At 37.8% G+C, this 60,948-nt stretch overlaps 1 protein-coding gene across 1 annotated transcript; it reads left to right on the plus strand.

The window, feature by feature from the left end:
- The first annotated feature begins 20,254 nt into the window (after window positions 1-20,254).
- On the plus strand, window positions 20,255-60,613 carry CMC1 (C-X9-C motif containing 1). The gene is made up of 4 exons (XM_075211268.1): window positions 20,255-20,419; window positions 27,966-28,058; window positions 56,936-57,026; window positions 60,395-60,613. The coding sequence occupies exons 1-4, from the start codon at window positions 20,401-20,403 to the stop codon at window positions 60,513-60,515; spliced, it is 324 nt and encodes a 107-aa protein (XP_075067369.1). The 5' UTR covers window positions 20,255-20,400; the 3' UTR covers window positions 60,516-60,613.
- The last annotated feature ends 335 nt before the right edge of the window (window positions 60,614-60,948 follow it).

Consider the following 60,948-nt stretch of genomic DNA (forward strand, 5'->3'; position numbering starts at 1 on the left):
GAATGCGCTGACCAAGGTTGTCAATGATCTGATCACAGCTAAAACTAAAGGTGATTACTTTCTTCTCATTCTCCTGGATCTCTTTGCTGCATTCAACACTGTTGACCACTCTCTCCTCATACATACTCTACAATCCCTAGGTCTTCAAGACACTGTCTTATGCTGGTTCTCATTATACCTATCTAATCGGTCTTTCAGTGTTAATTTCTCTGGAACAACCTCCGCTCCATGTCCATTATCAGTTGGAGTAACACAAGGCTCAGTTCTAGGTCCCCTGATATTCTCTTTCTACACCACTTCTCTAGGAAAACTAATAAGCTGCTTTGGATTTCAGACTCATCTCAATGCAGATGATATTTATCATCATCATCATTTATTTATAAAGCACCAGCAGATTCTGTAGCGCTTTACAATTGGAAATAAACAGTAATAAAACAATACTGGGTAATACATACATACATACGTAGAGTTAAGAAGGCCCTGCTCGCACTCAAATTTATCTATCCTCTCCTGATCTCTCATCATCTCTGTTGTCTCGCGTTACTGACTGTCTTTCTGCCATTTCATCTTGAATGTCCTCTCGCTAACTCAAACTCAATCTTTTAAAATCAGAATTAATAATATTCCCATCCAACAATAGAAGCTTACTGCCTGACATTTTTATTTCTGTTGACAACATGACCATAAATCCCACACCGCAAACTCGCTGCCTAGGTGTAATCCTTGTCTCGCAACTATCCTTTGTTCCCCACATTCACATCATGCTGCATATATCTAAAATTCATTTCCAGAATACGTACATATCTCACACAAGACACTGCAAAAACTTTAATTCATGCACTCATCTCCCGCATCAACTATTGTAATTCCCGCCTTACTGGTCTTCTCAAAATCAGACTCGAGACCCTACGATCTATTTTGCATGCAGTGGCTAGATTGATTTTCCTTGCAAATAATTTTACATCTGCTAAATCACTCTGTCAGTCTCTACATTTGTTGCCTGTTTTTCAACAAATCCAATATAAATTTATATATATATATTTGTTTCTTCCCAATTGTAAAGCGATACGGAATCTGCTGGCGCTATATAAATAAATGATGATGATGATGATATTTATGATAGGTTGACATAACTCCTCCCTGAGAAACTTCTGCTGACACAACATACAAAAACTTTGATATATCAAACCCAATATATTGAACTTCATCAGATTCAAATTCTTCAGTATCAACTCTTATAGGGGATTGGGATCTTTTGGGCCTCAATAGCTGCAGATGCTATTTATTAGCAAAAGTATCAGTCAGCCATATATATATATATATATATATATATATATATATATATGTATATATATATAGGAAAAGAAAACAGGGATACTCTGCACTCTCCAAACACATAATTAATGCTATATCAAGTACTGTTCTATATTAAAAACAGGGAATGTTAGTTCCACATATTGCAATATATGTTTAAGCTGACCAACTCACGCCAAAGTATATATATATATATATATATATATATATATATGGCTGACTGATACTTTTGCTAATAAATGCTCTAAATTAATCAGAATGTTGTTTACAAGTTATTTTATTTGTTAACATAATACATTTTTTTTTAACTGAATGTAAAAAACATTCCTCATTTTATTGTACAGCCTAATCTACTAATTACTAAATATTGAACTTGTGTACTAATTACTATTATTTTAACTTTTAATCTAGCTAAAGGCTTTAAACACAACTTTTTCATAAACGTGAAGTATCTAGATAATTTTTCTCCAGTTTGTGGATTGCTTTCTTCACATCATTTATATTAGCCCTCAATTCTCCTTTGGTCAATCTGTGCCTGATCTTTTAGGTTACAACCCTGCTAGTAGTTGGATGTGTTATGTGCTCTCTAACAGCAGACCACAGACTAATATTCCTTCTACCTTCCCAGTGGTATCAGCCGTGCAGACCATCTCATCATCCACTATACCAGTGGTAACTACCCTGTAGTCCACAGTCTATTACTCCTTCTACCATCACAGTGGTATCAGCCGTGCAGACCGCAGACTATATCACTATCCACCATTCCAGTGATAAGTACCCTGCAGTCAGCAGAACATACTCCTTCCACCATCCCAATGGTATCAGCCTTGCAGATTGCAGTTTATCGCACCATCCACTCTTCTAGTGGTAACTATCCTGCACTCTGCCGACCATTACATCTTCCACCTATTCCGTGATATTAACCTGACAGCCGCAGACTATTGTATCTCTCGCGATCTCCTCCTTCTGCCGCTACCCCTGCAAGTCTTGCCAAGTACTCTCGAAGAGGGCCCCGGCCTGCGTAGTGGAGGCAGCTAAATCCAAACCTTCTTGCAATGGTCCCTGGAGAAGACCATCTACTACGCTAGATTCCGTGCGCGTGGAGGTGGAATTGAAAATTCTAAATCTGTTACTCAATATACCAAAAGCATTTTCAACACCTCGCCTTGCTCTTGAAAATCAATAAGTAAAGATCTATTCAGGTGTGAGACTTTTTGGGGGATAAGATTTTAAGGTTTTAATATATTGTTTTGCAGTGCAAAGGCTTCATCAGCTACAAAAAAAAAATTGTGTCTCGGTGTGTGGTGGCAAATTAAGTCCATTGTTTTTAAGTTTGTCATGGAAGCGAGTCTGATCCAATGCCCCATCATCTGACACTTTTCCATTTTTATCAATGTCCATGAATAGAAATTCATATTTGGCATCGACTATGACCATCATAGACTATAGCCATCAGGATAATGCTGAAGAATCCTTTGTAGTTGTAGTAATAGGATCCACTTTTTGAGGGTGGCATAATTTTTACATGTTTGCCATCTATGGCGCCGCCACAATTTGGGAAATTCCAATTCTTTCACCAACCTTCATATATTGTCCATGCAGAAAATGTACAATAGCCTCATAGGTCTCAGGTATGATCAAACCCAGAGCTTGCGGTGAAATTGCTGTGCTGTATTTGATATCAGCAAGTGTCCTGCCTGTGGCCAAAAATCGTAGGGTAGCAACCAGTTTCTGCTCTGCAGATATGAGTATCCTCCTTCTGGATGAGTGGGGTGACAAGTTGGAGAAGCTCCTGGAATGTGAGCTCAATCATCCGCAGAAAATTCCTGAAGTCATCTGGATTGTTGTCCCATAACTCTTGTAGCAGGGGCATATGTGTAAAAGAGTTTCTCCTCTGGAAAGAGTCCTTGGTCCAACAAGTTCGATTCTTTCTCCTTCTTTCCCTCCAGGACTGCGTTTGCAGTGTTCTTGCAATAACGATAAGCAAAAAACCATGCGCATTCTGTTGATTTCTTGTGCCCATTATAATAAATTGTAGTAATGCAGTTGCGAACAGAGTTGACGAACCTACACTAAACACAAAGCTGTACAACAGAATAAATGGTGATGATGTTTTTTCTTTTGCTGAATCTTTGTGAGTGTTGTGTGCGGTGAGGTTCAGCCTTTTATTTAAATTTATTTAGCATATTGCTGCTGGGAGGCCATATATCTGTTCATTGTGTATGCAGTCATCATCTTTTGAGACGATGGTTATAACAAACAAAAATCACAACTCGGACACTAAACTGTGTAAAATTTGCTTAAAACGTCTATAGTGTGTACACATGAATCGGCATGCTGATCTGGACTTCAGTAGCTGGTAATATCACTATCGAGCCACTAACGATATTGCATCGTATATATCGAGTAAATGTGCTGTGTATACTAATATAGGTTGCAAGTACTAGTGTGTTAATCTATTGTGTATGTGGATCATAAGTTATTAGTATATGTGTTTAAGTACATCCCCAAAAAATATTTTACTAATATATAATTAAAGTGTAAAAAAACACATTCTGAAATGTGTATCTGAGTTTAACCCAAGTACTTAGACATATATACTATTAATAGATTAACACACTGGTACTTGCAACCTATACTAGTATATACTGCACATTTACTCAATTAATATATACTATGGCGCCAGGGATATTGGTGGGATTTATATAGTGATATTTAGCAGTGTGAATAACTGTCTCTCCCAAACATAACTGCCTGCAGGATAAGTCTACCTTTTCCTATTTGGGTGTTGTGTTACGGCTGCCTAGATAACCAACTAGAGGGAAGCGCTTTATCTATTTGTCTATTGTATAGCTACCTTTGTGGTGACGTATGACGTCACCTTTAATGAGGGTTTCAGCTCTAAGGGGTAAGTTTATCAAGCTGCGAGTTCCAACAGGTTTAAAAAGTGGAGAAGTTGCCTATGGCAACCAATAAGATTCTAGATATCATTAGTACATTCTACAAAATGATAGCTAGAATTTGATTGGTTGCTATAGGCAACATCTCCACTTTTCAAACCCACCAGAAACTCACAGCTTGATAAAGTTACCCATAACTGTTGTGTAATTGTAATGTGTTGTAACATAGTAGAAGAACACAGATAAGCTATTATTATTTGGTTAATGCTTTTATTATCTATTGCTCAAGTAAACAGTTTTGCATGTTTAAATGATTTAATTTGCATTATGTTAGAGTTAGGTGTTACACTTTTGAAGACATATCGAGAATACTTTTTGTACAGTCATTACCGAAAGAGGAATGACATTTGTTAGACTCTCTTAATCACATCATACAACACTATTGTCAGTTGCATGCCACATTTCTTTTAGTGAACAATCTGAGATCCTGCAACCTAAAAATAAGAAAAAATAGGGACTCCATTCCTGAATATTCAATAAAATAAAAACTCACTTGAAAGATTTTCACTAATATGTTTTAAATTTTATAGTTGACGATCAAATATTAATGAAAAATATCAAAGGCGCAATGTCAAGTTTACATCTTTAAAAGGCGCCATTTAAATAAAAAATATTTTAATCAAGTGTCACACCTGAAGGCAGCCATAACCTCTCTTTCTTTTTTGATAACCAAAAGGTGTGGGATTTCTGCAACAGATAATTAATCTCTATTGCTATCTATAGTTTCATAGTTAACACTGTCTTAAAAGTGCAAAAACACATTCACACCTCACAAAACAGATGATTAGCTAATCAAATGACAATATGGATGTTTGACTAGAGCTTTGCAATGATTGTTATATAAAGGAGTTTCTGGAGTTTTATTTATATATTGAAAATAAAGTTTAAAATGTAATGTAAAATTCTCTTTCAAAAATGTAAATATAATGCAGAATTATTTGCATTGTGACAATGATATTTTATTTCATGCCAAGGATACAACATTAACATTTTTTATATTTAACTAAATAACTAACTTCCTCAGTTTATGTGAGCAGTTTAATGTATGTATTACCTCCACTGAAGCTATTTTCTGTGCCAGGCAGTATTTAAAGAGACACAAATAGTCTGTGCAAATGGGCATATTTATATCCCAGATGAATGCCTGTTTTTCTGTAGTTGAAAATAGAGGTGCATGTAATCACTGAAAGTGATTCCAATGGGGGTCATCTGTGCTGTTGAATTCTAACACTAGTAGGATTAAATATACTGAATCAAATAAAATTGCTGAAAATGTCATGACCTGCACTCTAGGCTAAATATAATTTGAAACATCCAATACTTCCTGTCTGGGAAAAAGCCAGTGTTGCTTCTCTGCAATTTGGTAGAAGACAGAATTGGAAAGAACTCTGGCATCGTGTACATTTCAGTTAGTATACATATATTACAGTAGAGGACATATATTACATATTAGCTATTTTTTACCCAAAACATTATATTATGCTTACTAGAAAATGTGATCAACTATAGCCTGTAGAATATCTGAACGCCAGCCTTTTCGGTTGTAGTAGTCTGCTGGGTTGTCTCTTGGGGCAATAATTGGGATGTGTGTCCCATCTATGGTTCCAGCACACTGTGGATAATCACATTGTTTAAAACCTTTAATTGTGTCATATAGGCGCTGTCAATATGGCATGCAGGTGAAACGGTGGTACAGGGTTTTCACTAATGCTGCAGTAACTTCGTGCACTGGAGTGCAAACAATGGACATCCCTACTCTGAGCAAACACAAATGTGTGCAGTACTCTCCCTGGGTTGAATACCACCAGAGCACAATGGCTAGTCTCTAATTTGGTTCAATGGGTTGCCGGTAGTTTGTAATTTGTTTTGCTAGAGCTTGAGTGATGAGTTATAGCATATAGTCAAATATTAAATGCGACATGCGAAAGTGTGCCATAATCTACTTATCATTAAAACCTTCCACAGTGCACCAGGAAGCTTGCCCATGACGTCATTCTCTGACCCACATTCTTCTGTTTGTCGCAGTGCTGAATTTTAGTATGGTGCCAATTGTGGACAACATAAAGGTTCTCCTACTGTGTAAGTATTGGCATCGAGTTTTAGCCCTTTCAGCCAAGAATTCCGCCCTTCTTCTCCATCTGGGCCAGATTACTGTCATTTGCATCCAGAAACATAAGGAATATAATAGGAATATAATATATAAACTCAATATTGCCCAGTAGATGCTTATATCTCTTGTCGGCCATAATTAAAGCAATGCAGTCACTGCCCCCTTTTAATTACTGAACTTGATAATGCAGGGCAGACATGGTCCAGTGCGAAAGGATTATTAATGAGCATTGTACAACAGCCAGGTCTTCATCTTATTCTGGTGATATCATTTACTTAAATCATTTAATTATATAAGCTCTGTCTACATAAGCTATAAATAACAATATAAGCTACAATGACTAGTGACAATATAGCTGCTTATAGTTGGTAGTACTTACAACACAGTGAAATGTGATTAGGAAGAAAAGCTACAGGGTTTCTGCAACTCCACAATGCAGTGACACTTAAACGTGTAGGGCCTGATTCATTAAGAAAAGTATAGCAAAAAAAAAGGAGTAACTTTGCACCTCGGCAAAACCATGTTGCATTTTAGGGGGAGGTAAATTTAAAATATGTGAACAGATTTATAGTTGGGGTAGGGCATGTCCTAGATCAACGTTAAATTTCAGTGTAAACATAAAGCTAACAAGTATTTGTATTCTACATGAAAATAACAGCCAGTATTTAACTTCTTTGCAAAATAATAAACTAGTTTGAACCTCTTGCATTGTAATATGGTTTGACAAGTATACAACTTACTCCTTTTTTGCCTTACTTTCCTAAATTAATCAGGTCCATAGAGTTTAATGCGAAATGTGATCTATGGTCACATTCAGTGCTCAACAGCAAGGACAAATAGTGGTCACAGAGATATATGTAAATAATGACAAACACAACCGGGGAAAAGTTAACGATCACCTAAACTTTGAGCTATGGCCAAAAATGTAAATGTATGTTTAGTTGTGTTAATTATATAGTGACATCACAATTGTGTGGACTTTTTGGCCATAATTAATTATTTTATGGAAATATATAATTATATATAAAGACTAAGTGCAAGAGGGGTGCGGCCACATGTTATAAACAAAAATACATTGTTCCTCTGCACTGACCAAAACATTATTATTCCTATTATAGTTACTTCAATCTGTACTGTATATAAAATAAACTTCAGGCTGTACTCTATATTATAGACACTGTTAACTTACAATCTCATCTTTTTCATAAAATTAATAGGATATGTTCCTGCCTCTTTGAGAGTACGATATATGGTGAATCTAAATGCAAGTACACTTAGTGATTGAAGCTTTAAATTAACATTGATAAAGATTATTGATAATTGAAACGTGTCTCCAAGGGGCGGGCACTACAGAGGAACACACACCAAACAAGTCTTACTCTTCGCTCCCAACAGCTGTGAAAGAAACAAGCCGGCTACCCCACCAATCAGGATGGGATAAGTTTCTCTCTATATGCTGACTTCCATCTGTAGTAGGAAAAGTGTGCCAGGGAATTTGCCCAGTAGTTTTGAAAGAGAAAGGCACACCTCCTATGTACAAAGCTGCTTTGAGACTCACTTCTTGTAAGTGTAAACCCGAAAAGGGTGAGGAATTCCAACCACGTGGTGATATTGTCTCATATTTACACACACATTGGATTAAGTGGGATATTTCATGTGGACAGTTATGATTTAGCATACATGTTGCGCTATGATATTTTTTCTGTTTTGATTGCATATTCCCATACCCTGGGAGGAAACTTTCGGAATTCTACATAGGACTTCTGTTGGATCCAAATCATGAACTTTTATTGTATAAACAGACTTTGCTTGTTTATGGACTTTTAGATTTTGGATCACGGGTGGTCCTTTTCCTATCTGGACTTTTTGTTTTGTATATGTTTGTTGGTTTTCTGATACATTTTATATTTAAGGAGCCCCAACTCTAATTCCACATTTTACTATTTACTAGATCAAAACACACATTAGTGGATTGTGTGCAGGATAATAGAGGGCAGCTCTTTTTCCATAAGCGCAGGCATACCAAGCCTTTTCTTTTACTTTAAATTAACATAGTTAATTGTTACTAGTTCATACTTATTTCATCAAAGTGATAACACAATCAGCAAACCTAGAAACAGTAACAGGAATGTGATATTATAATTAACACCTATTATTTAAAGAAAAAGGAGCAGGCATTTGCACAAATTTATGTCTATGTTTTTCATGTTTGCATGACATGCCTAAGAATACACCTCAACATACACTCAGTGGCCACTTTATTAGATACACCTGCTTGTTAATGGGGATAGCAGTGAGTCATGAGGCAGCACTCAATGCATAAAAGCATGCAGACATGGTCAAGAGGTTCAGTTGTTGTTCAGACCAAAGACCAGAGTGGGGGAGAAATGTGATCTAAGTGACTTTGACCTTAAAATGATTATTGGTATCAAACTGCTGATCTCCTGGGATTTTAATGCACAAAAGTCTCTAGAGTTTACAGAGAATGGTATGCAAAACAAAAGAAAATTGTTGAAGTGTCAGTTCTGTGGCAAAACGCCTTATTAATGAGAGGGGGCTTATTTCTTTTTAGTTCCAAAAACATTGCCTAATGTTACCTTGAAGGCCTATATAAGGTCTTGTGGGTGTTGCTTACAAGACAGCCTTTGTTAGATGTAAGCCTCTATACCTGGGAGGTGAGTGCATTTAATTTTCACTGAATTTCAATGGTGTTTGAAGCATATATTATATGTCAGTATAGGATAGGTCCTGCATACAATGAAGTAACTTTGATGCTGGAATGCAGGCTTAAAGGTTTTGATCAAAATATGAACTAATAAATTATGTTTTCATTTTACTAGACACACCAGATTTGCAGTGCTAACTGTTTTTTTATAATCTCTTGTTGCTGTGTTTGTTTATCTCTTCTTCAATAAAAGAGACACTGTAATCATCATTTGATAGGTCAAAATAAACACGGGATCTCTATATAGTGTAATCTGTTGAAGCAGTAATAAACTTCAGACATAATAAGGGGGGAAGGGAGAGGACGGGAAGAGGGGAAGGAGAAGTTAGATCCTCACAGCAAATCAACAGAAATAATGTAGGGGAGAAGTTAATATGTAGTAGCGAGAAAGAAAAACCACTAGGGCTGATTTATATCACAAAGCAGTGATCTAACCTAGAAGTGTCCAGAGACCAGACAAAGTCCCATTTCTATTTTGAACTCACTCCACACACATTGAATGAAACAGCTGGGAGTTCGTGAATTCCAATCAGCTAGCCCAGGTGGAAACATAATCTGTATAACGGTCTGTACTGGATAAGGAGAGATCATCCATTGCCATGTAGGAGTTAATTCTTGCTATCCACTCCTTAAGAGAAAGGGGGACAGTGGACCTCCAGTGAACAGGAATCACAAATTTAGCTGCATTATTAAGATGTCTGAGAAGTGATTTTTTTTTGTATTTGTATATTGGGATACTTGTGACGTTAAGCAACCAGAAACTTGGACCAGATGGAACTGGGCATGCCAGAATTTTTTCTGAAGCCTCTTTAACTTTGAGCCAAACAGGAGAGTGTCTGGGGCAATTCCACCAAATGTGTAAAAACGACCCAAACTTTGACCCACATCTCCAGCACTTACCTGACACCCCAGGATACATATTAGATAACTAGGAAGAACTGTCTTTTAGTTTTGCCTTAATTCTTTATTAATCTTTTAACTCTATGCTGCTTTGCATCTTTACATCATATTATTTTGTTACCACAATAAGAGTTATGTAGATTTTTTTAGGCAGGAGGATTACTTTGCTATACCTTCTGGTGTAGGTCTCTGACAATTTTATATGAATTGGATAACTGATTAAGTATCATAGCTCATAAATATTAGTATGTTCTAAGAGATATGTACAGATGTTCCCTATGTTGCTTCCAGAGAATGATGGGGTTTGTAGTTCAAATAAATGAGCAGACATGTATAATGTGTTACTACTCTAATAAAATATCTATATTGCATAGAACTAATAAGTCTCTGAAATATATATTAATTTAAAAAAAGGAAAAAATGTGTGTGAATATAAATTTGAGGCTGCTACTTTGTAATTTATCTGTTTATTACGTGATTGAAACAATAGTTGTGACACGGCTGTTTAATTAAATATAACAATGTCTGGATGTTACGTCTATGGAGGATAGTTTAAATGCCTGTAGAACCTACAGAATTGATGCCTTTATACTAACTTGGAGAAAAGTAAGAGAGCTGTCCACCACCTGTGTCTACTTTTATGCAGAGCATCTTGGTTAGTTTCTATGGCTAGCGGCTAAGGAGGTGATTAGTTGCTTCTGTATATAGGAGGGTTCCTAATTCAAACTTCATTATACTCTGTTGCTGTCTCCATTCAATAACCAGGACCTGCGTGAGAGAGACAGCTCTATGTCTAAGGTAAGCAGGCCACATGCTTTTTTACAGCAATATAATTAACAACAATCTTGTTTGTCACAGATTCTTAAACCACTGGGTGGAGCGCTTTGCTATTATTATATGTGGGAGACAAAGTCCACTGGGTGAGGCCAAGGGAAGAATAGAGGGAGAGAAGTTTGGCGGCAGCTGTGTCTGTGGGTTAATCTACAGGGATATCCAAATCCCAATTATTATAAATGTCATAGTTTTATGTCTTATAAACTGGTCATTGTCTGCTCTGGGAGGTATTACATTATATATGAAACATATGAAATATATCAAACATATATCATACAGAGAAAAGTGATATTGAGATAAGTTCTCTTTCTAATTGAATTATTAACAAACATCTATTATATTATATATATTATATTAAAAAGTAATATTTACATGAGTAGTGAAAACACATATTAAAACTCACCTGTTTTTACTGCTGGCCAGAAGTGTCCCTATCTGATCTCCCACCCTTTGAGTCAGTGATGATAAACTAAATAAATAAAACTAAAGTGGTTGTAGTAATACATACAGTGTCAGTCAATTAAAAGCATCTACATTACCATAGATACCAGCAATTTGAAAGGGAGCAACAGATATGCAGTGGGAATGCATCCTTCCTATAGAATGAAAAAAGAAAATCCTGAAAAGGAAAATAGATTGGTTACACAAGTAAAATATAGAATTGGGTGAATCAGTGATGGAACTACCACCAGTGTGGACGGTGCAAGGCACCGGGGCCCATGGGTGTAATGGGGCCCGCTGCCGCCACCTTGCCAGCCGCCCACTCATCGGATCACCTGTTAGTTGGTGATCCACTTCTGCTTGTTTTTCTGCTCGAAAGGCAGACGGACCTCTCTGACGCGCAGTGACATGCACGCCACAGTTGTTTAAAGAAACATAAATCGAGCTAAAACTTTCTCTGTTAGATCTCAATGAATGAGATCGATATTTGACCAATAGGAAACATCAAGAGGTGGGATTAAACTCTTACGGATTTCCCATGATTGGCTGCTATTGCTAATGTCACGATGGAGGCGCGACACTCACAGTATTTAAGAAATATTAATTCAGTCTCTTGGCTTGCCACTGACTAAGCAGACCTTAGCGAAACGCGCGTTGGCGTTCTTTCTGTCTGCACCAATATCTCATTTAATAATAGGCAGCTCTTATATTTCGTCTTACAGAAGCTCCAATAAATACACAGTTAGTTTGGAGTCCATGCTAGGTAGAGAGCAAGATACGACCCATATATTTAAAATATGAATGAAGTTTTATAGATGATACCTACGTTGGGAACATGCAGTCTAAGGGTTCAACACCTGAATACAGCTGCTTCTCAAGAAAGGGCAAACTACAAGATATATCCTGAATGAAGCCTGCTATCAGTTTTATGGACAGAAGCAAATAGACTATATATTTTTGTCTAGTTATTTCAGATAGAGATTATGGGGTTTATAGAATCCTGATATAGGTTCAATCCTAATTATTGCTTTCTTGGCATTTACTGAGCATAAGTCCCTCAGAATATATAAGAGATTGAAGTGGTGCAGACAGCCGTTTTAATTCACGTATTTTTGCACTTGCACTGTGTCCTATATTTCGACAATTTTAAAATTGGATTTTAACATATACTCAATAAAGGTTATATTTTAATAAAGATACTCCCCTCAATTAATGTAACTATATTATAGAGTTGATAGTGCACCTTGATCAGCAAACTTATTTTTCCTTTTCTCTATTGTTCCTATAGGATTAAATAAGAAAATCCTGAAAATGAAAATAGATTGCTTACACGAGTAATTGGGTGGCATTGGGTTTATCAGTGATGGCACTACCGCCGCTGCGAATGGTGCAAGGCACCGTGTCCCATGGATGCAATGGGGCCTACTGCCGCCACCTCGCCGGCCGCCTGCTCATCGGATCACCTGTTAGTTGGTAATCCGCTTCTGCTTGTTTTTCTACTCGGAAGGCTGAGGGGCCTCTTTGACGCACAGTGACATGTGCGCCACAGATGTTTAAATAAACATAAATCGAAGCTCCTCCTCTCATCAATGTGGAACGAAAGACTGTATGTGTCAGGTTTCGGGAGCGAGGACTCAATGTAAGGAAACCAATAACCGGTATTAGCACCACTGAACCAGGAGGTGCGGAGTCTAATGTCACCAGGGACCCCCGCAAGGAGGTTTGGGCTTTGCTGCACAGGGTGCGCGGGTCGCGGTCCGCCTGGACAGTTACCAGTGTAGCGATAGAGATTGGTTAGAACGGTCCGGGTCATAAGCCAAACGGAGACAGGCGGTACCAACGGAAGATCCACAGAGAAGTCAGACAGGCCAGGGTCAAACCGGGAGGACAAGAAGCGGAATCCAGAAGAATAGTGAAACTAGCCAGGGTCACAACAAGAACAGAATCACAATCCAGAAGGGAAGTCAGGGAAGCCGGGTCAGAACCAAATACAGGAGCAGGAAAACAAATATCTGGAGAACAGATGCCTGATACTCTGGCACCCTAATGGCGCCAGAGCCAGGTCTAAATAGAGGCTACCACCCTGGAATAGGAGGAGGAGATTAGAGGGGCGGTCAGTGTGGCTGACCGCCGCACAAGGAATGCGCATACACCTGATGGTGGGAGAATGGCTGGGGGCACTGCGTGCCTATTGCCTGGCAACAGTATACCCCCGGCTGAAAGGACCCGACGACCATCGACACTTCACTGGGAGACAATGGGGATGGCGCCTGACAATGTGAAAGCACTGTCTGAACGGTCTGTGTGCTGACTAGAGGTGAGTCAACATGCACATAAAAAACAGAGCTGTGTATGTGTTTAATTATAATTTATCTGTGTATGTCTGTTATATGTGCATATAATGCATATAATGAATAGGGGCACAACTGTGTTACATTATAGGAACTGGAGGCACAACTGTGGGGCAAAATATGAACTTGGGGCACAATATGAAATTGGGCCACCACTGTGGGGCACAATTTGAACTTGGGGCGCTACTGTCTGGCATGATATGATAACTAGATGGTGCTAGAGACGACAATCAAGCAGGGAGCTGTGGCGCAGAGTATCTTTCTTTAGTTTTCCCTGGTTGTACACCCTAATGAAAGGTACTGCACCCATCTATCTGTAAAATAAAATGGGTACATGAAATTTGGAAAACTCCAACCAGCTGTAGCGTTAAATCAGTAGCACCCACATTTAATAATTACGTCTCCCTCCATCCCCAACATTAAATTAGTAGTATCTACATTTGATAAATAGATCTATTTCCCTCCAATCAGCCCTGACATTAAATTAGAAGCAGGCACATTTGAAAAATAGACCCATTTCCCTCCAACTGGCCCTAACATTAAATTAATAATATTTCCATTTAATAAATAAACATATTTCCCTCCCTTCAAACAGCCCCTGCATTTACATTTAATATAACCATTTCCCACAACCATCCCTGGCATGAAATAATTCATATTCACAATTAATAAATAGCCCTCCTCCCCAAACTCAGCCCCACATTAAATTAATAGTCGCAAACCAACCCAGCATTAAATTAAAAGTCCTGTCACCTCACCTTAAATTAACAGGCCCCACTACTGAATTAAATAGCCCCAGCATCACAGCACAAATAAATTAATAGTACCCACCATTAAATAACTAGCTCCGACCAACAGTCTATGAATAAAATAATAGCTTAACTCCCACTCAAATTTCAGTAGAAATCCCCAATCCTGGCAATAAATTAATAGCATTTCAGTTTGATAAACATACCTATTTCCTGCAACCATCACTTCCATTAAATATTTCATATTTACATTTAATATATAGACCTCATTCTCCCAAAATAGCTCCACATTTAATTAATAGCTGCCAAACTACTCCAGTATTAAATTAAAGGTCCCATCACCACACCTTAAATTAAAATGCCCCACTATTAAATTTCCCCACCATCACCCCACAAATAAAATAGCACCCATTAAATAATTAGCCCCCAACTACACTCCTCCATTACTATCTCACACTCACATTATATTAAGACTTCCCTCCCACATTATATTCCCTCCCCTCCCCTCCCAAATTATACTAACATACGCCTGCTCCCTTAACTAAAACATTATTGTAGGATACACCAATCCCTTCCCTCGCACTTACCTTGTTCCATCAACACTGCAATGGAGAAGCAGACTCCTCTGTCTGCCTCTCTTGCAGCTCTGCACACATGGAACAGTACTTGTCATGTGGTGCGTGTCCCATGTGACACCTGTCTCTTACAGTGATAGGAGGAGGCAGAGCCGGATTTAGACCTCATGGTGCCCTAGGCAAGTTATTGGTTTGGGCCCCCCTGGGCCCCCCCACACGCCCCCCTACACAAAATATTTCTACCTATGCCCTATATATCATAAGGTGACTTGCAAATTATTGTTAGTAAGTGTTCTCCTGCCTTCTGGTGAAAATAAAGCACATACTAAAGTTTTTTTTTTTAACACATTCACTTGTCTACAGGAGACTCCAACTGAGCTTTATTATAGACACACTAACCATATGTTTGTAAACTTTCCCATATATTTTCCTAATTTATTATTTCATATTAACAGATGCATGCATTGTGAGAGAAAATGACCAGTTTATATTAAAGTTTTGGTGCTTGCAAACTAGCTTAACTTTGTTGTAGCTATAGTTTTAATTTCTGCTATCCTCACAAAGTCTTCTTATCAATCTTATTCATGTGTACAAATCAGCTTAGAATTTTTAAATCAAAAACATTAAAATCGGAAGTTAAATGAGCTTTAGACATCAAAGCAAGACAATGAAAACTCAAAAAACTCAAACAGCACTGTTCATAAACTGATATGCAAATAACAAACCACATACCACTACAAAGGCTCTGTAGAATGTTTAGCTCACACCACAGTAGCAGTCCACCCAGAGTGGCTTACACAAAAATGATCTGCATGGAAGCATTGTTAGAAGCCTTTCCTCTGATCTTATCACATAAGTCAATAGTCTGAAGCATGCAAAATACCACTTGGATAAATAAAGAACTTTTTAGACCAAAAGTGCTGTGGACTGATGAAAAAAATGTAAATTTGTGCTGACAACCACAATATATAATGTTTCAGGATGGGCTCAATATGCCACAGTTTTTGGCATTTGGCCACTGACTATTCTTAATGGCGTTGCTTGGCCAAGCCAGCCAATCACCAATGTGGTGTCCCCAGTTATAGGAAGTTTAATCACTGCCACCACAGGCTCCTACACAAGCACTTATAACAGCTTCTACTTCTTGGCCAATATTTGGCTGCTGCAGCAACTTATTTTGGGCCAGGACTGCTGGGTAGTTGGCAAAGCACCAATTCTGAACTACTGGGCTCAACGTCAAGAGACGTTTGTCACTAAAACACAGCAGTGCAGGGATAGGTGTTATCACAACAATAATCTAATAGTAGTTGTGTTTATTGACTCAACTAGCTCTTATAATAGCTGTTCCAAATGCATATTCATATACCACAAGAATATACAGCAGTTTACAAAGGCTACTAGTCCATATTTAATATACAGCCTTTACACAGTTCTAGTGGTGGATAGACCAGCACGCCTCACCAATCCAGGCTGCCCCCTTACCTGTCCATCAGGGTAAGCATGGAAATTTTACATTAACGATATTGGCAGGTGGTGGTGTTTGCCAGTCTGCTCATGTGCCAGAAGTAATCGGGCCCAGCTATCTCTCAGCACTGGTTAGGAATCTAATCTTGCTCCCAGGGCTGACACCACGTTCAAGCCAAATTTAGCTCTAGGGGGTTGGGAGCAAGATCCTGGGACACAGCCCATCATGTTGGCACCCAAAGCTCACTGTGCTGCTCTAATGCTACTGTTCGATTCTTGTCATATGCTGGAATCCATTTTTTTTTTACTTAGCCTGCATCCTCTGCTTCTACCACTTTTTGATTCTCTGAGTTTTCAGTCATGACATCTCTGGCTTGACTTCCTGCTTCTTTTATACTGTGTATAAGTGATCTCTTGCATCATTTCCTAGTTTCAGCCATGTGATTTCTCTCACATGACAAACCCTCTAAGCTATTTAAACCACACTCTTTGCAGTTATCACTGCCAGGATGTCAGGTCTTACCTGTGCTAGCTTTGCCTGCTGTTTGCTGTAGTTTCATCATGTTTGTGAATTGATTTCTTTTGCCGTTTGATTTGAACCTGTATCGGTCACCCGGACTTGGCGCATCTTGATTGAACAATTCCGAATAGTATCAATGCGACATGAATAAAATGTACATTCACTATAAATGAAACACAGCAGATCTCCGACTTGCCTGCCATTAATTCCGAATAGACAAAATGCTGGCACTTCACATAGGGGCCGATTCAATATTTTAATACGGTAAAACTGTGCATAATGTTCTTTCTTTTTTTTGTTTACCTTTCTATAAGCATCTGTAATCTGTAGCTTTAATCTCTGGAATAGCAGCCTTTCCATAGCAATCCACAGGCAGGTGGCTTTGTGGTACAATTTTTTTGCACATTGCATTAATCCAATAATTTTCAAATATTAGTTATTTATTTTTATGTTGACCTCACCCCCATATAGTCCTGCTGTATAGAGTCCCTGCTCTCCATCTTTATTCGGTATGTTCTACTTTGTTCAGTTCTACAACTGTTTTAAAGCAGCTGAACACTCTCCCACATCCTGGCCTCTACACAGCTTTCACAGAGAAACAATTTTTTCTTTAAAGAGTAAGGTGGGGGGCATGGATTATTGTATAGCTCCATAGTAGTTTTTTTTATATCACCCCGGATAATATATATTCAAGCAACACTTTGGTATTTTAATAGCTACCACTTCCTAAATTATAATTAACTTTTATATTTACACTCTAGTTTCACTTTAAACTATTCTAAAATGTGTTAAAATATTGTGCTACTATATTTCTTAAATTAAATCCTTTAGAACGTGGTAATTCTAGACTCTCATAAGTGGTTATCCACCAGAACAGCAGCTCCATATTTGTTTAATCATGCATGACAATGCTGTACCGAATAGTTTATAATAGTCTAACATCTCAGATGTGCAGATGTCAGGTCCATGTTGAGTACTAGAGACTCATTTCTTTTGGTACTGCAAGCTTACTAAAGTAATAACTATTGAAGTTTTGCTAATATATTCACTTTTTGACTGTAGCACATACTCCCTTGAGGGGACTTGTGTCATAATCAAGCCCAAAAGAGCTACTCTATGCTCATATACTCATTGTATTACTAATCCACCTCTCCCCTCAGCCTAACTTTATTAGACACAAAGGCCCTGCCTTCTACTGGGAATCTGAAAAAACCCCATCAGTGATGTTGTTAGATTTGTTTCACACAGTATTTCCTAAATGAAAATTGTGCCATATTAAAGACAGGAAAGAGTCAAACTGGTATTAAGTCAAGTATTTTAAATAATTGTGTTATTGGGTCTTCCAAAGAGTAAATATATAACGATTGGGTCTTGTTCAGTGCAGTGCAATGTGAACTTTTAAAGTAAACCTCATACAAACATGGACTCTGCTTACCAGCATAGCCTATTTGTGGATCATTCATCATTATTAAAAATAGTAGTGTAATTTTCATTACTTGCTTACATTTTTGTAAAGTAATTCCCACAATCTTGCTCCCCCTTATTTGAAAAAAAAGGAGGTCCACCTCTGTGCTGTTGGGATCCATGTTTAGTTATTGGTGCTGGGTACTCAAACACCATCAGCCTGAAGTGGCACAATGACCAGGGCAGGAGATGGAGCCAATATAGGACACGGATTGTAAACTATATGAAATAAGGTTCCATATAAACATGGACCCTACCAGCACAGAATTGGTAGTCTTAGGGGAGGCACTTTGGTAATTTAAACATGGCAACTAAAAAATTGTCAATGGAAAGGTAAAATTAGCCTTTAAATGCCTTTGTTTTCACTTTGAGCATACTTCAGGTGAATTGCTGAGTTTTTAATATACTTTATGTCGGCATTGAGTATACTGCAGATGAATGGCTGAGTTTTTAATATACTTTATGTTGGCAGCACGGTGGCTTAGTGGTTAACACTTCTGCCTCACAGCACTGGGTTCATGAGTTCAATTCCTGACCATGGCCTTATCTGTTCTCCCTGTGTTTGTGTAGGTTTCCTCCGGGTGCTATGGTTTCCTCACACACTCCAAACATACTGGTAGGTTAATTGTCTGCTATTAAATTGCCCTTAGTCTCTCTTGGTCTGTGTGTAAATTAAGGGAATTAGATTATAAACTCCAATGGGGCAGTGACTGATGTGAATGAGTTCTCTGTGAAGCGCTGTGGAATTAGTGACGCTATATAAATTGATGATGATTGATGCTTTAAAATGTATTTTACTGTACACACTTTCAACATACATGATCTCTCTAACCAGCCAGTCTCACACTCACCTTTATCCCAGGTTAGAGTGGAATCTCATAGCAAGAGATACGCAGATTAACCACACATACACAAACACACACCGGCTACAGACCCACTTGAAATTAAAATTTTCCAGGTGCCATGGCCTGTAAAACAGTCCATACAGACTACCAAACATTGCAACTACCTCTCAAATGTTGTTGACTCCACATTACCTGGTTGGGGCAGGTGAGGCGCATAGCAGATGCTATTTTACCAGTGACATCACTAATTCATACTTAATATAGGTGGGGATGTGTCTGTAAGATCACTTACCACCACCTGGCACATTTGTAGGATACATGATTGTGCAGTCTGCTTCTAGACAACTGAACTAAACTTTGTATGGTTATTCCCAGCTGTCATTCTCAATATGTTAGGGGAAGCCCAGCTCTTCTTCACAATGTCTAAAATAACCATGTTAAAGAAAATTGTTTAGAAACGTTTATAGTAAACATCTAGATGTGCCAATCCAATTACCCATACACTAAGTAACTGGATTGTATAATCCAGTATAATCCATCAGAATAATGGCCACTGTGAAAATTATAGGGACAAATGGTAGAACACTTCCTTGGTATATACATGCAATACATACATTCAAGAAAGTCCTCTTTTATATTAACAGAATGTTTTTAAATACAACATATTTCAGAGAAATTAATTGTTCAGGTATCCTGGAAAGTTGTAACGAAGATTATTATATACATATACTGTAAGTGCATTGCAATCTCACAGCAAATGCATTTTACCAATAACTGCAATGTTTCCATTTATTACATACTAGTTACTGAATTACTGTAGTTTGCTAGTTTGCTATTATATATGCAAAACACATGCAGCCAATTTCCGTGGCAGCAGGAAAGACTGACAGCGTCTTCCAGTGCATGGATCACAGACCAGCACCACCAGACACCATCCATGCCATGTTAGTCACTGTACAGTCAGTGTGCACTGTCAGGCTCCAGTACAGCCCATTCATAGTCCCCGGAAGCACATGTCCAAATACCGGGGAGGAGCGCCACGACCCTAGGAAGGTTATGTGTTCCCTGCTGCCCTGCATCATGCACGGGATGTTATAAGATAACATTGCTTTAGCATAAATAATAGTGCGTTGTTTACATTCCGTGCCATGGATCCTGGCAAAGCCGGTAAGCCCTGATCTGCATAATACATATTGTTTTGGAGGTAACGATATACGTGAATAAATATAAAGTTCATATTCCTTGTAGTGTTATCCAGTTATTAGTAACACAGTCTGCAGAGCTGTATGTGCACCGCTGCTGCCCCTCACTGTGCATTCTTCATAACTACTAGTCATGACTATTTTATTATATATCAGCCAAATATTTTTGAAATGTCTCCACTTACACTTCGAAACACAAATATTGGTCTTTAATATTTTGTGAACATGTTTTTATTTAAAAAATATGTTGAGAGCTTGTAATGCAGTATAATTTAATTATTTAATTATAAAGATATCACTTTGAGTGTTTTTAAAATAGGAGGCAAAATATGGCTGTAAACAGTTATTTTTAATGCAGCAGTATATTTTGTATTGGTTTATTGTTTCTTTCCATATCCTTGTACACTGAAATCCAAATAGAAATAATTTGAAACATCTTTATTGATTTTGCATGTTGTAAATATTTCTCTAATGTTTATAATACAGGTCTGAACAATTTCTCTGAATGCTAGTAGCCACTGTCAAGTTTTGGGAGCCAGCAACTCTGTAAAGTAAAATTTGCAAGCATTATGCATTGGGAGTCAGGCATCCTAAATTAGCATACTCTACCTAACAGTGTCCTGCATAGAAATATTTTATATTATATAGTCAAAAAGACCTGCATATTACACTAGGGAAGCTCAACATATTAAGGCAACAGTGGCAACCTCGTGACATCAGCAGAAGCCTTATCGCAGCAGCAGACTGTACCTCATTATATGCTACCAGCAGAGCCAATCTCACTTGTGCAGCCAATTTTTTATTTTGCACTTTATAGATACAAGGTTCAATACTACTTTTAGGGAGAGGGGAGAATCATCATCATCATCAACATTTATTTATATAGCGCCAGCAAATTCCGTAGCACTGTACAATTGGGAACAAACATTAATAAAACAATAATGGGTAATACATACATACAGACAGAGAGGTAAGAGAACCCTGCTCACAAGCTTACAATCTATGGGAGAATACAAGCACTCAGGCTTTGTGAAGCCAATTTATCCTTTAGGACAGGTTTGATCTGATGTATATATAATTCTGCAGTAGGGTTGTCATTTACCTAAAAAGTGAAAATGAGAAAAGTATGTTGTCTTGTACTGACTAGAGCACAGTACACAACGTAACGGAATTATGAGCCACAATTGCAATTTATTGTTACAAATATGGCAGGCTGATATTATATTGTAAAATTGGGTACAATAGTTATAATGATTTGTCCATTATTAAGTAGGCTTTTTAGCATGTTGAGGAATATTGTGTGTATATATATGTGTGTGTGTGTGTATATATATATATATATATATATATATATATATATATATATATACACACACACACACACACACACACACACACACACACACCCCCCCCCCCCCCCCCCCCCCACACACACACACCCCTCCTGTGTGTGCCATTTGATCCCATGTACTAAATCATCGATTGTTGGATGGACTCTAAAGCAGAGGTCAGTCAAGCAATGTGAGTGTGGTCCCATTGGGGAAAATTAGACCTTTAGCAAAGTTCTCAAGTCTGGTTCAAGTAGAGCTGGTGCTTTTCATTTGTAAAAGTTATTGCTTCTCTAACCATTTATCTGTTAAATGTTTTAATAATGACATTTAAGGGTATTTCCACTTAAAAATTGTTTATATGCTAAATGGAAAATAGACGGTGGGGGCTTGTATGCATGGACACTAAAATCAGACATTCAACATGCAGTCTGCTTAATGCACCTTAACATTGATTGTCCAAAAATAATGTAAGGAAATAAACCTGTTCATAAGCACACGTTTATGACATATATCTGAGAAGGTAACAAGAAAATTTGTGAGTATCATATTTTGGAAGGAGCATAGTTGTTAGGAGAATACTTTCATCTATAGGATTGGGCAGAACTGAGGATGGCTTTATCGGAGACAGATTAGCAGAGTGGGACAACAGAGGTTGAGTGGTTGGTGTACAATACACTAGGTTCCAAAAATAAGCGCTACAAATTCCAAAGCCAAAAATATCAAATCTAATAAATTATGAAGCAGATATCACCAGATGATCCTGCCAAAACTTTAGCCAACAAATTTTATTAAAATATGCAGTTGCTAGGTAGCACTTCTTAGTGTTCATAATGGGCTTAAGTTTGTACACTCCTTTGGGATATCCAAGCCAAAATGTCATATAATAAATCATTAATATAATATGGTAATGATGGAAAGTAGCGGGGTGAATTTGAGTATCATTTGCATAAATTCAGTATATAAACACTTTTTTACCAAGTATCATGATTATAGCATGATCAGGATAATTATGAAAATAAAATGTGATTTTTTTTCCAAAAACGACTGTTTATCTTCATTTGTCCTCTGCTGATCAGCCCACTGTGTTTTAGGCCAAAATGCCTTTTTTTCTGTCATGTTGTTGATGTCTTTAAACCCCTGTGATCAGTTGGAGGAGAAGTCCAACATAGTTTATGGCTCCTTGGACACAAAAAAAAAACAACAAACAAAACTGTGTAGTTTCAAGACTTTGGTCAAAGTTCATCATTTATTCTTTTAAAGAAACATTGCTAAAAAATAATAATCATATGCATACATATTTGGGAAGACCCTTGTGTCAATTCATAGATCATGTCTAAAATATATCTACATTTGATCAAGCTATGAATATCTGACCTTAATTGGCCATCAACATAACTTAATTATGTTTGATATCTATTGAATCACATAGTCCTAATCAGTGCATTGATACAATTTACATATTTTTGCTATCTTCCAGAAGGGAGTTGTAATATATTTTTGTGCAATGAATAGAAATGTTTTGGGGCTAAAAAAATGCCATAAACCTGTCAAAATCTGATTCTTCAGCCTTTTCTTATGTGACAAAGGGAAGGAATTTGGAAAGAAGGAAAAAACAATCTTTAAAAAGCAATGAAATAATATTGCAGATTTATAGCCTTTCTTATTTTAGATCTAAGATTTCAGCAGAAGTTAAGAGTTTCTGTGTTTTGTTTCTTTTTTATTCAATAAATATTTTGTATTCATAGATGTATATTTATAATTATTTTTATCACTAAGCATTGGGACTATTTCTAGTCATACTATTCACATTTAATAACGTTCTGTCTTTGTGTTCTCAAAGGACATTCTTTACATATCAAATTGTCTTGGTTGTTAGATTTTTGTGCAGAAAACTGTTTGATATGCCCCTCCTTGTTACTCCTGTGCCCTCAGTGTTCTTGTCTTTCATCCCATTTTGCCACTCTGTGTTCCGTCAGTCTCCCCCTCACCTTTAGGTTGTAAGCTCCCTTGAGCAGTACCCTCTTTCCTCTTGTCCTCCTCCTCTTGTTTCCCTTTGCCCTTAGCCCTCTGCCTCTTCACTCCTTTTTGCCACTTGACTCCTGCCCCCATCCCTCCTCTTCTCCCATGCCTCCACTTCTCCGTCTCTGCCCTGATCCTGTAAGTGTTGTCCACTCTAGTGAGCACAGGGCACAGGCGCAAGCCTTTATTCACTCCCCCATCTCTCTTCTTTCCTTCCTATCTGTACACTGGAATTCACTTTTACCTCCCTGCCTTGTGCACTTCTCTCAGCCATATTTGTACTTGTTTACACATATTGCATTTTGCGTTTACTGCACTTTGTTTTTGTACAACTTGTATGCCATGTATTGTTACCCTGTCAGTCCAAAACATGTACTGTTATCCCAAGCTCTATTTCCCGGTCTGTGGAAAAAATAATAATAAATATAGAGTAAGTTTGCTAAATTAAGTTGTGATAAGTGAGGGAGCAACAGAAGACTTCTTAAGAGTCTTATTGGTGGCACTGTTTTGTTTTCTATAAAGAGTGTGAGTTACATTTTTTTGGGCGGAGGGGGTTGTTATTTTTAGACAGGCCAGGTGGTTTTGTGATTAATTTTTTTTAGGCCCACATGTCGCGCATTCCCAGGAGAGTCATTGTTTCACCATGGCAGGAGGTATAGGTTGACAATAGTAGGATGCATTCGAAAGAGCTTTGAGGTATCCTAAATTAAAATGGATGATGAGGAGCAGAGATCACCCCGCAGTTTGAGAAACTAAAAGCAAAGTTGAACAGATAAAACCTTGAAAGGTTTGGGTCTTGGAGGCCAGGTAAGTGGTGAATTTTGAGTAGAGGATGGTCCTTTGTGTCAAATGCTGCTGAAAAGCCCAGTAGTATTAAAAAGGGGCAAAAGGTTTTGGACTGAGAGTGAACAAATCATTAAATAGTTTAGTAAGGGCAGTGTGAGTGGATAGTGTTTTGGATGGAAGCCGATTGCAACGAGTCATGTTAGTTGTTTTGAGCAATAAAGTTGATCAGATGGTTATATACCAGTTCTTGGAGTTTCGAGATGGGTTGCTAGTTTTTTTTTAAAAAAAGTGATGTCAATAGAGGTTTTCTGTAGAACTGTGGTGAGTTTATGGAGGACGGAAAAGTGCCAGTGGAAAGAGGGAGTATTGCATCAATGGATTACATTTTTATTATCGCAGAGACTAAAATTTATGGTTCTAGTTGAGAACAGGTGATTTGGCAAGGGCTAGATTGTAATTTAGTAACTTCCTTGAGTGTAAGAGCTTGTACACACTGGTGTTTAAATCAGACATTCAGTGTGTGTCAGCAAAGCCTACTAAAAGCTCTCTGACATGTGGCTCCATAAAGTAACGTAAGCTAATGGACCCATACACACAATGTCTGATGAGCGTTAGCTTCGCGTTCCATCAGTTTTATCATTGCCTGGAGTATTCACAATTGTTAATGCTTTATAAAATATAATGCAGTTCTGTATCTGTTAAAGCACTGTGTAAAGTACATACTACACTATTCTGGAGCACAGCTTTGAGACACTTTTTTTAATTAACTTGTATCAAATTACCTACACTTCAAAGATTGTTGTTTTTAAATAACAAAATATATGTAGCTGAATAGAGTAAATGGAGGATAGGTGGGTTAGTTAAGGGGTAAGAAATTATGTTATCTGAAGGAAGAAAAGGGGGGACTCCTAGTCCAGTGAAACTAGTACATATAGGGTAGGGTGCTAAACTGACAATTTGGAAAAACTGAATTAGTATTACAATTTTTCTGATTTTATGCAACAGTAGCTGACTTTTTACATGCTACTGTGTCATGTTTGCTGATACCTCCTAAATATGTTCATACTGTGCAACACTGTAGAACTGTAGCATATGAGAAATATAATGTAAGATTTACAGATACTATTATGTGTTGCTACAGGGAAGAGCTCTTTAGAATATATTAGTGGTGATAAGGATCCAATATCCAAGTTATATTGGGAATCCTTAATGATATGTAAACTGCAACATACTTTTCTCTTAGGAGTGTGATAAATTAAAAAATAAAATCAATATTTTGCATATGTGAGGATGTTTTTCTATTTTGCAAATTCAGCTCACTATTTCTCTGATTCATTTGTTGATGATTTTATCCTGATATATGTAATGATCATGTTCCACTTTTAGGAACTCTGCATTTTTCAGCAAAAATAACTAAAACAAACTAATAACAAGGATTGACCCTATTTCACCTATAGGTTTTGAAGTGTTTTCAAGCTTTTACTAATCAACACATTTTATTAGTAAATGAATCCAACTTTAATTTTCACTATCAGTTTTCAAGCATGTAGGCAATAAATAAGTTTCCGTATACAGATGAAGTTGAAGAATCTTACATTAGAAGAGTTGTGCTGACTCCACACTCTATGTAAATTAATGGATCTGGGTCACCTTGTAACTGAGCTAGGGGTAGACTTAGATTCACTTGTAAAAGTTATGTGTTAATTAAGTCATCATTTTCTGTTGAATCTCTTAACTGTAACATTTCTCCTTTTGTGGGATTGCCAGCTGTCAGAATAAGTAGTTAAGGAAAGTGCCTCTATACTCAGAAAGTAACCAGCCCTTGGGCATTGCGTACAGGAGACACGGGAGGTAGGCCCGTGTCTGATCCTACTCCCTTCCTGTAGACATGGTTGTATACACAATTGACTTCATATTTGAGTTACATTGACAGAAAAGCTTAGAAATTAGGTTATGTTACCCAGATATTGAGATTTAAATTGTAGCTGTGTCAATTCAGGGATAACACAAAATCACAAAAAGGCAGCTGATAGTTTGGAGAGGTCAGGAGACCTCAACCCCAGTTACATTATTTACTACGTATAGCTACAGAAACTATTTAATATACAAGCATCTGATAGTTGGACTAGATTCTGAGTACTTTTTTCACCATCATCATCCTTCATTTATATGGTGTCCCAGATTCTGTAGACCATGACCTCATCCTACAGATAGTGGACGGACAAGAGACCTAGTGTAGATAACCCTGCTTGATAGAGTTTACCTCCTGCTTGCCCATGGGTAACTTATTTTGAAGTGGGTGATATAGACCAACCTGTAAACCTATCCACCCATCTTATTGTATGAGGACATGGCTGCGTAGGACAGTGGGTGGAGGCAAGCGAGATGTCACATTGCCCCAGCAGAACATTGTAGACATGTGAGACATATCCAACTTGTTTTGAAATCTATTAAGTGTGTTTACTTACTATATACCCCCATTGGTATAAAGTTCTATAGTTTTGACTACCCTTGCAGTGAATAGTCTTATTCTGATGCTGATGTAAAAATGTGTTTCATCCAGAAGCAGTGGTTACATTATTCACATTTAATCAATTATATTTCGCTGTTTTTATCCAATTATTTTAGTTGCAAATAAAGGTTAAGTTTTAATATTCTATCGGGGCTCTAACGACTTTTTCCAAGTGACAAATAACAATATTTAGTGCACCCGGCTATACTGTTTCTCCTTTTTGCTTTCCTTTTAATTTAAAATTTACCTATAGAAATAAAGTAGAACGCAAAAACAAATATTTCCCTTCATTTAAAAAGAAAAGTTAATTAAGTCCACTTGTTATGATTGATATGTATTCGGGATTCTTTGTCCTTTAATAGCAAATCCTGTTGTTTCAAGTCATTTAGTCACTAGGTATTTATGGTGTGCACATCGGTATCATTATTCTGTGCTAGCACATTATGAGAATGCAAGAGTCTTAAAGCAAAATAAAGCCTAATAAATTCAGGCAGTAAAGAAGGTGAAAATTGATTCCTACTCAATGACCGTAATGAAAAGTCTTAAGCTTGCTCTCATTTCTGGCTTGATTTTCTTATTTTTCACTGTTTTAAATAAATACACCAAAAGTTCTCAAACTTTTTCTACATAGTGATTGGATACCCAATGTCACAAACTGTATAATGCAGATCAGGTTCGCAAAGATAGAATCTGAACAACTGGTTACTGAAGGAAGCAAGTCTAATCCAAACAAATATATATATATATATATATATAATGTATATTTATCACACATACATACATACATCTTGTACAACAGTAATGCAGTTTTGCAGTAATGAATGATGTTTCGTTCATTAAAAGTATGTTTTATTTCTCTGCAGAGGAGCCTGCCTTACGGCATGTAGAAAAAGATGTCCTTATTCCTAAGATAATGAGAGAGAAAGCCAGAATAGTGTGCGCAGAGCAAGTAAAAGGTAAGATACAATTTTTTAAGGATACGGGCACCAAGTAATACAAGTACCTTTACCTATTGTGCACGGGTCCTACATATATTTAATGCTTTTCTTTTTAGACATAGCAGCCAAATCAACTTTTTTTTAACTAAATTTAATATGGATTCATTGTATACATATCTGAATGTAACTTTTTTCAACTTACAGCTGATCTGTTAGGATCAAGGTATACATCTTTTCAATGGCACCTAAAATAAAATTTTCCCTAAACGATGGTGCATAGCTGAATTTATTTGATTGCCTGATCTAGTCAACACTACAACCCCACTTCTAAAACAGCGGAGGAGAACATTGTTGATGTACTTTTAAAAGTCTTTGCGGTGGTTTCCTTGTCTGATCCCAGAATCTATGTCCTACCTTACTAGCTCTCCTGCTTGCTCATATCTCCCAAGATTTCAAATAGTTAAAGAGGGACACTTAGGGCTAGATTTACTAAGCTGCGGGTTTGAAAAGTGGGGATGTTGCCTATAGCAACCAACCAGATTATAGCTGTCTTATTGTAGAAAGTACTAAATAAATGAAAGCTAGAATCTGGTTGCTATAGGCAACATCCCCACTTTTTCAAACCCGCAGCTTACTAAATCTAGCCCTTAAGATTAATTTAAACATGCCTTTGCAGACGTTTGTATAAAAGTTAACATAAAGCATATCTTATATAATAAAGTAACACAAAGGGTGGATGCATTTTGATTCAAGTAGGATTTAGAATTTATAGATCTATATATTTGACCCAAAAGAGACACTATTTGGAAGGAAAGAGGGACAAGGGAGATTTGAGCTAAAAAACAAATTAGCAATTTCAAAAATGATTTTTATACTTGTGGCATATTATTTTAGCCATACAATTCTATGTCCCCAAACCCTTACTGAACCTGACTGACTGGGTAACATTTTAATATTGCCATGTTGAGCAGGTGGCTTTCAGGAAAAAAGGATATTCAATACAGTGCAGAAATATATTTGGTGTGCACGGTATGGCATTAAATAAAATGTTGTGCACACCAGACCCACAAGTACCCATCATACATAATTATATAGTAAGGATAACCACCCTATGATGTCCCCACATGCCCTAATATACAGTAAACAGCTGAATACCAAGACAATGCATCTGTTAATATTATCTCTATACAATACAGATATAGAGGTGTTACTTTATCTTAAGTCTGTTATCCTCATACTTGACACGGTTCTGTTGCTGGGGACATAGGAGTGCAGTAAAATGTATTGTCAAGGTGGTGTTAATATGCAGAATGCAGAAATGGTTGCACATTCTACAGTTAACTACAACTTTAAACTATCTGAGGTTTAGCAGAGCAATAGACATGTTAACTATAAAACAGTAAAATAATAACAGACATTCAATAAAGGGAAAAAAAAATCAACAAAAGCAACTGTCTGAATGGAGTGAAAAAATAAAGTTACATTGTAAATAGTTGTGTGACAACTCCCAGGTCTCCTCATACCGCTTCTCCTCTGGGCACACAATGATATTTAGTGAAAATGATTGGCCACAACATAACTTCAGGCCTCCCTTCTGCAAAGCCTGGCCAGTGTCAACCATGGTTTCAGTAACATGCGTTTGTACAACAATACTTCACCAATGGGGACCATTGTGCCCCTCAAGGGTTGCACTGGCTGAAGAGTAGGACATTTTCAAATGACAAGTGAAGAGCCACACGTGAAGAACAGAGCCCTTTTCCAGCGCTACTACGTGCATTTAAATTGCCTGAGGACAAATTATACTGACACTTGATAGAAATAAGTTGGGGGAATGGTTATGGCCTATTACCAGACACGGTGTACCCACGAGAGAAGTGTGAGATACTTAATGTTCTTGGAACCTAAGAGCATAGGTTAGGTTGTGTCTGATTCAATCAGGGTTGTGAAATGCATTTTATAGGGCCTAGGGCAAATTTCTATCATTCTGTACTCATCAGGTGGAAACATGAGTTTGTTATAGATACAGTATGTTGTTAATCCTGTAAGTAAGGTATGTAAATAATAATTTACAACCATAATCCTGTATGACTCTCGAAAAATTGCTTCCCATTGATGTTGAAGTTGTTTTAAATGTCACTCTTGGATGAGTAAAGCTGTCTTTTAAATTTAAATGCCAGCTTACTTTTTTATTTATGTGTTAGAAATATTTAGTTTATTTGTACCTTTTTGATGATCAACACAATCATAAAATATAGGTAACTACAGTGGGCTTGTATTTGTCTTAATGCCTTTTAAGTGTTTAACTAGGGTCAGAGTCCTTTGTGTATTTATTCTTTAAAACTGGCTTCACACAGAAATGAAATGAATAGCACTAGAACAACCTGAAGCCAATCAGAGCAATACATAGTTAACAACACAGAAAAGCAAGAAGTCAAGAGTCGTTAAATGAGAGCAGGGCTGCATGTTACAAGGGGCAGGGTCATGATGTGTATTAATGTGAAGGTAATGAAAATAACTGTATAGTGGGAAGAACAGGGTCTGGACTTTTAAAAGTATTAATAGGTTGTGAAAAATCACCACTTCCTATGGGCCAGTGTAATTAAATGCTAAATTCTCCAGAAAAGGAGATCCCAGGACTGTTGTCTAAGCTACTCGGCCTGAGCGTCTGTATAAGTGGCCAAATTGTATGAGTACCAACTGCTCAGAGCACTGGCCAAGCAGTCTGATCTTTTTCAGCTTCAGTGAGGCCTCTTATTACAGTTGGAAGATGTCCACACACCCAGGTTGAACGTTGATATTAGTTTAGACAACTTGTGGGGACGTACAGGCTGTGATATCTGGCCAATTTCGAATACGATATTGCAGCACGTGGGGCCAGCTGGTTATGTGCGCTTGCAGATATCAGCCCAGATAAAGATCAAGGGGGTGATCTATTATTGTCTTAAGAGTGCCTCAAATTTACTGGTACAGCATGCTTATGAATGCTTTTATTCAGATCCTCATCCAGACATGGTGATCATCACAAAAATTAGACGACCAGCAGAGTTTTTTTAATGCAACAATTACGCTATGTATGATACCAAAATGTGGAAGAACAGATTCCGACCAAACCCCCTCAGTTTGATGATGACTATTGTGTAGAGCCTATAATTAAAGGCAGGTAGGCACTGGTTCTGGACAAGAAACTGAGGGAACAGATAGGAGACTTCATGTGTTGGTAACAAACAGAGGAAGTAGTTACAATTTTATAGTCACAATTAAATGTCCAGAATGGAATGGATGTTGGTAGGAAATTCTTCTTTTAATGTTTTTAAGATGTATTCAGTTCTAGAAGGCAAAGCGAAGAAATCTCCTGTAGCTTAAAAAGTGAATGCCGCTATCATTAACGTAGCCAGGAAAACAGTTGTTGTACTCTGTGACAAGGTCACACTAAAATATAATCTGGATAGAGGTCAGGAGATGCTTTTAAAGAGAGCATGCATGGTGGCTGTACTGTAGAAGCTTGTAGACCAGCAGTGGCCAAAAACCAAACAGGTTTGGCTCAGGTGAATAATCTCTAGTTGCAGAACATCAGGAAAATGTTTTGCAAAAGTACATCTAGAGGTAAGATTATCAGTGCCGTGCAGCAGGTCCAGAACTTGTATTCATTTGTTTCAGAAGCTTTAGAGCTTAATCCACCGTTGAGATGGTACGTTAAAGCAATGGGCTTGAGGTTATCAGCCAAAAGAATACCATGGCTACATCGGTGCCAAGCAGATGCCACATCCAAATATAATATCTGCCAGCTACTGCTTGCAGGGGAGCTATGTTTTAGGCTAGAGGACTCTTCTCCATCTTTAATTTAGGACAAGAAATATTACATACGCTGCACCCAGTCATCACTCTTTTAAAGAAACCAGGCAATAGAGGTCAGGGTGAAACTTGAATACATTCTTTCGCTGCAAAAGGGAACAACAGTAAGCATTTATGAAGAGAGACAGGCACAGAAGTCTGGCGTGGGAGGTTGAGTCATTCTTTGCGATTGTGTGGAATCAGATAGCAGAAGATATTTGCATATTATATTTGGATGTGAGATACCGTTCGAAACAGATGTCATCTAGAGTTCTATACTTGCCCAAGTTATGAATATTATAACTTGGGCGACTATTGAACTGTAATTGATATCTGTATTGAATAATCCACAGAAACAAAACTACAGAGGCAAAGTAAGTTTTCCAGAAAAGTCAGCTTGGATAGCAAATGTAGACTTAAAAGATGTCTATCTACATATTGCCATAAAACGATCGCCTCAAATGTTTCTGAGATTCTGTGCTCCTCAGCTTCACTACTAATACCAGGCTCTGCATTCAGATTGGCTTCATCTCCCAAGACCTTTATCTATTTTTATTTTATTTTTTTTTATTTATTGAAGCAAAACAGGTTATACACTCCAATTCAGTCCAACAATTGTATAATAATTAAAAAAAATATAAGGAACAAAAAAAACAATATAAGAGAAAAAAATAAAATAAAACAATACATTCAAATTATTACAATACTAATAAATAAAACTAATTAACCATAACATAACACATCACAATCCAATTCAATGCACGCCCGGTCAGAGACAAATTCATACAGACTGCTATAAAACTTCATATCGAACTTGAAAATCATGTTTCCTCTTAGCCAGGAATGCAATAGTATGACCCCGTAAAACCGCCTTAGAGGTTCCCCAAAATAACACTGGGTCATCCCAATGAGCAAAGTTATCATCCACATCTTACAACCTTTTATGGTTAAGATATTTAGCAAAAACATCCGAATGACCCAGGTAGGATGGGAATCTCCAACACCTGAAAATGGAATAAGTCTTACACAAATACAAGAATGCTGATATAGGGGCGTGATCTGAAACCAAAATACTCCCTATTTGGGAAGAACTAATTCTCAAAGTTGACTGATCAGTAAATAGTCAATTTGAGAAAAAGTATGGTGACCCGGCAGTGAAATGCATGTGTTTTATCTGTCGGATGGTGAATTCACCATGGATCCGATAGATCATGATGTTTCTTAAGCATATGAATACTTTCCCAGCCAATGCCAGGATTAGATAAAGGAATATTGGATTTATCCAACCGGGGATTATCAGCCGTATTAAAATCACCCACTACAATAAGATTAGGGGTCTCCCTTTGAAGTAATAAACAATACAATTTAGTAAAAATCTGTTATTGGGCATATTGGGAGCATATATATTTAAAAGTGTAAATACCCCCCCCAACAAGTAAATACAGAAGTATATATCTACCTTCTGTGTCTATAAATGAGTCTTCAATAGTATAGCACAATCTGTTATGCAAAAGGATTGCCACCCTCCTCTTTTTCATTAGATAAAGTGCACAAATACAATCTTGAATCTATAATCCTTTTAAGGGTCGTTCCCTGAACATAGTTCCAATGTGTCTTCTGGTGCAAGTCCATGTCAAATGACAGAGTCCACAACTGGGTCACCATGTTCTTCTTAACCGGTGTATTAAGACCTGCCATATTCCAGGAGACCGCACGGAACTAAGTGCGTACATTATGTAAATCCACTGGAGTCAACAAAACCTTAGAATCCGCCAATGACCATCCTTTGCATGATCATATAACTGATATAGAACCAAAACATGACACGCACCCTGTCCCAACGAGCAGGACTGATGTGAGTGAGTTCTCTGTACAGCGCTGCGGAATTAGTGGTGCTATATAAATAAATAGTAATGATGACGAGAGTCCACTCTTATACAAAAAGAAGTCTGACCGCGCCTGGATAACAAAATTTGAAAAGTAAACTATAATAAAAATGTATCCAATACAAATAACCCAAAAAAAAATTTAACCAATAGAAATCTGCTTCCATATTCTTCTATTTTTCATTTTTCCATCCGAGAAATATACATGTGTATACCAATGGACAGCAGAAACACAAGAAATTTTACAACAAAAAATGAAAATTGCAACATTAAAATATTTTATTAGTAACAGAATTATCAAAAAAAATGATTTTGGCCCTTGTGAGCGATACGGAGCTTAGCTGGGTAAAATAAAGCAAATCGGACATGGCGTTTTAAAAAAAAATTCCCTCCGTTTTTTTGGGAAAACATGGTTGAGAGATCCTGGAATATCAAAACTTTAGACCCTCTCATCTGAATAGAACCCACTTCCCGACAGGAAAAGAATAGATCTTTTATCTCTATAATAAAGGAACTTTGCAATAACTGGCCAGGATCTATTAACGAATACAGTCTCTCTCAGGGCCCAGTCTGTGTACTCTTTCAATAATATGTTTTGTATTGTATGAAACTCCCCAAGCTGTAGTAAGGTCATGCTGAAGAAAAGTGAACAGATCTGAGCCCTTAATAGTTTCTGGTACTCTAATAAATCTAAGATTATTTTGATTTTCCAAATCATCCAATTTATCCATAACTGCCAAGATTGTTTTACCCTGAGAAGAAATTAGGCTTTGCCTAGCTGCTATAGTGTCTCCTAAATTGCTAACATTCTATATTCTACCTACATTCTAGAGAGGTAATGCGTTTCGCAGGAGATTCAAATTGAGCCATAGCTATAACATCTAACTTTTGTTCATTCATAGGCATTCTAATTATGGATTTTCTTCAGCCGTTTCTGCGATGGTAGTTGCCATAGAGTATTCAGAAGATATTGAGGGGGCAGGATCCATTAAAGACAATGAAGGGTATTTTGGAGAAGGGTGGAGGGGAGGGCTTTGATACACCTGAGATTTAGTGTGGAGTTGCTTAGATTTTCCCTCCCTGGGTTTTCCTTACATGTTCATCCATGTCAGAAGTATAATAATATCCGTAAATAGGTCACCCAGACTAAAAACTACAATCAAACTAACATGGGTGATATACACACAAACAAATATAAAAAATAGATCAATTCTTAATTGCACACAAATATCCATCTACGTGGACACAGAGGAAAAATACTTAGGTATCTCTCAGTTAATTTAGATTTAATTTACATATTCTATTTTATATTATAATTTAGTTTAATATAATACGTGAAGTTAAAGTGCATTGAAAAATTCACAGTGACCATCTCAAAATCCAGCGGATACCATTCGAAATAATATCTTTTTAATTAATAATATACGTGACGTTAAAGTGCAGCAGGAAATTCAATATATAGACACATGAATGCACAGTGACAGTCTCTTAAGTCAAATAAGTGCCTCATCCAATAATAAACTCAATTTATAATTAATTAAATACTATGCATAAAATTAACGTACACAATAAATTCCAATATGTGAAAACTTAAATTTGAGATTACATTCTCAAAATTTAGCAGATGTCACACTGAATAATATATTTATCTTGTAATTAATACTATACGTAAAATTAAAGTGCACAAGAAAATCCGATATGTAAAAAACAAATTAATGGTATCATTCTCGAAGTCCATCCAATGCCACCCCAAATAATAAGTTTCTCTTGTAATTGATCAATATTATGTTTCAAATTTTAAAGTGCACAAAAAGAATCCAATGTATAATAGGGATGAGCGGGCTCGGATATCTGAAATTCGAGCCCACCCGAACCTTGCCGATCCGAGCCGGATCCGGGTATTCCCGCCAATTGCAAAACTGAAAGCGAGGCTCCGAGTCATAATCCCGTTGTCGGATCTCGCGATACTCGGATTCTATAAATTCCCCGCTGGCCGCCGCCATCTTCACTCAGGCATTGATCAGGGTAGAGGGAGGTTGTGTTAGGTGGTCCTCTGCCCTGCTATATCCTGTGCTGTGCTGTGCTCAGTCCAGTGGTGCTGTGTCCTGTGCTCTGTCCTTCTAAGGGCATTGTTATTTTCCCATTATTCCCAAGTTATAAAAAAAAATAAAAAAAATAATAATTATAAAAAAAATATCAAAAAACAATCCTGCAGTATAAGTCTATTGGTACTCTCCTGTGCCGCATATAATTTTTAAAGGCTTTGCCGAGTGTGTGTGGCTTAGGGGTACGCTCTCTTGTGCTACATATAATGGAAAACAAAAATTTGGAGGATAAAGCTGCGAGAAAAAAAGCTCAGTTTTCCTAAAAGACCCGCTGGCGGGGATGCTGATAACATTTGGTCCGGACTGAAGGACCTGCCAATCATTGCAGACATGTCTACTGTTGCTGCATTGGATGCTGTCACAATACAAAAAATGGTGGAGAATTATTTTGCTGACACCATCCAAATAGACCTGTCAGACAGTCCATATTGTTACTGGCAGGAAAAAAAGGCAGTTTGGAAGCCCCTGTACAAACTGGCTCTATTTTACCTGAGTTGTCCCCCCTCCAGTGTGTACTCGGAAAGAGTTTTTAGTGCAGCGGGGAATCTGGTCAGTGAGCGGCGAAGGAGGTTGCTTCCTCACGACGTTGAAAAAATGATGTTTATAAAAATGAATAATCAATTCCTTAATGAAGTACAGCACTGCCCTCCAGATAGTACAGAGGGACCTGTGGTTGTGGAGTCCAGCGGGGACGAATTGATAATGTGTGAGGAGGAGGAAGCACACACTGTAGGGGGAGAGGAATCATAGGTTGAGGATGAGGACGACATCTTTCCTCAGTAGAGCCTGTTTAGTTTGTACAGGGAGAGATGAATTGTTTTTTTGGTGTGGGGGCCCAAACAAACCAATCATTTCAGCCACAGTTGTTTGGTAGGCCCTGTCGCTGAAATGATTGGTTTGTTAAAGTGTGCATGTCCTATTTCAACAACATAAGGGTGGGTGTGAGGGCCCAAGGACAATTCCATCTTGCAACTCTTTTTGTGGCATTATGTGACCATTCAACAGTCGTTTGCCATGTTCAAAAAGTAAAACAAAATGTCAACAAATTCCAAAAATTAAACCAAAAGTAAAATGCCCTGTCATAATTTAAAACAAGAGGTATTGACGTGCTAGAACTACTGTAGTGTTTATATGTTATAAACACTACACTTGGAAGTTGGAGGAGGTATTGTGGCCCCGGTACCAAATTTAGTACCGGGGCCACTCCACTATGCAGTCCAGATAGAGGTGTATCAGATATTAAACAACGTTGACTGTTGCTGCAAAATTTTTAAATAATATTGTTGGGAACACTACACTATGCAGTACATAAACTTTTTGGGTAGAATTCAGACCCGTGGAGGGTTTTTCAATTATATTGTGGCTCCGGTAAAAAGTTGTGTACCGGGGCCACCCCAGTACGCAGTCAAGAAACTTTTTTTTTTTTTTTTGGAATTCAGACCCGTGGAGGGTTTTTTAATTATATTGTAGGGACCACTCCTCTACGCAGTCCAGGTACAATTTTTGGTGGGATTCAGATCATTTGAGGGTTTTTAAATTATATTGTGGTGACTACTCCTCTACGCAGTCCAGATACATTTATTGGTGCGAATCATACAAGTTCAGGGTTTTTAAATTATATTGTGGTGACCACTCCTCTACGCAGTCCAGGTACATTTTTTGGTGCGATTAAGACCAGTTGATGGTTTTCTTATTATATTGTGGGGACCACTCCACTACGCAGTCCAGAAAGATACCTCGTTGCAACGTTTTGGACTAATAACAATATTGTGAGGTGTTCAGAATACACTGTAAATTAGTGGAAATGATTGTTATTGAATGCTATTGAGGTTAATAATAGCGTAGGAGAGAAAATAAGCCCAAAAACTTGATTTTTGAACTTTTTATGCTTTTTAAAAAAAAAATCCAAAACCTTAAATCCGAACCAAAACCTTTCGGCAGGTGTTTTGCGAAACAAATCCGAACCCAAAACATCGAGAAAATCCGAATCCAAAACACGAGACACCAAAAGTCGCCAGTGCACATCCCTAATGTATAAGCATATAGATTCACAGTGACAGTCTCGAAGTCCAGCAAATGCCACATTCAAAAATAGGCTTATCTTGCAGTTAATGCTAAACATGAAGTTAAAGTGTACAAAAAAAGTCCAGCATGTGTCATACTAAATGATATACATATCATAAAAAAGGATTAATCAAGGGTGCCTCCTCTTCCAACTGCAAATAGTTCCTTCCTCGGGCTCACAAAGCACGTAATCACATAATACAAAATAACAAGATACTAGCCATCATATCTGAAGTTGGGCTTTCAAAAATATCCGGAGACAAGTGAATAAGACAGTTGTTATAGTCCTTGTATATTTTTGATTGCTACTTTGCACATTCCTAAAGTAGCAATCAAAAATATACAAGAAGGACTATAACAAGTGTCTTATTCACTTGTTACTTGCTTATGAAGTTTGCTTGCTTGTATATTGCAGGTACAAAGGGATAGGGTTAATATCCCAATGCCAAAGACACTGCTCTAATATATTTCTCCTTCAGGGATAATCAAAACTTGCAAACATTACAGGGCTTCCACAGCTTATCCAAGTATTAATAGCCCCCTAGAGAAGTATGTGCAGCACTTCTAGTCAAATAGAGAAAGCCGTCTTGAAAGTAAATACAGGTAGTTTTATGGCCTGTAATCCTGGAAATCAGTGGGTTCGACCAAACTTCCTCACCTGCTACTCCCACACAACGTCAAATACAGCTTTCACCACTATTCGGCGTAGTAACAGCCCACACTCTCTGCTACAACACGCTGAAACATGACCCAGATAGTTTCCGTGTCTTGGTTCACAGATCCAATATTCTACATATAAGAAATTCATAACCTCCAAAGTCCGAATAAATAACCGACCCAAAGACGGCCGGATTACATTAACATAAGCCCACATAATGTTTCCAGAAAATATTACACAGGATAGCTACAGATATTCGATAGGGTGCATTTCCAAGATATCGGGTGCGCCATATGCTCATTATTAACCAGCTAGATTCTGAGTGGGTAAGTAGAGCAGGGAGCCGATGTAGATGTACTTGCCTGCTTTTATGCCAGCAATGGAGGTCCTACGAAAACGACAATTAATACGCGTTCGCGGAAAATGAAAATCAGGCAGTGTTCCATATTGAGGCCAGCCCACCCGGAAGTTCACAATTTTTAAATGATTTTTTCAGGAGTTAGTTTGCTGCTGGAAAGTTTATTGTCCAAGACCATTATTAAAACTCTGCAGGACTGAGATTACATGGGGTGCATGTGTATGCTTATCTAGATGATATTCTGGTAACTGCTTAGGAACCAGAAACTTTGACCATCAAAGTTGAGATTGCACTCTAAGGGCTAGATTTACTAAACTGCGGGTTTGAAAAAGTGGGGATGTTGCCTATAGCAACCAATCAGATTCTAGTTGTCATTTTGTAGAAAGTACTAAATGAATGAAAGCTAGAATCTGATTGGTTGCTATAGGCAACATCCCCACTTTTTCAAACCCGCAGTTTAGTAAATATACCCCTAAGAATTAGAGATGTCTTTGGTGCATAAATTGGACCAAGTCCAGTTTACAGGGTACAGTTTCTGGGATTCAGTATAGGCTGGGTCAGGTCAAGTTTTTCTACCTCAACAATGACAACAGGATGTAAGCTATCTAATTACTTTGTTCTTGAAGACCCAATGGAATGCAGACAAATTTTATCAACATGTTTTTGGCAAAGTAGTCTCTACCATACGGATGCTCATATTGACTACTTCAGAACCACTTTCTAAGTCAAAGGGACAGAGATAAGATTATTGGAACCCAAACCAGACAAAAATCCAACTTGCTCAAATTGACATGGTTGATGCAGCCAAGCAATTTGAGAAAAGCTGGTTCACTGTAGACACTGCAGTACTAATATTGACAATAGATGCCTTTGCAAAGGGTCAGAGTGTCACCTAGACCACATAATGACATAAGGGATCTGACCACAGTCAGTCCAGATTTAATCTTTCACCTTCAAAAAGCTGATGACTGTACACTTAGGGTCATAGTCAATCAACCATAATGTTCCTCCGAAAATCGGGGCTGTGCACATTTTCAGGTACTACGGTACCTTACCATTGCGTATTTCTCCTTGCACCCCTATAGGGGGGCAAAGAGAAATCTGTGATATTACATCGCCGCGGAGTGCCTTCGCGACCGTTCCGGAGGCACTCCAGGGCTAATTGAATATGCCCCTTAGTATTAATAGCATTTCAAAACAGGATCCAATAGAGACCAATAAAAAGTTTTCCTACCGTTCCACAACAGTCAGTATATTGCTCAGGTCACCTCAATTTCAGGAGATATTAAGGCAACTTGTATCTGTCTGGGGAGAGATCACTGATAGACATTATGGCAACACCTATACACACCAAATTACACAGTTTTGTTTGAGATAAGCAATGACAGGAGCAAGGCATGTGGATGCTTTCTCCACTTTGTATTATTTTCTACTGGTGTACATATTCCCTTCACCTCTTTTGGTATCCAGCTATTTTAAAAAGATCAGAGAGATTGGGCAGAGATAATGGTTCTATCATGATCGCATGTGAAGCCAATGAGCATATCATTTTCTCTTCATGCTGTTCATAGGAGCAAAGAAAGTTTAGTATTAGATAAGTTTATAGGCAAAGAGCAGTAGTAGAACTTAAGCACATTAAGGCACACTCTACAACGTTTTGGTCTATCTATGCACAAGTATTTCCAGAGCAATTATACAAAACAGCAGCATAATCTACATTCATGTAGCACTGCAGACGATACATGTATTCTGATAGTCAGACCAAAATTGGTTTTATGATCCTCAAATTGTGAATAAATACTTAAGCGATTTATATGTTTCCCTCCTCCAAGTCACTATATACTGCCTATCAGGTCCCATTCATGGCTGCTGCCATGGGAATAAATCAAGAAGGAATAGTTAATATTATACCGTAATTTTATTTTTGTGGACCAGAACACGGCTGGGGGCACATCTTCACTGCTGTACTTAATTGATCACTTGAGAAAGGTAGAGAAGCTTTTATAGCTTGCAAGCTTTTGTCCTTCAATTGAGGAGGGGTATTATTTATGTGCCTTCTGCCATATTCTGGTCCATTAGATGAAGATTGCAGTAAGTGTGAAATAAAATTTCCCTCTTTAGTTGCTATTTTCATTTATAAAAACAATGGATATGCTGATTTGTATGCAGTAGAATCAAATACCACTAGACTGTGTCAAAATATATTCTAGTACATGTCAAGTTCTTTTCTAGTATGAACAAATATTTCCAAGGAGTCCTAAGCTACAACTCCAATATCCAAATTGAGTCCATAGTATTAGTTATTAGTAGCTTATTTTAACCCATCGAGAAATGGATTCCACAAGACCTCTGAAGGTGTCCTGTGGTATCTGACACCAAGACGTCAACTTGCGAGGTGGTTCCTCCATAGCTCATACTTGTTTTTCCAGCACATCCAACATATGTTTGATCGTATTGAGATCTGGTTAATTTGTAGGCCAAGCCCACACCTTGGACGCTTTGTCATGTTCCTTAAACCATTCTTGAACAATTTTTGCAGCGTGACAAGGCACATTGTCCTGCTGAAAGAGGCCACAGATATCAGGGAATACTGTTGCCATGAAGGGGTGTATTTGGTCTGCATCAATGTTTAAGTAGGTGGTACGTGTCAAAGTAGTATCCACATGAATGCCAGGATCCAAGGTTTTCCAGCAGAACATTGCACACTGCCTCTACGGCTTGCCTTTACCTAATAGTGCATCCTTGTGCCATCTCTTCCCCTAGGTAAACGATGCACACACGCACCCGGCTGTCTACATGATGTAAAAGAAAACGTGATTCATCAGACCAGTTCACCTTCTTCCATTGCTCCATGGTCAAGTTTTGACGCTCACGTGACCATTGTAGGCATTTTCAGCAGTGGACAGGAATAAGCAATCTGGTCTGTCTGCGGCTACGCAGCCCCATACGCAGCAAGCTGTGATGCACTGTGCGTTCTGACACATTTCTATCATAGCCAGCGTTAACCTTTTCAGCAATTTGTGCTACATTCACTCTTCTGTGTAATTGGACAAGACAGGCTAACCTTCACTCCCCAGGGGCATCAATGAGCCTTGGGTGCCCATGATCCTGTTGCTGGTTCACTGGTTGTCCTTCCCTGGATCACTTTTGGTAGGTATTAACCACTGCATACTGGGAACACCCCACAAGACCTGCCATTTTGGAGATGGCCTGAACCACTCTAGTCACAACATTTTGGCCCTTGTCAAAGTCGCTCAGATCCTTACACTTGTCCCTTTTTTTCCTGCTTCCAATACATCGAACTTCAAGAACTGACTGTTCACTTGCTGCCTGATATATCCCACTCATTCACTTGACAGTGGTTTTAATATTGTGTGTATGTGTATGTATATATGTGTATATATGTGTGTATATATATAGATATATATCTACAAGGCATTTCTAATTAGGATTCCTGTTATCGTTCTGTATTTTTTTCTTTTTCTTGTAGTAACTTGGCAGCATAAAAATAAAGTGCATGCATAAAAAGTGAATCTGTCTCTGTAAGGAGCAGGCAGGTTCAGTCCAACACCTTCACTGTAGCATGTAAAATATTATTTGGGAGTGAACTTTTATTCCATTTTGTTTTCAATGTCATCTCAACCCAGCTTATCATAAGAATTAAGCGAGAGAGCTAACATCACCATTACTATGTAGGGTGTTTTTTCTTATGGGGAAGGAGCAGCTTTTACAAGGACAAAGAGACATGAAATCACTTTCAATGAAAGAAACAGACCTCATTAAAGCCACCAACAGCAGTTATTGACAGCTACACTTCCTATTAACAAGGAGCATTTAACTAAGAGTTTGGCTGTTGGATCTCTGGAGTTGATCTAATTTCCTAGCATTAATTAGTTTCTTTTGAGCATGGACACTTGGTGCTCACAGCTATAGATGCATATGACTAATTAGGATACAGAATTGAACAGAATGTGGTAAAGCCTTAACCTTCTACCATAACCAGCTGGGGCTATGATAAAGACCAGAAAGCCCAAATGTTCCCTTTTCAGGTAAAAGAGCCCTAATGAATATCAATTTCAGTAAGCTGACAGGTTTTCTTTTTACCAAACATGCTTATTCCGGCAAAATGACGTTACAGAAATAATGTATTTCCTTTGTGAATCAGTAGCGAAGAACAATGTAATTCATGCTTTTTCTTATAGGCTTGAACTGGCTTTACTTTAATTTAATGTTAGCCATCAATTAGGGATACCTAGATAACAATAAATAATAAAAAAATAGGGCAGTGGTAGAACTAAATTTCAGGCATTAGACAGATATATTGCACAAATATTTTCCGTTCCTAATATGAAAGTATGTAATGAGCGCTGCCATGCTTTGATGTACACCGTGTTACTGATTTACATGCAGATGTTTCAGTTTCCTGCTTTTTTGATAAATTCCGATATTGGCACAAAGATTTAAAATCTCAGTAAATCACATTAATATATCTCTGTGTAGACTATCGCTTCTATACTTACAAGTTAATTCCCATATTTTGTTAAGTGGGTGTCATTCATTAAATCTTTTGACCAGCACGATTTGTTTCACACACTATTCATTGGCAGACTGGGCTTTCACAACTCGCACACTTCACTGGGTAATCTCCTACAGCGCTGTATGGTGTGCTCATGGCTTTAAAGGAGAAAAAAACCCTGAAGATTTGAGAACAACCACAGACAGACTTCGACTGGGATATAAACAATAACCTGAAACTACACATGTTGACGTAAGCAGTGGTGCTTAACCCTGTTCTCATAGCCCCCATAAGAGTACATATTTTCTATAGCTGCTATTTCCAGATCTACACTTTGTATTTGTCCACTGCAGAAGATTTTTCCAACACAGTGGTTGAAATTAGAAGTGGTTCCTGGTTAAAGGAATGCCACAGACTTTTAGTCACTACTTATTTCATAGTCTGCGTCAGACAGAGAGATACCATATTTCTTGTCATACTAATGTTTATATTTACATTATGCCATATTTGCATATAAGCTTAGCATGATAGATTGGGGCCTTGCAGACACGTTGATAGGGTTGCTGCTAGAGTGGTGTGTTTTCCATTAGCAGATGACTTTGCTGTTTTCCTATAAAATAAAAGAATTGCCTTAAAATTGTTGTTTTGTATAAATTTTACAGTGATATTACCAGCTTACAGTTTAACCAGGTGTTTTTGAAAAAAATGCAACCAATTGAGCAGTTCCACTGTGCTGCAGTGGGATTCTGATACAGTTACTGTAAGCTTCCCAGTGCCCAATAATATAACAACAATAATGGTCAGTAATATGTCATCTGCAGAATTGCTAATACCTAGAGCCACCAGTTCTGTTAAAATAGCTTATTTTATTGCAGTAATTCCCCATTAACCAGCTTACAGTAATAACGTACCAGTAACCAGCAGGGCCGGATTTACCGCTAGGCAACCTAGGCACCTGCCTAGGGCCTAGCGGCTCTAGAGGGGCACAGCTGGGGGGGACAGGAGCAATTTAAAAAAAAAGAAAAAAAAAAGAAAAAATTCGGCCCCTCCCCCGACTCGCGGCACCCCGCCCCCGCCCCCCCCCCGCGACTCGTGCAAGGGGGGGTGGGGGGGGTTGGCGCGAATCGGGGGAGGTGGCATCGGTTGCCGCGAATCGGGTCCCGGCAGCCTCTTCTCCTCTCAGTGTCTCAGTGATAGAGAGAGGAGGAGAGGCTGCCGGGACCCGACGAGCGATCACGTGACTTTTTTTTTTTTTTTTTTTTTACATCTGGACAGACGGAGGAGGAGCAGCGCGCAATAGAAAGGTAAGTAAAACAAGGGACAGAAGTGGTGATGGTGAAGGGGCACAGAAGTGGTGATGGTGATGGGCACAGAGGTGGTGATGGGCACAGAGGTGGTGAAGGGCACAGAGATGGTGAAGGGCACAGAGATGGTGATTGGCACAGAAGTGGTGATGGTGAAGGGCACAGAGGTGGTGATGGTGAAGGGCACAGAGGTGGTGATGGTGATTAGCACAGAAGTGGTGATGGTGATTGGCACAGAAGTGGTGATGGGCACAGAGGTGGTGATGGTGATGGGCACAGAGGTGGTGATGGTGATGGGCACAGAGGTGGTGATGGTGAAGGGGCACAGAATTGGTGATGGTGAAGGGGCACAGAATTGGTGATGGTGAAGGGGCACAGAATTGGTGATGGTGAAGGGGCACAGAATTGGTGATGGTGAAGGGGCACAGAATTGGTGATGGTGATTGGCACAGAGGTGGTGATGGTGATTGGCACAGAGGTGGTGATGGGCACAGAGGTGGTGATGGTGAAGAGGCACAGAGGTGGTGATGGTGGTTGGCACAGAAGTGGTGATGGTGAAGGGCACAGAGGTGGTGATGGTGAAGGGCACAGAGGTGGTGATGGTGAAGGGCACAGAGGTGGTGATGGTGAAGGGCACAGAGGTGGTAATGGGCACAGAGGTGGTGATGGTGAAGGGCACAGTGGTGGTGATGGTGATTGGCACAGAGGTGGTGATGGTGATGGTGAAAGGGCACATGTGATATTGTGAAGGGGCAAAAGTGACAATGAAGGGGCACAGTGTGATGATAGAGGGACAAAAGTGACAAGAGCACATACTTGGATTTATGCGTATTATTTTTTGCAAACAACTTAAGTAAGTATTTCTGCCCTGACTTCAATATTTATTAAGTTGTTTTGACCCAACTACTTAAAAAAACGGGACTGCTTGGTAATTATTTAGGGGTGCCTTTTTCTGCAGCAGGGTGGCCTTGCTCTTTTCACATGTTAGGTACGCCCCCAAAGATGCAAGCCACGCCCTCACCTCCTTTGGCGGCGGCACATGCTTTCATATCTACTTAACTATAAGGGTATATGGTAGGCATGCGACGGCACATGCTTTCACTTCTACGTAACTATAGGGGTATATGGTAGGCTGCAAAAATATAGTGCTATGGATTGTTTCAGGGAGGGGGCCCAAAAACAGTATCCTGCCTAGGGCCCTATGAGGTCTAAATCCGGCTCTGGTAACCAGGAATGGTGGTTCTTATTGAATAGAAATGGTAATTCCTTTTGACTGTCCACCAATACACACATAGTCACTTCTGCTGCTTCTGTCTTTCCCTCCTTTTGGTCTAGCCACTTGTAGGTTGTAGTGCTGAGCATCCAACACTCACTGTCTCAAGCCACTTGACATGATGTGAGGGCTTCATTGGCTGCCTCTAATTGGTCAGTGCCTGGGCGAATTAGAAACCAGTAAATCATATCTACCATTAGTAAAGTGACAAGCTACCATCTGCGCTCACCCCTTCCCCTCTGTCCCAGCAGTTACGATTTCCATGTGTAGACAGCCTAACCGGTCTCATTAGCGGGTCTCGAGGAAGTGGAAGGGGGTTAAAAAATATAAAAATAGGATAGGCCTTGGTTGAAAAAAAAATGTTGCATCTCCCTGATTTGCCAGCTGTAAGGGAAGTACATGTGGCCTGGTGTGCAGGCTTGCCAATACAGCACGTTTCATGAGGGAGACCTTTGTCCTAGCCAATATTTCCAATTAACTTTGAGTCAATTAATTGATAGAAAAGATGTGGGGGATTTTTTTTTATAAAAAACTAACAGATTTCAGCAGAGGTGGAACTAGCATGCTGTTGGCCCTGGTGCAGGGAGGAGGGAGGCGGAGCCTCTGACCCTATGCAGTGGGCCCCATTATCTTCATGGGCCCTGGTGCATGGGGCCAGCCGCGCCAAATTGTAGTTCCACCACAGATTCCAGGTTAATGCAAAGAAAGGGGTCTCGATACCCAGGAGCGCACATTACTAATACAGAAATCTCTCATTTTCCCTCACATCTTTATGGGACGTGAGGGAAAATATCAGAGATTGTAGTAAAAACTTCTGCAAATTGAATCTGCCCCAAAGAGTAAAATACTAAACCAGGCCGACGCCTTCTTCGTGGTATGGGCATGTTGCCAAGTATACACTGGACAGTTTTCAGACTTGAGAGGAGAGTTTCACTGACTGAAGAGGAGCTCCAATCTCCATAACTTTATGTGGCATATCCTATGTATATTGTATGAAATATTTGGAAATAAATGCAGAGATTTTTCCGTGTTTTGCATGATCAATTTCCTTAAGTTGAAAGACTGCATGTCTGTTCTTAGGTACACATAGAGACAGCTTCTGTCTCCAGGAAGCAAACTGTGACAACAACTGTTGCCTATAAATCCCTTTATTATTTTTAGGATTTCACTAATTAAAGTCACCTGTGAATTCATTAAACAGTGTTCTAGAGTACAATTTGAATTGTGTGGAACAGGACAACACTTTCTATGTTTATACTTGAGGTGGACACCTTCTACAATCTAAAGATTGACAGCTCTTCAGGATAGGAAGTGCCAAGTAGACTGACAGATTAAGCAGTTGTAATTTCAAACACTACACTGACCAGCAAAAGAATAACCATTGTCCATAAGTTGCATGCAAGTAACTGTATTGTGCATCTCATGTGACAACTTGCAGTAAAATAACTGCACATTATATTCTGAATTTTGTCTAAAACATGGATAAGATTTGAGCGATACATATGTCACCATGTTGCAGACATCTCTGGCACACCATTTGTTAAAAAAAATAAATTATATAAATTACTTCCCCATTTGTATGAATTTTAATTACTAAATTTCATCTGCCAATATTTTAAATTAGTTAGATACTTACAAATACTGTTAGAATAATTATTTTAATCAGTTGTTGTGTTGTGCATGTCATAACAGTTGAATTAATATAAAAAATGCAAAAACCTACTTTCTATTATACTGAAGATGCAGATACTTTATTATTTATAACTGTGATTTAAAAGTAAAATCAGAAATATTGATTTCTACTTGACTGGAGAGTTGATTTAGTTTGAATACCAGTCTGATTCTAATCAGGTGAGAATTAATTGAGTCGGAGATTTTAGATATTCATTGATGTTAACTGAACCATGATCAATAAAGGCCAGGCTGCTTTGTGCAGTGCACTGACAATACCAAGTAGCTCATGCACCCAGCATTAAACAATACACGACAGTGTGTAATCTTATTCTCATGCTCATCCTCTCGACTTCCTGGCTCATTACATTCACCCACTAAAGAGTCTCTGAGCACTTGCACATCATAGGCTACGACATAACAAACTAATCAACCTTAATCTGGCACAGTATAAAGACATGCTAGCTTTGTCATGAAATAGCTTTTTGAAATCCGCTTTCTCTTTTACAAGTCTCGTACAAACTGTGTGAATTCTCTGTGTATAACTCTCTCTAACTGTTAAGCTACCACTCTGTACCACAACTGTATTTGTGTGTTGCATTTCAATCAAGACCGTTGCACACCAATTGCTTCTACAAAGATTACGCTCACAATCTTTGTAGAATCTACATCAACTGTATTTGGCTAGTACTAATCCTGACTTTCTAAGATGCTTTAGTTTTCCAAGAAAAATCAAATTAATCTTTTTTTTTTTTTTTTTTTTTTTTTTAACACACTGTTACCCTACCAGCAGTTTACAATGACAATGCATCCATAGCAATGCACTTAGCACAGTCCTCCACTGCTCTTTGTTTTAACGCCTGCAAATCATATCACTGCAAGGTGTTGAGCATACAGAAAATAAATAAATAAAAGTAGCCCTCCCTGTTCATGGCAAACACTTTCATTTATTTGAAGAGTGTGATCACAATATCTTAAGTGTTGTGATAATATACATGGTGAGATGACACCTCAGTAGGGCCAGCTACTAAGTAGAAAAATTGTAAAGACTTTCATGCTGCAGCCGGGGCAAAGCAGATAAAGTTATGCTGGTGTCTGTAGTTATGTTTTTAACAAGTCTGAGCTTTGGTGATATATCTCAGTGTGGTTGCTGAATACATTGCATGCTAACACAGAACATTTCAATTGATGCCATGAAAGTGCAGAACGTGACCTGGTTTCCCGATCAGTGTCCTCATACGATAGAAGTAACTGTCCTTTATGTACCCTTAAGTAATAAACAGTGACTGCAGAGTAAACATAGTGCTGTGTGTTGATATACTGGTATGGGATCTATTATACAAAATGCTTGAAGACTTAATCATATTTTGCTTTTTGTATATTTTCATTATTTTGGAGCACCATGCATAAAATATACCATATTGGATTTAAAAATGATCCTTGTCTTTTTTCAGAAAAGCCCTTGAAATTTAGGGCCTCATTTAAAGTCGACAAATCCAGCTAAAGGGTGTAAATTTGTACGTGGTCAAATCTGTCCACACATTTTAAATAAAAGAAGTTATACCTGGATTTTTTCTCCTAGCTTTAAATCATGCCCTTAATTGTTTAGCAGTTAGGTTAATAGTGACTATAGCAGGAGCAACTTGGTGAACATTTAGGGGGTTATTTAGTGTTTCATACAAGCCCCGTTTTTTTAGTGCAAAATACACATTTTAATACTACGCATGCACGCGTAAGATTTTTTGAAAAAAAGCTCTGACTTGCACCTCGTTGTATTTGCAGAGGTGGAATGAGAGAATTTAGGGGGGTGCACACTTAGCCCCAGTAAAATAAAAGCATTTTTCACATTGTTGCTATATAGTTAGAGGTGGACACAGACGCAGATACTCCTGTCAGGAGGCGTATCTGTTGCGGGTGCTCTTACCCTGGAGCAAAGATCAGTGCTGATAATGATGATTATCAGCACATCCCTTTCCATTGTAAAAATAAAGGGTTTTAAATAAATTAATAAAACAGTTTGGCTCCCGTTCTCAAAAGTGATCCAAGCACCAACACTCACAGCCTGGGCTGGTTGTGGCCATTTCTGGTGGACAAGCTGCGCAGGGGTTACCCCGCAGAAGCAGGAACTGACATCGGGCTAAGACAGGCTGGCTAGTGAAACTATAGGGCAGATTCAATTGGCAAATATTATGGGAAAAATCAGGGCCGTAACTAGGGCTGTGCGACAGGGGCGACCGCACAGGGCGCAATGCTGAAGGGGGGGCGCAATTTAGGAATATATTAGGTTAATTTGGTTAAAATTGAGGGCTAGGGGGGCGGCATTTGTCTTTCTCGCCCCAGGAGCTAGAATTCTAAGTTATGGCTCTGGGAAAAATTACTGCTCACTTTTACTAGAAAAAATTTGCATTATTTCTGTAAAAAAAAAAAAAAAATGTCTATATTTCTTAAAGCAATCTCAAAATTCACCTTCCTACTGTAGTCTGTCCCAGACCTGCTGGTCTTATTTTGGAGACCCTAGTACTTTATCAACCTCCAGCCATCACTTGGGCCGATTCCACACCTCACTTGTTTTTTTTAGCTTTTACCTACCTCTAGATCAGTGCTGGCAAAGTATTCACACTAAGAATGTCAAATATATGAACAAAAGAAGTTAACAACTGTACAGTCAGTGAAAGTTTTGGGGGATTGTAGAACCACAAGAAACAGCTTTGCAGGACCACAAGTTGGACAAATTTGCTCTAGATCAGGCCTGGACAACTTGTGGCTCTCCAGTTGTTGTGAAATTACAAGTACCAGCATAACCTGCTATTTGAGGTCTATCTACTGGCAAAGCATGTCGGGCTTGTTATTTCACAACACCTGGACAGCAACAGGTTGGCCAGACCTGCTCTAGACTGAGCCCTCTTGTACTGTATTGTCTATATCTCAGTGTCATCCTAACTAAATTGCTGTTGGACAGCACTATGAAATATGTGGACACTATATAAATAAAAGAAGAAAAATCCACCCACATATTTCATCTTGTCTTTGCCTTGGTGGGTAAATGGGAGTATATTATTGTATAGAAGTTCCAAAAGCTGTTCATAATATCATAGATGTAGGAAAAACTAGATTATTGTAATGTTTGTTTTATCGCTACCAATAAACATTGTCCAATGTGATTGTGCATTGGAACTACAATAAAGAGATTTAATAGCAAAAGATACCAGGATTTACAGTAAACCATGCTGAAGCATAAAAGATATAACAATAAACAGGAAAGTATAAATCCGAATACATTACATTTTCGCAAAGAATGTCCTGGGCTCAGGTTCAGATACAGTCATGTTGTCTTTTGTCAGGAAGAGAGAAAGAAGACACTGGCCCAGGGAGTTTATATGCAGTTTCAGTTAACAAAAACAGTGATGATGTCACAAATTCACACAGATAACACCAAGAGAGGTCTTCATTGGTCCAGTGTTAGCGATGTTCCAGTAGACTGCTGGGCATAGGTCAGTTTATTTGATCTTTTCCAAGGGTGGGGGGCAACTTGCTCCAACGGTTGCTTACGTATCTTCCCGCCAAATAACCAGTTTAAACTGACCCATAAGCAAAGTACTTTTGAGTATTAATCTCATATTGCTCATAACTTGCGACTTACCATTTAAAGGACCTGAACCATAAATACCATTACTATAGTTTTATCTATGTATAAATAATCTCTAATACCTTTTACTAATAAATAAATGGGGATTGGAACCTTAATAAATGTGTACTATTTACAAGTGCAAGTATAAATGTGTGTGTTATTAATCCGTGTGGTTGCGTCATTACACGTGGCGTACTAATCACAATCGCACGGTAAAACAATATTAAACAATTTAGTTTACTTTATCCAATTATTTGAATTTCACATTATCTGTGTAGATAGTTTAGTTTCTGTACATTTATGCAATAATGCCTGTGGGATTTACTTGAAATTTAAAAGAAAATAAATATAGGCTATATTGTCGCCTGTTTGTAATGTTCTAACACATACCTATCTGAGGATAAAAGAAAAAAAATGTGCAATAGGCAAGACAGAGGTAGCAGTGGTGGTAGTAACTGCACCAAGGCCCAGGATCACACCTTAACCCTAATACTGTATGTGGGCTCAGAGCTGCTTAGTACTTCCCTCTTTTTGCAACCATAATAGCACCAGCGTGGATTGTTTAGTATTTATAATATCACTGCAAGAATTCAGAACTGAAGAGCCTCCAATATTTTGGAGGCTCCTGGGGGTACCTTTTGGTAAATTAGTTCTCAATTTAAAAACATATATATGTATGGCCCAAATATATGGGACTCTCACTATTTAGAGTTAGAACCACCCTATTGGCCAAAGCGCCGTGGAGTGGCGGGTGACTTTAACATACATTTGCAAATGTATGCAACTAAGACTCTTGGATTTTTATTTACAGTAGAAATGGCAGGTATTTTGCTGGCTATAGCATTGTGCTGGGGGATTTCTCTGTGTGTTTGTTCCTTTTAGGATAACCCCCACCCTTTCAAGCACCTGCTATGAGCCTATAAATTGATTGAGCAACTTCCACTTCTGTATGAGCCACCAATATTTACCAAATAAGCCCGTACTGGTTCTTCCATATCTGGGGGGTAACAGGGCCTTTAGGTATACACTGTTTACTCAAAGTTTAAAATATAGTGCACACTTCACTTATTGTTAATGCAGCCAGAACCTACAAATTATTGTTGAATCTATGTATTCACATCCAAGCTATAGCTTTCTAGCATAAGGGGTTATTTTCTCACCTTGTAGTGATTCTGTCTGTATATTCTAAGCAGAGCATTTTTATCATCATTCTAAAGTGTGCTTGCTGCTCTATCCCAGGGTCTCTTCCTGGGATATCACACCTTTTATCCAAACAAGTCTGGTGACTTAACAAGTGAGAGGGACCTCCCGATGGCTTTTGCTAAATAAAAGCAGCCTTCAAAAGCGTCAAGAGAAATTATTCGTTTTAGAGAAAGCAACCCAGCAGTCATTTTTTCAGTGGGGACCTCACATCTTACCTACGCTAGCCTACAGCTGATGGTATGCTGTGTGCATGCTATACCTCTAACATATAGCATGCTTGTCTAACTATACTAGCAGTTTCATTCCTCTACAACCATCTTAACTTAAAATAAATAGATAAAAATGTAAATGTATTTTTACCATTTAGAATCTGCCATGGGAAGTTTAATTAGGACATTGTTAGAGCTCATGGTGTTAATTACTGTAGGATTTAAAGAAACTTCACATGCCAATGTCTATTCAATGTATCTGATTATAGACAACCTGCTATGCATGTCACCTGAACGTGGTGTTGGGCCTAGTTCTAACACACGGGCCTGCTAACCTTTGTCATTAAGTTGTACATTCCCGATGTGCATGAGCCAACCAATCAGTAGCTGGGTAACAGAGAGGTTACATTTTATCAGGGCAAAATGTGTTTCATAATCTTAAAATATATATGCCCCATAACATGAGTGTAACAGTGACATCTTCAGCATTAGCATGATGAGACTTGTCAGAAGAGATATACATGTCTATGGTTCAGTACATGTTAATATCTTGGGAAGGAAATATGGATTCATCATGTTTATTGTGTCTCTGATAGTCAAACATATTGTGGAAAATGAATGAACCATTATCCTCATATATTGCATAGGGAGGAAGAAGTATCATATAATATGCCCAGCTTGAGATAAACCTCCCTGACATTGTTAATAAGGAGGGAAATCTTTAACAATTGAACTCTAGATATGAGACCTATTAAACCTAAGATTTCAGAAATATCCTTTGTTAAACTTTGGAGCTTCATTTCAGTTTCCTCTTTTTTTACTTTGTAACTATCTGCATGTTTAGAAGTGTGCCATTGTTCTGCATTTCATGTTGGCCAGGGTAGAACATTCAGAATACTTTGCTGTGTGAAACATTTTCAAGAAGTTGTAGAAGAGGTTTGAAAATTCTATTTGTATAAAATTTAGCAGGCAGCAGTTCAGGAGATGAATACCCATTATGATATCAAATTAATATGCTGGAGTTGAAAGCTGACAAATGTAACTGAATACCATTTCTTAGATTGAAGAAATCACCAGGCTCATTTATATTGTATAGACCAATTCCTTTGTCTGCAATACAAATCTGTAATTATGGAGCTGGAATATATTCAACAATGCGTCTTAAAGAAATAAATGAAAACACAATGGTTACATTTATGTGGATGGAAAGTGGACTTTGTTTGTTTCATTATCTAGCTATCTTTCTACTCATTTACTCTCATTCATAGGTAGTAGACATGATAACCAAAACGGGTCTTATTAAATATCCTCCTGAAATACGCTATAACCTATTGCAATTAATCAGCTTAAACCTGTAATTTCCACAGCACACTAAACGAAAGCTAACATCTGGTTGTGGGTTACAGCACTTTTGTGCACACTATACCATGTTATTATTTTTGCATTGCTCGCTTTGTGGAGTTTTCTTTGGAACATTAATTAATAATGCTGCTTGTAATTTTGATTTTGTGTAACTTTCTAATTTGCAGTTAGTTTTGCCTACTCCTTATAAAGGTCTATAATTCTAGGATATTTTCTACTGCTCACTATTGAATCCTGCTGCTGACATGCCAATATCAAGTTGCTAACATCAGCAAGTTCAATGTCTTAACAACACCCATTGACTTTGTACAGTGAGAGGACATTGACACTTGTTTTTATGCTGCATAGGAATGGCGGCTGCACACTTTGAGCCAACAGTAGAGAGAGAGGTCCGCGTCTGTTAGGAATATGAATTCTGCACAGTGTTCAGTAGAATACTGTGCAGTGTATATAGTTTGCAGTACTTAAACATCATGTAGCCCCCAGATTACATTCTTGTACCAAACAAGCAATTGCGCCATTTGGTTCCATTTTCTGTATCTTTTATATTGTAAGCAGGTCCTCCTCACTTTCAGAATAATTGTATGTTGGTGCATCGTCATCATTGTTTGTTCAAAATGATATGTTTCAGCACTGCAGAATATATCTGCACTATATATTAAAGGATATAGTAAGTATGTGCTGTCATAGTATATAAATACATGCTTCTGTACAGTATGTGCTTTTTTTTTGTTTTACCAATAGCATCTAATGTTCTTAATTAAAAAGTGAATAAATGTTACATATCCCTCACCCCACATTCTTCCATTCGAAAGAAACAAAGGGGTTGCATCAATCGCAACAAATAAAAGCATGGGTACATGTTATGTGATATGAAAGGAAATATTCTAATTAAATCCTTGTGCTAAATAAGCGACAAAGATCTTACAAACAGAGTGTGGCTGCAGGCCAGCCATGGCGAGACTTGAGGATCAGATTTGGTCAGTGAGTGAGAAAATGCTTACAACAAGGATTAATTTGTTGGTCACAAAGCTATAACATTGTATTAGAAGCCCTAGTCATGTGTAAACCAATTTCAGAAAGTATAAATTCAGTATGTGCCATCATGCAGAATATATTGGTCTTTTCATTGTAATTACATTTTATACTTGTCTTTTACATCCAGAGTATGTACGTTGTTTGATGCATTAAGTGAGCAAAAATGGGGTTCATTCAGAAAAAAACTTAGAACCTTTGAAATTATAAAGTTAATTTCTGCTCTATTTTATAATAGATAATCACTTTTGCAAACCAGATATGTCTTCATTTTAAGGGCATTAAAAGTAAAATGATGACAATGATCAAAATATATATTAAGTTCTGCTAGTTTAATGAAATGTTCACTTTCCCAGTAGTTTCCTTAATAAAAACAAATCTATTACTGTCTGCGGAGAGATTAACCTTATCATGGATATCACAAGAAACCGCTACACCAGCATGTTGTAAATATGTACAAGCCAGCAGCATCGATAAGCCAAATAAACAACATATTGCATAAGACCGATACACTTTTTTTTTTATTAAACTTAGACTTTAATATTTAATTTTACATAACTATTAAAACATATTTAACTTTCCATTTTGTTTTTATATACCACTTCATGGTTCGGTAAATAAGTAGCATGACAAAGTACTAACAAAATGCTCTAACCTACATAGGTTTTTACCATAGGTTTCATATACTTCAAATTGAAAATAAAATCAAATTCATTTAAAATGGAAACTTAACTAGGTTATTTATTTTATACTGTTACCTTCAGTTTAATCCACTAATCACAGTTCTTTACCCTTTTTCAAAGCCTGTTTGCACACTTGTAAACATTTGAATTTTGCCCACAGATTTAGATTACACGTAAATGCATTAGTGTGTCGTAAAGATACATCTTCATGCTGTATTGATCCGTATTTAGAGTTGTATTTATCTCCTTTTGCTGCTACTTCCTGCCTCTTGCACTTGGAGGTGGATCAGGGGCGTTATCATGCGAGTGCAGCATAGTAAGGGTACACAGACTAAAGTTAAGCATGCTCCTTTGAGATGCATGTTATTTTGAGTTACACGGACCTGGAAATATATTAGTTACAAGATGTACATTTTTCTTTGATGATGATTGGTCTGGCTCCATCTCTGTGCTAGACTAAAGGATGCATGCATCTTAAAATGTATGTGAATGGGGCATCTTTACATCCAACAAATGAGGCACAACGTGTTTACTGTGAGCAAACTGATGTAAAATACAGCTGTCCTTGGGATTGCATGAGAACTGGCATGCGCGGTTACAATTGATATAATTGATACCTATGACGGCGTATTTCAGTAGTGTGGGAAACAAGCCTTTAAATATCATCTAATTTCTTGTGTTATACTCTGCCTGGAATTGTGATGGATAAATAGTCCCCAACACACTGGTTGTGAAATTAATGATTTAAGCTATCATTCAGCCTTGTCCTTTACACCCCTGCAAAGTGCCACAAGAAGGCCACTATAAAAAAATTGATATTGCCACTACATGTGCAATCCATTCAGGATACAACATGGTGGTAGTACATTCAGGGGCAGATAACCAGCATTGTATGCTTGTAGTGCTAATAGTACATATACTGACAGAACTTGATGTTTGACATTGTATTTAGATTTGTTATATTTGCTATAGAGCTGCAATGGTATCAGACACTGCACAAGGTGACTCTAAGCTAAAACATTACTGGTGATGTTGAACAGTTCACTGGATAATTTGTGGCCCCAAAATGAGCACAACATTCATTAATAATCATCTGGTTTTTATTTCAGCTTTCACAAAATGTTGTCAAGAGAATGGTTTTCTTATGGTGCTGAAATGCCGAGATGAAAACGCTGCATTGAAAGAGTGTCTTACAAAGCAGTAAGTAGTGTTTTTCATTCCCTCTCAATTTAACTACAGTTATATCCATTAGACAGCAGGGCTTGGCATCTTTTTTCTTAACGTTGTATTTGTCATCTACAGTATGTATGGCTTGTTACGAGTACAAATGTTAAACATATGCTTATTTAAAGGCGCTGTCAATACCATGGGGCTTAATGCATGGGAAAATGCATTATTGTAAATCTCTGCAAGCTATATAAAACAAATCCCAAATAGTAATTGAGCTTTATTAATTCAAAAGTGTAACACCACTGGAAAAACTTTAGTCCTCTTGAAATAAAACATAAAGTATTTTACCATGAATAAATACAGAGTCATCTCTTTATTTCAAGTATGTCCTGGATACATCTTATATAGTTGTGCCTTTATTACATAAAAAAGGCATTCAGCATTACAATTCAAAATATGTTTAAGATCTTTCAAAACATCTGTCATTCAGCACTGTACACTGGTGGCAGATTTGTTGTTTGCGAAATGGGGAGCCCAGTATGAGAAGGCAGTGCATCCAGATGCTTGATTGAAATTAGGAACCATTAGCAAGCTTCTGGAGGTAGATCTTAGGTGATAAGTGTTGTTAAATAAAAGTGGAAGTTGCTCAATCAATTTATAGGTTCACAGCAGGTGCTTGAAAGGCTGGGGTTATCCAGAAAGGAAAAAATACAGAAAGAAATTCCACAGCAACACTGCTGTGAGCCAATATAAGAGCTGACTTTCTACTTGTACCTAAAAATGCAAAATGCTCAGTTAAACACATTTGCAACTTATGATAAGCCACCTTCCACGGTGCTTCTGCTAATAGGGTGGTCCGTTTTATGTCTAGACTCATGGACCGCTGACTATATCTTATAGGATATCACAATGATGTGTTTTGTAGTTACACAGCAAAACAAAATGGCAGATTAAGTTGTAAACTATATCATGCTTGCTAATGTAAATTTGAGGGATTGTACTAGAAGATACATTCCCATAGTCTATAATTGGCATTAGCATCTGTTGTGTGATGAACTTTCTGGCCATGTAAATTTGGTAGAATTTGTTTCTATAGAGCAAGCCTAATTTGGAAGACATTTTGGATGTCTGGGTGTCTACATGCAAACCAAGTATTTGGATACTGATGTTAGCCAAGATTTCCTAATTTCCATTTATCCCAAAATACCATGGATACTGTGTTATCAGTTCAGAAACAAATTATTTTTAGGAGTCCAATGTTTAACCTGAAAGAAATCAGATTGCAGTATATTCCTAACGTCAGAGAAGTTTGAGGTGCATATATACAAGACAGTATCAGCTACATAAATATGGATTTAAGTTGATTTGGAAACTGTGGAGAAGTCATTTATAATACAGAAACACATAATGGTCCCAGAACAAAGTCTTGAGGTACCCCCAAGTACAATGTAGGTGGCTAAGGTTAGAGCCAAAGACTGAAACAAAGTTCCTTAAGTGTCCTACTACATGTGTTCCACAGTACAAGGGCACCGATATATACTTAAGTGTTGAGTGATCAGCGTTAAGACGTTTTGAAAAATCTAGAAATGAAGCACCATTGAATTTCAATGCAGACCTTTAAATGGGTTGGTACTGTGGAATGATTTGGTCAAAAGTCAGATTGAAATGGACTAAGAAAATTTGTTGTTTTGGAAAAGTTTCTGATTTGAAATGAATACATTCTCCCATGACTTTGAATAGGAAAGACAGTAATGAGCTAGGTCTAGAGATTGGGAAGGCTTTAGCTGTTTTTCATGCCTTGTGAGTATGACCAGATGACAAAAGAGAGTTTAGTAAAGAAGCAATAGGTTTAGCAATGTCCAGGGCACGAAGGTGGAGGAACTTTGACTGTTACTGGTCAAGCCCACCTTGGCTGATCAGTTTGATTAATATAAGATTGTGCACGGCCGCCACATATTGGAATGCAGTGTTGTCAGACAGCATTGTGTTATTCTTATTGATATCAGTGGGTTCCGCAAACAAATTACGAATTATCTTCTGGAATCTTTAGTGATATTAGTCTATAGCTACTCATGGTAACCTAGAGCATGTATTTTGCTAGTGCCTGTAATTCATGGATACAAAGCTTCTTTCTCTTATTACAATATACTCCAAATTTGAAATTAATATATTAATAGAATTAACAATGCAGTGAAGGAGTAAATAGATGAACTCTCTAATACAAAATGGATTCTAAGGCAACAACATGTGATAGCAAAAGAGAAAAAAAGCTACTAAACTTTGATCAGTTTTTGCTGAGTTATATGGAAATTGAGGTGTTGGGCAACATTGAAAATCTATTGGGTCTTCCTAACAGGGTGAATTATTATTAAAGTAAGGTTTTAACTCATACTTGCCAACTTTTGCTTTCTCAACTAAGAGACGTCAGCTGGCAAGTGTGGGAGGGGCGCAGTGACACCATCCTGTCACTGTAGCCCCGCCCCCTGTCACGAGCTGCAGCATTAACAATGCAGATATCTTCATTAAGCCCCACCTCTGTCCAAGGATCAGGAGGAAACTGTCTGGGAAAGTAAGGAAATTTATCTTAACTCTTTCATCTCCAAAGCTAAGGAAAATTGTTACCGATTTTGACTGGATAAGTCCATTTTCAGTTTTATCTAGGGAATAATAACTATGCAATATGTAATAATGCCCTCTCAGTGAAGACATAAAATTTTCTATTGTTATTATATTTCTTTGATAAAAACGTATTTTGATTTCCGTTAAACATAAGCAGCCTTATAGCCTGCGTACAACGGGCACTGATGCAGCGTCTGTGGTATGCCAAGATTGTGTTTTTGTTTAGCCATTTGCTTTACCATCATATGAAGTAGGGTTAATTTATCTCTATCATCATCATCATCTATGGGGAAGTACACATGGAATACAGGTAAGGATATTAACTGCTAGAAAATGTGCCAAGCTGTTAATACCTGTTCCCGAATTCTTTGTGTATTTACGCATATACATAATTCAACCTTATTTTACGTATTCTCTAAGTAGAGATCAATAAAGGGCCAAGTACAGCTCAATGTTAACATATAGACATTGAAGATTAAAGCTTCAAACTGTAATACCGTTAAAATGGCTTATAACAAAACAGATTGCATAGCAATATGATTACAGCGCACCTTCAACAAATAGATACATACTGATTCAAGCCTATTTTGAAAAATACCAGTATATTATATTGAAAAAAGGATGTCTGTTCTCCTGTTACATCTTATCAAGCTGGAAATCTGTTTTTGATATCTGCCATTATCACACTATACCCTGTTTCGTTTCAATAACATGCATTCACTTCATTACATGTTTTATTAATTAACCTTAAATATATTTAAATAATATTTTCTCCACAGCTATAATGACCCAATATTCTTTGAAGAATGTAAACAAGAATATTTAAAGGAAAAAGAAGAGTTTCAAAAAACAGGAATTCCTTCCAAAAAGAGACAACAGAAATTACCAACCAGCATGTAGCTGCAAGAAACAGCAAAACCACCTTAATAAGTTATCACATATTGATTCTTATATATTATTTTCATATTTCTTGAATAAAATCCTTATTTTTGCTTTTCTTTGCGTCTAATGAGCTTTCATCTTTTTGTCAAAGGAAATAAGCAATACAGTTGTGCAAGATGTTGGGTTTGTGGCCCAACAACTTATGATAGATGATCTGTATTCTGTTTTGATTTAATGGATACAATTGTGCTTTTAGACAGTGACAATGCTCAGAAGTTATCGTGAAGAAGGGTAACCATCACCATCAATTTTAGCATTTTTCTTAAAGGGAAAGAACATTTAAGAAGATTTTTGTAGCATGTAGATTCAGTTTCTGTTCTAGATGCTTCCTACCATCCATCAATTGTTCAGACACAGCATGAACATACGTAGATTGACCATTGTTACCACA

Source organism: Mixophyes fleayi, chromosome 5 (assembly GCF_038048845.1).
Source record: "Mixophyes fleayi isolate aMixFle1 chromosome 5, aMixFle1.hap1, whole genome shotgun sequence".
Lineage (NCBI taxonomy): Eukaryota > Metazoa > Chordata > Amphibia > Anura > Limnodynastidae > Mixophyes > Mixophyes fleayi.

Excerpts from the sequence above, each read along its gene's own strand:
- CMC1 (XM_075211268.1), top strand. Across the intron at positions 28,059-56,935 it reads GTGCGCAGAGCAAGTAAAAG|CTTTCACAAAATGTTGTCAA; the intron begins GTAAGATACAAT and ends TTTTTATTTCAG. Across the intron at positions 57,027-60,394 it reads AAAGAGTGTCTTACAAAGCA|CTATAATGACCCAATATTCT; the intron begins GTAAGTAGTGTT and ends TTTTCTCCACAG.